The sequence below is a fragment of the Rhinoderma darwinii genome, chromosome 7 (assembly GCF_050947455.1).
Source record: "Rhinoderma darwinii isolate aRhiDar2 chromosome 7, aRhiDar2.hap1, whole genome shotgun sequence".
Classification (NCBI taxonomy): domain Eukaryota; kingdom Metazoa; phylum Chordata; class Amphibia; order Anura; family Rhinodermatidae; genus Rhinoderma; species Rhinoderma darwinii.
Window position 1 is genome coordinate 103947670 of NC_134693.1, and position 72089 is coordinate 104019758.

The 72089-nt window shown below is 42.8% G+C and overlaps 1 protein-coding gene across 3 annotated transcripts; it reads right to left on the minus strand.

The window, feature by feature from the left end:
* Positions 1–4016: 4016 nt before the first annotated feature.
* On the minus strand, positions 4017–51279 carry IFT27 (intraflagellar transport 27). Of its 3 annotated transcripts, none has more exons than XM_075832326.1 (8): positions 51029–51279; positions 13277–13356; positions 11974–12033; positions 8971–9024; positions 6650–6767; positions 6318–6427; positions 5376–5560; positions 4156–4237 (listed from the first exon to the last, which is right to left on the minus strand). In XM_075832326.1, exons 1-7 carry the CDS (start codon positions 51060–51062, stop codon positions 5402–5404), a joined length of 615 nt encoding a protein of 204 aa, XP_075688441.1. In that variant the 5' UTR covers positions 51063–51279; the 3' UTR covers positions 4156–4237; positions 5376–5401. The 3 variants fall into 3 exon arrangements, with proteins under 3 accessions (XP_075688442.1, XP_075688441.1, XP_075688440.1); XM_075832325.1 differs by having other exon boundaries at positions 8965–9024; positions 51029–51278; XM_075832327.1 differs by lacking the exon at positions 5376–5560 and having other exon boundaries at positions 4017–4237; positions 8965–9024; positions 51029–51275.
* Between the last annotated feature and the right edge of the window lie 20810 nt (positions 51280–72089).

The window sequence follows — 72089 nt, forward strand, 5'->3', positions numbered from 1 at the left end:
ATATCCTAAATCTGTAGGTATACCCTGATGCACTCTCGCACAGCTTATACATCTTCATGCCATACCTTGCCCTCTTACCTGGCAGGTACTGGCGGAATTGAACCCTCCCTTTAAAATGTACCAGGGACTCATCAATAGAAAAACACTTCTCGGGGGTGTATGCTTGGGAAAACCGGGCACTGAAACGGTCTAATAGGGGTCTCCGTTTATACAAACGGTCAAAACTGGGGTAATCTCGGGGTGGGCACGGCTCATTATCAGTATAATGTAAGAAGCGAAGTATTGCCTCATTTATTTATTTTTTTAGGTTCCAGTTCAGTTCTGAAGTTGCTTTGAGGGGCCCATATATTAGAAACCCCTATCAAACACCCCATTTTAGAAACTAGACCCCTCAAAGTATTCACAACAGCATTTAGAAAGTTTATGAACCCTTTAGGTGTTTCACAGAAATTTAGAGCAAAGTAGAGGTGAAATTTACTCTTTTTATACCATTTTTTTTACAACACAAAAGGATTTATCAGAGAAACGCAACTTAATACTTATTGCCCAGATTCTGCAGTTTAGAGAAATATCCCACATGTTGCCCTTAGGCGGTAATGGACTGAAGCACCGGCCTCCGAAGCAAAGGAGCACCTAGCGGATTTTGAGCCCTCTTTTTTATTAGGCACCATGTCCGGTTTGAAGAGGTCTTGTGGTGCCAAAACATTGGAAACCCCCCAAAAGTGACCCCAATTTGGAAACTAGACCCCTTGAGGAATCCATTGTAGTTTTCTTGGGGTGCCTGCGGCTTTTTGATCAGTTTTTATTCTACTTTTAGGTGGCGTGGTGACTAATAAACAGCAATTCTACTATTGTTTTTGTATACTTTTTTTTTTACAGCGTTCACCGTGCGCTATAAATGATATATTCACTTTATTCTGCGTGGCAATACGATCACGTTGATACCAGATGTTTATAGTTTTTTTTATGTCTTATGGCGTTTGCACAATAAAATACGTTTTGTAAACAATCATTCACTTTTTGTGTTACCTTATTCTAAGAGCCATAACGTTTTTATTTTTCAATCAATAAAGCCGTGCGAGGACTTATTTTTTGCGTAACGAACTGTAGTTTCGATCAGTACCATTTTTAGGTACATGCGACTTTTTGATCTCTTTTTATTCCATTTTTTGGGAGGTGAAGTGACCAAACAATTGTGATTGTGGTACGGTTTATTAATATTTTTTTTTACGGCGTTCACCGTGCGGGATAAATAACAAAATAATTTTGTAGTTCAGGCCGTTACGGACGCGGCGATACCAATTATGTATAGTTTATTTGTTTGTTTATATATTTTTATTAATAATAAATGACTGATAAGGGAAAAAGTGGGACTTTTACTTTTATTTTCTTATTTTTACACATCTTTTTTTAACTTTCTTTTTACTTTATTACTTTGTCCCACTAGGGGACTTGAGGGCAGGAGGCCCTGATCGCTAATCTAATACACTGCACTACATGCGTAGTGCAGTGTATTAGAACTGTCAGCTACTCACTGACAGCAAGCATAGTGGGTCCTGACGTTGTCAGGACCCACTAGGCTTCCGTCTATGGCATAGCCGGACGCCATTGTTTGGTGTCCGGTTGCCATAGTCACCATCGCCGGCCGCTATCGTGTAGCAGGCCGGCAATGGCGGATTAACCCCTAAGAAGCCGCGATCGCTATTGAACGCGGCTTCTGAGGGGTTAATCGGCGGGGGAGCTCCGCGATCGGTCCCGGCACATTGAGCAGTGATAGTCTGCTGTCGGAAACAGCAGCTATCACAGCTCATGAACGCACCCCTCGCGAACGGCGCCGTGTTTACTCCATGACCTACTATTAGGTCACTGAGCGCGAACGCTACAGTTAGCATGACCTAATAGTAGGTCATGGAGCGTTAAGGGGTTAAACAGCTGATTGGTGGGAGATCTGGGAGTTGGAAACCCCACCGATTTATTTTGCTTAGGATAGGTCATCAAAGTTCCGGAGAACCCCTTTAACGTGTAATTTTACCACACAGGGAACGCCGCAAAATCGAAACCCAAAAAACAATGGCGGAATGGTGTATTTTATTTATTTTTTAAATTCCACCACACAATTTAGAAAAAAAAAAAAAAGTTTCTCAATACATTATATAGTACATTAAATGGGCCATTAAGAAAAACAACTTGCCCCGCAAAAAGTCCTATAAAGATATATTGAGAAAGCGAACAGCACAGATATTTGGATATATATATATATATATATATATATATATATATATATATATATAAAAAAAAGGGATTATACACTATTGTTCTTTAAATGGCCAGGGTAACCCTAGAGTATCAATAGTGTACATGAACTGAGCAATTGATTGCAATACTAGTCCTTCTCAATTAATTAGAACATCATCAAAAAGCTAATTTATTTCAGTAGTTCAATTCAAAAAGTGAAACTCATATTATATAGATTCATTACACACAGAGTGATCTATTTCCAGCATTTTTTTCTTTTAATGTTGAAAATTATGACTAACAGTTAATGAAACCCTAAAATTTAGCCTCTAAGAAAATTAGAATATTGGGTAAAAGTTGTAGATGGTCGTCTCATGGTGTCACACTCTAACCAGCTAATCAACACAAAACACCTGCAAAAGGTTTCCTAAACCTTTAAATGGTCCACCAGTCTGGTTCAGTAGGCACAATCATGGGGAAGAGTGTTGTCCAGAAGACAGTCATTGACACCCTCCACAAGGAGGGTAAGCCGCAAAAGGACATTGCTAAAGAAGCTGGCTGTTTACAGAGTACTGTATCCAAGCGTATTAATGGAAAGTTGAGAGGAAGGAAAAAAGTGCAAAAGCAACAGGGATAACAGCAGCCTTGAAAGGATTGTCAAGAAAAGGCCATTCAAGAATCTGGGAGAGATTCACAAGTAGTGGACTGCGGCTGGAGTCAGTGCTTCAAGAGCCATCAAACACAGACATATCCAGGACACGTCACATTCCTTGTGTCAAGCCACTCATGACACAGAGACAAAGTCAGAAGCGTCTTACCTGAGCTAGGAAGAAGAATTACTGGTCTGTTGCTCAGTGGTCCAAAGTCCTGTTTTCAGTTGAAAGTAAATTTTGCATTTCATTTGGAAATCAAGGTCCCAGAGTCTGGAGGAGTGGAGAGGCATCAATCCAAGTTGCTTACGGTCCAGTGTGAAGTTTCCACAGTCAGTGATGGTTTGGGGAGCCATTTCATCTGCTGGTGTTTGTCCACTGTGTTATATCAAGTCCAGAGTCAACGCAGCCGTCAACCAGGAAATTTTCGAGCACTTCATGCTTTCCTCTGCTGACAAGCTTTATGGAGATGCTGATTTAATTTTCCAGCAGGATTTGGCACCTGCCCACACTGGCAAAAGTACCAATACCTGGTTTAATAACCACAGTATCACTGTGCTCGATTGTCTAACAAACTCGCCTGACCTAAAGCTCATAGAGAATCTATGGGGTATTGTCAAGAGGAAGATGAGACACCAGACCCAACAATGCAGACGAGCTGAAGGCCGCTATCAAAGCAACCTGGGCTTCCATAACACCTCAGCAGTGCCACAGGCTGATCGCCTCCATGCCACGCCGCATTGATAACACCTCAGCAGTGCCACAGGCTGATCGCCTCCATGCCACGCCGCATTGATGCAGTAATTCATGCAAAAGGAGCCCCGACCAAGTATTGAGTGCATATACTGTACATACTTTTCAGTAGGCCAACATTTCAGTATTAAAAATAATCTTTGAAATGGGGCTTATTTAATATTCTTATATTTTTTGAGATACTAAATGTTGGGTTTTCATTAACTGTTACCGTAATCATCAACATAAAAAAAAAATGCTGGAAATAGATCACTCTGTGTGTAAAGAATCTATATAATATAGGAGTTTCACTTTTTGAATTGAATTACTGAAATAAATTAACTTTTTGAGGATATTCTAATTCATGGATTAAATATATGTAATAAATAATTGACTTAATTTACAATATGGTGGAATACTTTATAAGGCAATAGTTCTTTACACTTTATCCACATAGTGTACTACAATCATTATCTCCATAAACATTTCGATGCCATCCGTCAACTGTCATATCGAGGACTCTAAAGAAGACCTTTGAAGCTCTCCACTTTTTCTTGGTACAGACGATGGAATGACTTCGCCAGGACTCGAAATGGTTGATCAAAGTTCTCCAGCTCCTTCTGCAATAAATGAATAGTCTGGTGTTAAGCAAAATCACAGCTTTCAAAAAGGTACAGCAAAAAATTAACTTGTTGTAAAGTGCAAATCTAGTGAGGTCCAAAAAAAATCACCAACATCCACAAAATGCAGTAGTGCTGGCAGAGTACAGATATCCATCATCTTAGTTTGTCGGTCCAAAGAACTCTACTCTCAGCTGTAGATTGTATTAGATGTAGTGCAGATGAACTCCCGCCCACACTGAGTGATTGACAGCTCTCCCCATACCAACTGATACAAGAAAAGCTGTCAATCACTCTGTTTGGGCGGGGAAGCAGGACTCACAGTCTTTCTTTATACGTTTTGGCAGCATTTACACAACTTTTTACATGAATAAACTGAATCAAATCATAAAAAACGATAGTGAAGCTGTGCAATAGTCTACCACAGGCACTAGTTTGAGCAGAATTTCTTCAAGAAAGGTTTGGATGCCCTCTTCAAACAACATGATATAAAACATACCCTCCAACACTCTGAAATTACGACAACCCATCCACAAACTACATGCGTGCACTTTTTTTTAGCGGCGATAAGTGAGTAAGCCATAATATTCCCATACCAGTGACAGCCAAAATACCTCCAGAAAAGACAGCCAGTGCCTCATAAGTAACAGAAAAAGCCCACTTTTTTAGCCCTGGTCCCCACAAGTGGCAGGCACAATACCCAATAAGTGCCAAAATCCCCTTAACGCACCAGGAACCTCATTTTAATAACTTCTTCTATTTGGAGGGATTTCTTTGAGTTGCCACTGTAAGGTGTCATGTAGACGACCGTAGTTTTCCAGTCGTATACCCTCCGCAATTGCGGATAGTATAGAACACATGCTATCCTATGGGCCAATGCACATGACCATGGTTTCTACGGTCCGTGCATTGCCCGGAGCCCGGACCGCAACAAAAATAGGACATATCATTATACGGACCGCAATTGTGGTCCGGGTCATTGAAATTAATTGACATTTTGGGTGTACACGGTCCGTGATTGCGGACGGCCCGCGGATGACACTCCGCTGCCCATCTGTGCCGTAATCACGGACCGTGCACAGAGCTACGTCCATGTACAGGAAGCCTAAAGCTTGACACACACACAGTTTTTGAGTACCAATTTTGAGTAATTTCATGTTTTCTCTATTGATAAAAATCCCTGCTCTTAAAATTCTCCTGGTTGCCCATTGAAACATAGGGCAGTTTATCTTCGCTCTGCGGCCCGACAGGTGACCCAACATCGGAGCTCTGTGTAATTCTCATCTGCGCTTCCACAATGCACCGGTGTCTGGTAAAAGGAAACTAGCAGAAGGTTATTGTTAGACAAGAATGGATAGGAAGGGAACGTTGAGGCAGAGTTATCAAAACTAGCGGAAGGAAAAGTACAAGTTACCCAGATCAACCAATCAGATTCCAGCCCTCTTTTTCAGAGGTCCTGATTGTCAATAGTAACCAACTTCACTCTTCCTTTGCATTAGTTTTGATAAATCTCCTCAACTGTAGCTCAAAGCCCCTACAAAATAAGACAAAGTTACTCAACATTTTATGTCGATTTTAACTGCCCAATGTTTTAAATTTTTGTTAAAAAATTTCATTTTCCTTGAAGTTGGTTACAGCTATTCTTAATTTACAATACAGAAAAATGCAGATTCTGCTCTTAGATGTGGCCTGGATAATAAAGAGGAGGTGTAACTTGAAGCTCCTGAGCCTTAATGTAAAAACTATGACAAGGCTACCCACCTACCATGTGTCAATTATAACACTGGTGTTTTCTTACGTGGCAGAGGGGTTATTGAGCCCATTCAGTCACCAGGGCACGGGTACAACTGCTACCACTGCTTCCCTTATAGCCATTCCCCCTGATATTAAAGTAAAGCATATTCCAATAACCAAATATACTAAAAACAAAAGTTACTGACAGAAAATATAGCAGATGAACAAAGCCTCCCTGCACATTGTAGAACAGTGCTGGAGAGAGACAGATGTCTTGTACCACACACAGCCAAAAAGAATTAGGATTTCTGTTAAGTTATCTGCTTTATACACGAGATGTAATTACCGCTGATGTCTCAAAATACTCCAGTCCGTGGCTCGCTGCCCACTCTTCTGCCTGGATCTTCTCCACAACTCTACGGCCAGTTAGGTCTGTCTTATTTCCCACAAGAACCCCTGGCAGGAAAACAAATAATGAATTCAGAGTGGCCAATAACAAACAGATAAGAGTGAGGAAGTTATGAAACCAGCGCAAGGGAAAAATCAAAAGAGGCTGATAACAACCTATCAGATTCCAGCTCTTATTTCTAAGAGACCCTTTCGGAAATAAAAGCTGTAACCTGATGGGTAGCGGTCTTTTTATTGATTTTCAAATCCCAGAGCGTTTGCTTTACCTACCGGGTAAGTAAGGGCTTGTGGTCTTCGATTTGACTCGCTGTAACCACCTTGCACAGTTACTAAAGGATGTCTCACTCGTGACATCAAATACCAAACACAGAGCACCAGGCTGATCCCACTGAGAAGAGAGACATGATAAGCATCATTGAAGTGGGGTGTGTTCTGCTCAGACTAATAGGGAGTAGCCAGAGCAATAGTTATATGTGTATGTGACAAAAACATTAGTTCTGACCAATAGCAGACTATTCTATCTCATACAACTAGCGTTATCGCTACGATTGTGAAATATGAAATGACCTGTACACAAGTCTAGAACACTAGATTAAACACTATATAAGGCCTTGATAACACTGCTATTTTATCACTAGTGACTGATACAACCAAATGGACAAAGTCCACTGCACATCCCATAAAACACCAACCACTGGTTCCTTACTTGACCATGTCCTTTTTCTCATAGACAAGACGACCATGCATGTGCAGCCACTTTTCTGCCAGGACCAGGTATCCCCATTTCTGGGATCAGTGAGATTCACAGAGGTTGGACACTCACCAATCAGATTTTTAATGGGTTATCCACCAAAAAAACCTCCACTCTCGGTTATGGCAGAGCAGGCAAGACAAACCACTCCTCTTTAACTAAGCCCCACCCCTCAGCTGGTCTCCAGCCAGATAGAAAAGGATTAGGAAAACATGGCCCTGTTTTTTCTTCCAGATTTCTACACGGTCTATTTTCAGAAGCTTTGAACTAAGTTTCTTTTCTCATTCATTCCTAGATGAAAGGTCTTTTAACGGGATTGCCGTATTAGACGACCCCGACCTGATATATATGTCCCCCTATGATGTAATGATTCCTCATGAAGTGGCTGAATAGTCTTAATTTCTGCCTGCTCTTAAAGCTGCCAATGAGTTCTAGGGAAAATGAAGCATTACATGCACCCACAGAGATCAATGAGCCATCTGAGTTATGCACGGACAAGTCGGAGCCCTCCAGAGCGAAAGCCGCTCTCTTTGCAGCACTCTGCTCTGGTTTACAGAAGAGGTCGTGAGTAGGGGATACCACCCTGCTATTAAATCCACATAGACACATTAAGTCTGAAGCAGACAATTCCTTTACCAGAGAAAAATAGCACAGTGTTCTCCACTGTTCCTAAAATCTCAAAATGCAAGCGAAAGCTAATGACTACAGTGGTTGTGAGATTTTCTAAAGTTTCTTCTATGAAGGACAGAGTACAAATGATCAAAAAATGCATTAGTTATGGTGGGCACTACCATTGAACATCCATATGAGCTCAATTCAGGAGACATTAGATTGATACAAGTCTATAATATTTTATCTGTAGTATCTTATAGGTGGAGAATATTTAACAGCTCACTCCTAATTTTTACACTTTGATGACACTAAACCAAAATAGTGCAAAAAAAAAAAAAAGTCAAATTATAGGGTTATTCCCAAAAGTAATCCCTTTCTGATCTGTGGGGGTCACAACTATGGGAACCTCACTAATCCTGAGAGCGAAGAAGCAACAGCGCTGGTTGACAAAGGGGTATTCCCATTTCAAAAAGTAATGGCATATCGCTAGGTCTAACTGTCGGGGCCCCCACTGATCCTGAGAATGATGGGGCTGCAGTGATGATTTAGCGCTGTGTCCCAGTTACAATTTTCCCTGCAAAGCGGCACAGAGAACTGTAGGACAACGCCATTCATTTGAATGGGGCCCCGCTTCAGTTCCCTGCATAGATGGTGGCCTGGAGCAATATTGTGCAGAGAATAACTAATGCATGTGTGGCGGATGGCATATCCTAGTGATATGCCGTCACTTTCTGTAATGGAAATAACTTTTTAAGCGTATCTGCCCACCTCAATTTTTTGGATGCCAAACAAACAGGACCAAAAATGTCAAATTTCTAGGGTCAAGCCAATTTAATTTCAATGGGAAGTCAAAGTAAATATTTGTTAGGCTTCCATCATTTTTAACATCATACTGCACTTGATCCATTCTTTACTTCTGGAGGATGATGATAACTTTTGGGATTTGCATGGAGTGGCATCACCCAACTAAATAAATACACCCTGTAATGTCTAACAGCTCATATTTGTATTTATCCAGGGGATGGGCTGACCATGACACTGCTGTAATAAATATGCAGATATTAACATTGTTGAATACATCCGTTGTCAAGTCTCTGTTTTATGTTCTCTTTTACATGAAATATTACAATTCCCACTAATAAGCTGCCATTTAGTAAATTCTTGACATTTACGGTTTTGAATTTTTTTTTTCATTTCACTTTAGGAGGTAAAAAAAACTTACCAATACCTCTGTTATCTCATAAAACATTGCCTTCCCAGGAGAATCACACAGGAAGAGTTCCTACAAGAAAGGAATACAAAGTAAAAGTACAGTATACCTGAGTGGATTAAAATATGCCTGGTGAAGTTCTCTGGTAATTAGACATCTACTTAAAGGGATTTTCCCACTGAGAACATTAATCACTTATCCACAGGATCGGTGATGAATGTATGAATGCTGGGAGCCCCACCACCGGTACCCCACCAAATCACTAGAACGGGGGACCCGACCCCCATTCCTCCTCACTACACGATCGCTGTCAGTCCCTGTGCGTTGGGGAGACCGACTTTTAGATGCACCAGCACTGAGAAACAAGTCCACGAGCCTGAATATAATTTCCTGTTGCTTATACAGCACCAAAATATTACAAAGCACTGAAAGTCACCATTCACATCAGTCCTTGTCCTCGATGGGACTCACAATCTAAATTCCCTATCTCAGCCACATATACTTACTCACTACGGCCAGAAAGCCAATTAATTGATCATTATATTTTTTGTGAGTGAGGAGGAAAATGGAAAGCCAAGAAAAAAAAAAACATACAACATACAAACTCCCTACAATATCCCCATTGCGTAGTCAGGAAGTGTTGTCATGAGGACATAGGGAGCACTGTAATTCCAGGCTTTGGGACGGTAACTAAAACACTGCATTGTTATATTAGGATAGGTTCACAAAGAGGGGATGGTATCGCAGGTCTTAACCATTCTCTAAATCTGCTAGGGTCAGTATTGCAATACGTGTATGGTAATTTGTGAATTTCCGATTTACTAACATTGCACATCTGCAGTGGCAAAGATGTCATAAGAGCATTGCTTGTGAACATAATCTTGTACTCATGTTAATTTGATATAAAAGTGCAGTTGTATATTTGTCTGGAAGTCCTGGTTAGTGGGATCTGCTTGGGTCCCGATTGTGCTGATGAATTGAACTTGTCTCGGATCCCCTGATTAATTGACTTGTTTCCCGAGTGTTAAGGATTAGCTGTCCTGCACAAGAACTGAGCACTCACCACATTTAGGAATGATTTATCTTACATTCCTATAAGAAAGCTAGGTTTTCATATGTCTATGATTTATGTAGATGTAAGCAAGTGTAACTAAGCTTTGAGACCCTGTACAAATTTACCCTTTTCTGCAATTGTTCCTACGTATAGTCTCCGCATTTATGATGCTATACTTAAAGCTACATATACTGTTTGTACAGAAAGGAGACAGAATATATTGGAGAAATTCAAGCAAAGTTCAACATTTGAAGTCATCTTAAAGAGAATATTAGGGAAGGAGAGAAATAGCCTATTAAATAAATATTTCCAAGAGCTCTGTTAATAACATGCAAGGCATTTAAAATTGCGAGCAGTTGCCCTACCTATGAAATTAACAGGCAAAGATTGCCTTAGGACAGCCTTTAACTTAAAGTGAATCTCAAACTTTTAACACTCATTTTGTTTGGTAAAAAATGTCTGCACCAATTCATATTAACCCCTTTTATTATAACATCATGGCAGAAAGTTCCATAGTCTCACTGCTCTTACAGTAAAGAATCCTCTTCTATGATGATGTGTAAACCTTCTCTCTTCTAGACATAGAGGATGCCCCTTGTAATAGTTACAGTCCTGGGTATAAAAAGCTTATTGGAGAGATCTCTGTACTGACCTTTAATATATTTATAGTGATTTAAAGAGATTAGGATACCCCTAGATTGCGTTTTTTTCCACCCAAGCTAAATAACTTAAATTTTGATAATCTTTCTGGATACTGAAGTACACCAGTTCCATTTAGTTGCCCACCTATGAACCTACTCCAGTTCTGCTGTTTTCATTGCGCAAAAAAACAAAAACGACACAATATTCCATGTGTGGTCTGACTAATGATTTGTATAGAGGTAAATCTATGTTCACATCATGCGCACCTATGCTCATTTTGATTCATCCTATGATTTTATTTGCCTTTGTAGCAGCTGCCTGTGACTTAGGTCCATTTTCTATCCACTGATATCCTTTACCAGGTTTTTTTTTTATAGCTTCTACAGTTTGTTATTTTTTATTATTACTTGGAAGGGCCTGTTCACCTCAGCGTTGGCTTTCTGTTTCAGGGTTCCGTCTGAGGTTTCCGTTGGGTGAACCCAGCAACAGAAAGTCAAACTGAAACCACAGCTTCCGTTTCCGTCACCATTGATATGGTCACCAATGGTGACGGAAGCGGAAGCTGTGGTTTCAGTTTGACTTTCCGTTGCGGGGTTCACCCGACGGAAACCTCCGACGGAACCCTGAAACGGAAAGCCAACGCTGAGGTGAACAGGCCCTAACTTACCAAATGTATGTTAGCAAGTAAGGGGACAGATAGAGGGAGTATGACTGCAAAATCAGACTACACACAGTATGTTTGTAGTCTGTTATAACGGGGACATAACGTTCTGCTTTGGTGCTGTAGACACAAAATTATAGAACATTTTTAAGACTATTTGCAAAGTTGTTTCTCTTCGATACATTGGAGCAATAAATAAAAAATAAACAAAATTGGTTGCGAAGGTGGACATAGCCAATATAATACAGATCAATACCATAAAAAAAAGATTTCTCACATTTTATATTTAATTGAACCCAGTAGAACATTAAAATAAGCACAAAAGGAGTCAATCACATTGCCAAACCAGAGATTGGTGCAGCCAGTAGAAAGCCTGTGCAGCAGTAGATTGCTTCTGTCAAAACTGCATCCAGCTGTGCCTCACCAACAACTAGTTTACAGCTTGAGAAGCGCTGATCTAACCTACCCTAATATCATCCCATCATTTGTTCATGCTAGGAGTTGTGGCAGGAACAACACAAATCAACAGATAGTTTGTTGTACGACATGGTAATTTTTGGAATTCATCCAATAACCCTTCTTGCTCAACTAGTCAAAGCACTTATAGGATTAGAAGAAGAAAAAAAAAAAAGACACAGTTGTAGGAAATCATACATGTGCTCACCACACTGTCACCTGTATCTGGAATTTGCACAGTTTTCATTATGATATCCATGGTGGCTGTCTGTTGAGAGAAGAAATAATAGTCAGCAAGACTCATCTCCATCTCTGAAAATTCTTCTTTTACGGTTTGGAAATACACAATCCCATTGTTTGCTGAAGCTAGTCCCAATTTTAAATTAACACCTTAAACAAGCCTTCAGTCCAAATTAAACATGTGATGATATATTGCAAATATATAATCAACCTACCAGATGCCCCGCTCCTGAATGATCCAGCCTGTTACGGTCCCCTAAGAGAGCTTCTTTAGAAGTGTGAGTCATGCTCCCACCCGCTCCACTGCCCTCTGATAAACCAGCGCCGATGACGTCAGCCTCTGACTTTTAAATGTGATTTTACTTTTAATGCATGCTGACCCTTATCCACTGCCAAATGCACCTACAATGGACACATGACCATAAGAACTGGACTATGGAGGAATGGAAGAAGGCGGCCTGGTCTGATAAATCAGGTTTTCTTTTACATCATGTGGAAGGCCAGGTGCGTTGATTACATGGTGAAAGAGATGGCACCGGGATGCAATATGGGAAGAAGACAAGCCAGTGGAGGCAGTGTGATGCTTTGGGCAATGTTCTGCTGAGAAACGTTGGGTCCTCGCATTCATGTGGATGTTTGACACGGACCAACTACCTAAAGATTGTTGCTATGTTAATGGCAGTGGTCTCTTTCAGCAGGATAATGTCCCCGCCGCACTGAAAAAGTTGTTCAGGAATGTTTTGAGGAACATGACAAAGAGTTCAAGGTGTCAACTAGTCCTCCAAATTTCCCAGATCTCAATCTGATCAAGCATCTGGGGGATGTGCTGGAAAAACAAGTCCGAACCATGGAGGCCCCACCCCACAATTTACAGGGCTGCTATGATCTGAAGCTAAAGTCTTGTGCCAGATATCACAGGACACCTCCAGAGTACTTATGGAGTCCATGCCTCGATGGTTCAGGTCTGTTTTGGTCTGTTTCTGTGTGATTTCCAGCTGACACTTCCGGGTAATGAGCAGGATCCCGCTAGAGTGCGATCCCGCTAGTTTAACCCATTAAATGCCGCGGTAAAAAGAAAATCACCATTAAATATTGTAAACGTTGAATTCAGCATCTTAACTTTGTCTGTTTATAAGAAAAGCTGGGTGACGATCAATATGGCTGCACTACGGCTTCCACAAAGGATGTCATCCAGTTTTCCCAGACTCTTGAATATTCTTAGTTATGCTGAAAGTATATGTAAGTTTTGTTAACGGTCGTCATTGTCATACCATACTATAGTTCTTTGGGAAGTGGCTTCCATCACTTCGGAACAGTTGGATTAGTGTGCTCTTCCCAACAGTGGAGTCACCTGTGTAGTAGAAAGCATAAACTGTCATATTGTATTTTTTTACAGAACAAAATATCAAGAGATGCAATGATGAGACAATTCCATAGACTCCGAATCATCTGCCCTGAATCTGACAGTGATTCCCCAGTTTACTACTGCACAGAGAAGTAAATAAACCTACACATTCACAATTATTTTTTTTATGACCCTAATGTATTTAACCCCTTAGTGACCAGCCCATTTTAGGCCTTAATGACCAAGCTATTTTATTCGTTTTTCTATAGTCGCATTCAAAGAGCTATAACGTTTTTATTTTTTCGTCTACATAGCTGTATGAGGACTTGTTTTTTGCGGGATTAGTTGTGCTTTTTAATGGCACCATTTTTGGGTACATATAATTTTTATATTAACTTTTATGAACCTTTTTGGGGGGGGATTATAAAAAAACCCTGAAATTCCGCCATTGTGCTATGCGTTTTTAAATTGACGCCGTTCACTGTGCGACGTAATTAACATGTGACCTTTATTCTATGAGTCGGTACGATTACGGCGATACCACATATGTAGAGTTTTTTTTATGTTTTACGACTTTTGCACAATAAAAACACTTTTGAACTAAAATTATTTGTTTTTGCATCGTCGCTTTCCAAGAGCCGTAATTTTCTTATTTTTCCATCAATGTAGTGATTTTTTGGGCTTGTTTTCTGCGGGACAAGACGTAGTTTTGAATGGTACTGTTTTGGGGTACATGGGACTTATTGATTCATTTTTATTATGACTTTTTTGGGGGGCAATGGAAAAAAAAGGCAATTTCGCCATAGTTTTTTGCGTTTTTTTTTTACGGTGTTCACTTTGCGGTTTAAATTACATATTAACTTTATTAATGGAGTCATTACAGTCGCGGCGATACCACATATGTGTACTTTTTTTTTTTTTTTACACTTTTACTAAATAAAACCACTTTTTATGGAAAAAAATGGTTTTATTTATTTTTTTACTGTACTTTTTATTAATAATCTTTATTTCACTTTGATGACTGATTTTATTAGTCCCACTAGGGGACTTTACTGTGCGATGTTCCGATCGCTGCTATAATGCTCTGGTATACTTCGTATACCAGAGCATTATTGCCTGTCAGTGTAAATCTGACAGGCAATCTGTTAGGACGTGCCTCCGGCGCGTCCTAACAGGCATATGTCCAGGGCAGACCTGGGGGCTTTTATCAGTCCCCCAGCTGCCATGACACCCCATCGGAGACCCGCGATTGCATTCGCGGGCCGCCGATGGGTGACAGAGGGAGCGCACTCCCTCTGTAAACAAAGTTAAATGCCGCGGTCGCTATTGAAGTAAACTTCGATCGCGGGCATTGGAGCAGGAGCTCAGCTGTCATCAGACAGCAGAGCCCCGGCTCCTGCCTGCACGGGAGACCCGTGCAGGACTTAGACTAGGCTGACGTGAAAAGGCGTCAGCCTAGCCTAAAGCCCAGTAGTGAATCACGTTAAAAGGCGTATTAGTGGTCACTAAGGGGTTAAAAGAAAAAAATAAAGCAACTTTACCATAGGTCTTGATTAAAGATGTCCTATTATTTTGTCTACAGCTCCAAAGCAGACCTATGCATCTCCGTGGTAAGACTACAAACACTCTGTGTAGGCTGAATCTGTAGCCATGTTTCCTTACATCTGTCCCCTACGTTTTGCTAACTTACATTCGGCAGGTTAGGAAGAGGTAGGACACAGGTGGACGAGAGGGTTTGTAGTTTGTTAGCATGGAAACACATAGGTCTGCATAGGAAGTGTAGACGCAAAATGATAGGAACTGACTTGGGACTCCCTTCACTGCCCTAATAGGGCATATGGACTGGGGTTGTCTTCAGAAGACATCCCCTTTAACCTATGTAGTCTGAACCTCCAGTCAAATTACTCCCCTCTTCTTGCTAACCTACTAACAGTAGGAGTAGGGGAATATTTAACCCTTTCAGGACCAAGGGTCATCGATGGCGTGTCATTTTTTGTGGTAATAACTCTGGAATGCTTTTGCCTATCCAAGCGATTCAGAGATTGTTTTGTCGTGACATATTGTACTTTATGCTAGTCGAAAAATGTGGTCAATAAATTCATAGCTTATTTGTGAAAAACACCAAAATTAAGAAAATTTGCAAAAATTATCATTTTTCTAATTTTAAATGTAATCTACTTGTAAAACAGATAGTAATACCACACAAAATGGTTGCTAATTAACATCCCCCATATGTCTACTTTAAATTTGCATTGTTTTTTTAACATTATTTTATTTTTCTAGGACGTTACAAGGCTTAGAACTTTAGCAGCAATTTCTCACATTTTCAAGAAAATTTCAAAAGGCTATTTTGTCAAGGACCAGTTCAGTTCTGAAGTGGCTTTTGAGGGCCTTATGTACTAGATAGACCCCATAAATCACCCCATTTTAAAAACTGCACCCCTCAAAGTATTTAAAACAGCATTCAGAAAGTTTATGAACCCTTTAGGCGTTTCACAGGAATTAAAGCAAAGTAAAGGTGAAATTTACAAATTTCATTTTTTTTTGCCGAAATTCATTTGTAATACATTTTCTTCTGTAACACAGAAGGTTTTACCAGAGAAATGCAACTCAATATTTATTGCCCAGATTCTGCAGTATTTTAGAAATATCCCACATGTGGCCCTAGAGTGGTAATGGACTGAAGCACCAACCTCAGAAGCAAAGGAGCACCTAGAGGATTTTTGGGGTCTCCTTTTTTTAGAATATATTTTAGACACCATGTCAGGATTGAAGAGGTCTTGTGGTGCCAAAACAGTGGAATCTGACCAAAAGTGGTTTTGGAAACTACACACCTCAATGAATTTATCTACGGGTATAGTTAGCATCTCGACCCGACAGGTCTTTTGCTATATTTATTGGAATAGGTCTGTGAAAATGAAAATCTACTTTTTCTCTGAAAAAAATATAAAAAAAAATGTAATTTTTACAAAGAATAAAAAATAAAAAGCACCCCAAAACTTGTAAAGCTATTTCTCATGATTACGGCAATACCCCATATGTGGTAATAAACTGCTGTTTGGACCCACAGCAGGGCTCAGAAGGGAGGGAGCGCCATTTGGCTTTTGGAGCGCAGATTTTGCTTGGTAATAGTTCTGTTTGGGGTTTTGCTGGTATTTCAGCTTATAATGTGGGGGAATATGTAAGCTGGGCAGAGTACATCAGGGCATAATAAGAGGGTATAATAAGGGGGTAAATAAATAATTCATAGATGTGTGGCTGGTGTCGCACTGATAAATGGTGCCCAATCTTATCCGCTTTTGGACACTGCACAATTTCTGTCACTATATTCTGAGCACCAAAACTTTTTTTATTTTTTCTCCACCGGAGCCGTGCGAGGGCCTATTTGTTATGTTCCAATCTGTAGTTTTCATTGGTACCATTTTAGGGTACATGTGATTTTTTTGATCCCTTTTTATTCGATTTTTTGGCAAGCAAAGTGCCAAAAAAAAAAACATACATTTTGACAATGTTTTTTGTCCTTTTTTTTTTTACAGTAATCACTGTGCGCGATAAATGACATTTTACTTTGTTCTACAGGTCGGTACGATTACGGCAATACCATATGTGTATAGTTTTTTTTAATGTTTTGTGGCGTTTGCACAATAAAATCCCTTTTTTATAAAATTTATTTTTTGTGTTACCATATTCTGAGAGCCATCATTTTTTTATTTTTCAGTAAAAAAAAAGCTGTGTAAGGGCTTGTTTTTTGCGGGACGGGTTGTAGTTTTCATTGGTATTATTTTGGGGTACATGCAAATCTTTGATCACTTTTTATTCTATATTTTGTGCGGGGTGATGACCAAAAAAAAATTGTGATGCTAGTATTGTTTAATTATTTTTTGCGGTGTTCAACGCGCGGGAAAAATAATATTATAGTTTTATAGTTGGGGTCGTTACGAACGCGGTGATACCAAATATGTGTACTTTTTTAACGTTTTATTTTTTTCCCTTTTCTTATTCTAGGAAAAAAGCATTTTTAGTCTTTACACTTTTATAAAATATTTTTATAACTTTTTTTTTTTTTACTTGAAGACCTGCAGCACTGATGGATGCTATAATACATTACACTACCTAGGTAGTGTAACGTATTATAAAACGGTCAGTGTGACGTTGACAGTCACACTGACAGGAAGCCTATGAAGACCAGCTGGTCCTCATAGGCTTCTGTGAATGGCAGACCAGAGGCCGTTGTATGGCCTCCGGTTTTGCCATGCAACCAACGGCAGCACCCGCAATCAGGTCCCGGTCATGTCTCCGGGACCAGAGGCAGAGGTTGACAGCGCGATCCGGGTGTCCGCACTACTCTGAGACACACGGATCGCGCTTTTAACACCCACTGTGAATTCACGTCGGCGCTGCACAGAGCCCAGCAAGCGCCGACGTGAATTTACTGTGGGCGATCAGGTAACGGTTAATGACGGTGATCGTATTCTCAGCAGCCGAACCAATCGGTTCAGCTGTCAGAGAACAGGTTGCTAGGGAGCAGCGGACACTGACACAGCCGGCATCCAAGCGCTTTTCACATCGCTATGCCGGCTGGAACAGAGATCTGTATATACACGTCCTGGCAGCACGAGGTAGGTGCGAAAAGGACATGTATGTACAGATTGTCAGTATGAAAGGGTTAAAGGGAGTAAAACACGACTGCAGGATCAGACTGCACATGGCTTTTTTTGTCGTTTTCAACCTTAGATAACCTATAGCATGGGTACTCAACTCTTTTTAGTGAAGGTATACTTACCTGGGTCTACCATTAGGTGAAGGTCCAAGCTGAGCACCAACAATAAGGCTATATTCATGCAGGTCGGATTTGCCATTGGCAATTCTGACCCATGGATCTCCAGCAGAAATCCACGGCTTATCTGCCTCCTGTAGGTAGTGCCAGACCACGTCCCTAGCAGTGCCCTACAGTTCCCAATTGAAGATAGTGCCACACAGTGGCTCCTGTAGATAGTGCCACTCTCCATACAGCCACACATCCCCCTGTAGATTGTGCCACATCCCCACCTTGTAGATAGTGCCACAGTGCCCCCCTCTGTAGAAAGTGCCACACACACCACTGTAGATAGTGTCACACATCCCCCTTGTAGATAATGCCCCCCAAACAAATAAAACAAACTTGTACTTACCTAGCCCCATTCCCACGACAAAAAAAGAGCTGCTCTGCAGCTCTCCTCAGCCACGTTAGGTCTGCAGCCTATAAGACGCATTGACGGCACCCTTGTGTAGGCCGGCGCAATGCAGTGACGTCATCACATCGGCCTGTGCAGGGATTCTTTCCCAGCGTCTTATAGGCCTAACATCGCCTGTAGCCTGGTCAACGGTGGAGCAGGGAGCTGCTAGTTTCCTGCTCAGCCATAGTGTTTAATTGTATCTGCGTCCTCAGGACGCAGATACAACTGAGTGAGGCAGTCGCCCGATTAAAAGGACCCTGACCTATAGTGTACAGATAACTATGTGTAACACCAAGTGCAATAACAAATACTGCTGTATGTTAATGGGTTGTGCAGCAGAAGTTGCCAAATCAATGCCCCCTTCGACATCACTCAGTGACCTGCGGCTATTGGCTGAAACGGCATCAGTTTATTTGCCTGTGCACTCTGCAAATAATACAGATGATACTGTGAAATCTCTGTTCACACTTCCTATGTCAAGAAGGTACGATGGACTGAACATGGAATATTTGTAACATTTCTGCTGCCCCAGAAGTGTTTTGACTCATTAGTCTACCCATCAGGTTGCTATCCACACCTGAATGAAGCGTGCACTGGGATGGAAGATCTTTGTGCTTACAATATACAGAAAACATTTCTTACATTGTATTCCAACCAGAACACCCACCTACATGTAAATGCTAATGTTCATGAAAGCTAAAAGTACTTCAGAGCGATTTAAGACAGCTAATGTAGAAAAATAATTCTAGGAGTGATTAGGTTCTATGTGGGAACAGTGAGTGAGAGACAGGCGAGCGTGGGAATCGGCCCGGTACGCTTGTCACTTGTGCTAATTGTTCAGATTTTGCAACTCCCATCCCACTGCTCTGTGTGCAGCACTTATAAAACGATTTAGGAATACATCTAGAAAGCACATTTGGGAAAGAATCTGTTAAGCAACATATTATTTGCAAACTAAGTGACTTACTTATAGCCCAGTGAAAAAAGTGCATAGGGCAGGGAGTGTTAGCGCAAGCCATAAGTGACATAAGTGGCCATTACTCCATACAAACAGGCAAAATAGGCAATCTGTGTGTGATCAGTGGGACACAGACCCGCAGTACCAGTAAGCAGAAACAATGGGCCGCACTGCTTGTTTCAGCATGTGGCCTATTCTCTGTGGTACCAAAACACAGTGCCACTCTTGTCTATGTGGTTGTGTCAGGTACTGCAGCTCAGCTCCAGACAGGCTTGGGTATTCAGTGCTGCCTAATGTTGGGATGCTGTATAAGGATAGGCCATGTTATATCTTGGAAAAAAAAACCTTTCAGCCTCTTGATTGGCGCAGTTCCCCGCATTGACAATTGTGCGTCACTTAAATATTGGATGAATGAACGGTGTAAGGTTGAATTTAAAACTTTAGTGCTTTATAATAACACTTTAAGGACTAGAATACATTGGTATATGCCATAAATGTAGATGGGGTTAACCATTTAATGACCCGGCCTAAAAAGGCCTTCATGACCAGCTAAATATTTCTGGTTTTGCCTCTTTGCCTTTCAGCAGCCAAAACGTTTTTATTTTTTCATTGCCGTGGCTGTAGGAGGCCTTATTTTATAAAGGAGAAATTTTAACTTTTATTTTGAGCGGTTTGGATGTGGAAAAATGTCACTGTGTAAGTTATATAATTTATTTTTACGGCGTGAATATGGGAAAAAGCAATTCTCCGCCTCGTTTTTTATTTTTTTATCCCATTCATGTTTTACGCTACATAACCTTTTAAATCAATTCTTCAGGTTATTACGGTCGTCTGATACCTAATATGTGTAAGCTTTTTTGTTTTTATGTAATGTAGGGGCAATAGAATATATTTTATGCAAAATAATGACTTTTTTTTAAATTAAAGGATAACTTTATTTTTTACTAACAATCTATTAGAATACTCTAGTATACTAATACATTACACGGTGTCACTATGACAGTATACATACAGCACATAGTGTGCCCTAACAGCAGGCAAATTGAACAGACAACCTTGGGGTCCTTTCTAGGTCCCCAGGGCTGACTTGCACAGGGATTCCCTGGTCTTCGATCGCGCCACCGGGGTTCCAGTGACGCGATCAAAAAGGGGAGTTCCCTTTGATCATGCAGGGGTCATGGACCGCGGCGATCAAAGGGTTAAAAAGCTGGGGTCGGAACTTTTTCCGATCTCACATGTATTCAGCAGGCTGCTTTAAGTTCAGGCGCTGTAAGATACAGCTCCTGCTTAGAGGATGAGCGATCACAGGAGCAATCATCAGCCTCTTCTATAGCGACGCCAAAAGACGTCGCCATAAACAAAGCACCTGCACCGCCTGCCGTCAAAAGACGATGGGCGGTCGTTAAGGGGTTATGGACCAGTTGTTTTCTTCAATGGCACCATTTTGGGGTACATCAATTTATTGATTGGCTTATATTAACTTTTTTTTGGTGGGGGGATGCAAAAATAATAATTCCGCAATTGTTTTTTTTTGCATCTTTTTCCCTGTTGTTTACCGTGTGGTAAAAACAACAACAAGTAAAATTTATTTAATTATTGGTACGAATGCAGCAATCCCAAATAACTATAAGGGTATGTGCGCACACACTAATTACGTCCGTAATTGACGGACGTATTTCGGCCGCAAGTACCGGACCGAACACAGTGCAGGGAGCCGGGCTCCTAGCATCATACTTATGTACGATGCTAGGAGTCCCTGCCTCTCCGTGGAACTACTGTCCCGTACTGAAAACATGATTACAGTACGTGACAGTTGTCCTGCAGCGAGGCAGGGATTCCTAGCATCGTACATAAGTATGATGCTAGGAGCCCGGCTCCCTGCACTGTGTTCGGTCCGGTACTTGCGGCCGAAATACGTCCGTCAATTACGGACGTAATTAGTGTGTGTGCACATACCCTAAGGCTTTACTTTTACATTTTAGTTCACTTAAGCACAATAAAAATATTTTTTTAATGAAAAAAGGGCATTTTTGTGTCGATGCATTTCAAGAATCATAACTTTTTAATTTTTCCGGCGACGACAGCCGTATGAGGGCTTGTTTTTTTTGCAGGAAGGATTGTAGTTTTTATTGGTACTCTTTTTGGGTACATACAATTTACTTCCTAATTTTTATAAATGTTTCTGTTAAAAACTTTATTAAACTTAATTTCACTTTGTTTTGTCCCCCTAGAGAACAATAAATGCTTTTGAATATATAGTACTCTAAAGCTATATTGTTTGTCAGTATTAGGTACCCTGAACACCATGCAGATTGCAGAAAATCCAAACGGAAATTCCACAGCAAATACATACGTAGGGTGGAATCACATGCAGCACATTGCAAATGAAGATCAATTCCATACCCCTGAATGGGGTTGTTTCTGCAGCAGGTGCATGGATTTCTAAAAGTTCCATTCAGATGAATTTGGGCTTGTCCACACGTAGCGGAATTGCTGCATATTTTCCATCTGGAATTGCGGACGGAAAATATGCAGCAGAATACAGCAGCAGCAAAGTGGGTGAGATGTAACAAATCTCAACCACACGCTGCGTAAAATTTCTGACCAGTAATTTACCTGCGGTGCGTATTTTTCGTACCGCAGCATGTAAATTCCTGCTGCGGAAAGTGGAATGAATTGCTGCGTTTTTCAGAGGAAACGTCACAATTTCCTGCGTCTTTTACTGCAGTAAATGGTGCGTTTTTCCGCAGTGCAAGGTCTGCTACTTTCAAAGGAATTGCTGCAGAAATTTTCGGCAGCAATGCCGTTACGTGTGGACAAGCCCTAGGGGTAAGGCCCCACGGTGCAGTCACGGTGCGTTTATGTTGCAGCAAGTAATTTTTCAATAGAAGTCAGTGGTGAAATTTTGGTTATGGACGGACTGCTGCTATTATATTACAATGTGTTTTTTGTGCAGTTAACTGCATCTTCATAATGTCCGACCGCATGCGGTTACTGACCGCGCTGACAAAGTTGTTGCTGAACTGCTTGCGTTTTTGCTAACAGTTCTGCAATGCCTTGTAATGAACTATATACAGGAAGCACCTAACAAACTTCAACACGGGTGAAAACTGTGTCCATCAATTATCTCCTTTAAAAACGCAACAGAAGTGCAGCATTAGGGTATGTGCACACGATAACTGCAATTACGTCTGAAATTACGGAGCTGTTTTCAGGAGAAAACAGCTCCTGAATTTCAGACGTAATTGCATGTACTGCGTTTTGTGGGGCGTCTTTTACGGACGTAATTTGGAGCTGTTCTTCATTGGAGTCAATGAAAAACGGCTCCAATTACGTCCCAAGAAGTGTCCTGCACTTCTTTTGACGAGGCTGTAAAATGACAGGTCGTCGGCACAGTACATCCTAAAGCCTATTGAAAGCAATGGGCAGATGTTTGCCGACGTATTGGATCCGTTTTTTCAGACGTAATTCGAGGCGTAAAACGCCTCCATTACGTCTGAAAATAGGTCGTGTGAACCCAGCCTGACAGCAGTTGACCGCATGCGGTTTTATTGCTTTTGAATACCGCATCAACTACGCACTTTTTTTTCAGTCATAGAAATTTCTGCAAGAAAACAGACGTGTCAATCCACTCTGACACTCACAGGCAAACTATTAGGCTATGTTCACACGCTTAGCAAAAACTTCTGAGCGCCGTATTTCCAATTGAAATCAATGGGCAGATGTTTGGAGGCGTTCTGCTTCAGAATTTTCAGGACGTTTAGAGCCAGAAAAACGGACGAAAATAGCCCGTGTGAACATACCCTCAGGGTATGTTCACACGCTTAACAAAAAACGGCTGAAAATACCGAGCTGTTTTCAAGGGAAAACAGCCCCTGATTTTCAGCCGTTTTTTAAGCAACTTGCATTTTTTGCGGTGTTTGTTACGGCTGTTTTTTGGAGCGTTTTTTCTATGAAAAATGAAAAACAGCTCCAAGAACGGCTCAGGAAGTGACATACACTTTTTTTTACGGTGTTTTTTTTAACGCGGCTGTTCTTAAAAACGGCTGCGTAAAAAACATCCCGTGGGAACGGAACGCCGAAAAACGGCTGAACATAGTCCATGTGAACATACTCTTAGGGTAAGTTCACATGGGATGGATACACTGTGTGAGGGTACACAGCGCATCTGCCCCAGCATTCTCAGGGAATTCCGGGCAAAAAAAGCGCACCAAATTGTGGTGCAGTTTCTCGCCCTGAATGTCCCCGTGGGAAACTGCAGCATTAGCTGGCCAGCTAGAAGGCCGGCCCACTGGGATGACGTTTCATCCCAGGAGATCGCTGCAGCCTGTGATTGGCTACAGCGGCGGTCACATGGGATGAAATATCATCCCAGGAGGCCAGCCTGCAGAACGTCAGAGGTGTTAGGCTGGGTTCACACGTGGCGGAATTTCACTTAAATTCCGCTGCGGACACTCCGCAGCGTTAATCCGCAGCGGAGCCGTTTGTCCATTGACTTACACTTTAATTTAGCAGTGTTCGTTTAGACGAGGCGTAAAATTCCGCTGCGGAGCATAGGCTGCGGAGCGGAATTTGGTGTCCGCAGCATGCTCTGTCTGTTGCGGAGCAGTGGCGGACTCATGGCGGAATTTCTCCATTGACTTCAATGGAGATTCTAATTTCCGCAATGAAGTCCGCAGCTGTCATGCACATGTTATATGTGTGCTGCGGATGCGTCTTGCTTTTTTAACTTGACATTTCTTCATTCTGGCTGGACCTATGTATTTCTAGGTCTACAGCCAGACTGAGGAAGTCAATGGGGCTCCCGTAATGACGGGAGCGTTGCTAGGAGACGTCAGTAAATAGTCACTGTCCAGGGTGCTGAAAGAGTTAAGCGATCGGCAGTAACTGTTTCTGCACCCGGGACAGTGACTACCGATCCCAATATACAGCAACATGTAAAAAAATAGAAGTTCATACTTACCGAGAACTCCCTGCGTCTGTCTCCAGTCCGGCCTCCCAGGATGACGTTTCAGTCTAAGTGACGGCTGCAGCCAATCACAGGCTAATAACAGGCTGCAGCGGTCACATGGACTGCCGCGTCATCCAGGGAGGTCGGGCTGGATGCCGAAGGAGGGACGCGTCACCAAGACAACGGGCGGTAAGTATGAATTTCTTTGACTGTCCCTTCTCTCTATCCTGCACTGATAGGGAGAAGGGAAGTACTTTTACCGCAGTCCGCAGCAGCTAGTCCGCATCAATTTACTGCACATTTTGTGCAGATCCGCAGCAGAATCTGCAACGCAGATTCTGTGCGGCATTGATGCGGACAGTTGCGGAGGAAATCCGCCACGTGTGGTCATGCCCTTATTTTTTTATAAGTTGCGATTTTTGCGGCATACACGCTGCTATTTCGCCGCAACACTTGACTGTTGCAGGTTTTAGAACCCCGTTGAATTCAATGGGGAAAACCTGCAACAAAATACCGGCGGATCCGCAACCACAATTGACATGCTACGGCTTCAAAAACCGCACCGAAGGTCAATTTGGTTAAACACCTTAGACTAATGACTGTGGCATCTAAGGAGTTAAACAGACATTATCAGAGGTTTCTCTTATCTCGGATGTTAACGCGGGAGCAGGACTGTCAATTACCGCCGGGCTCCTGCTGTTGATTGCATGGGCAAAGCTTCAGTGCCTGCACGATCACCACGACATACATGTGCGGCATGGAGCCTTAACCTTATGACGCACATATATGTTATGGAGCATTAAGGGGTTGTTATTAATAATAACATCGCCTAGAAAGTAATGGAATATAGCTAGACAGTGGGGGGCCAACTGCTGTGACTGCCACCGATCTTGAGAATGAAGTGGGCGGTTTTGCAGGTGAACAGGTTTGTGTTGCAGTTCGCTGCAATGATGATGGCCAGGAGCGCTGCTGTGCAGGGAAAAACTTTTGAAGGGGACACAGGACTAGTTCACATCTGTGCCAGGGTTTTATGTTGTTCTGCTCCGTTATAGGGGCAGAACCATAAACTGGAAGCGCCAGATCCGTCGCATGACAGACACCAACGGCGCCCAATGGAACCCATTGTCTTTAATAGGTTCTGTTGGATTTCTGACATGGTGTCCGTAGTTTTGCCAGACAAAATAGTGTTGAATGACGCTTAATTTTGTTCGTCAAAAGCAACGGAATCCGGAATAGACATGTGAACAGAGCCTTAACCAGAACTGCAGCCCCTTTATTCTCTTTTTGAGATGGGAATACCCCTTTAGGCGTTATCAATAAAACGACTTCATCAGTGTGAGACATACAGTGGCATAGGCCGGAGGGCTTAGGCTGTGTTTACATCAGCGTTGTAACGTTTTGACGACCTGCTGGTCTAAGGGTATGCTCACACGGCAGCGTCCGTAACGGCCGAAATTACGGCGCTGTTTTCAGGAGAAAACAGCCCCGTCATTTCAGCCGTAACGGCATGTGCAGGTGCTTGAACGCCGCGTCCATTAAGGACGTAACTGGAGCTGGTTTTCCATGGAGTCCATGGAAAACGGCTCCATTTACGTCTGAAGAAGTGACATGACACTTCTTTGGCGCGGGCGTCTATTTACGCGCCGTCTTTTGACAGCAACGCGTAAATATACGCCTCGTGTGAACAGACAAACCTCAGCCCATTGCTTTCAATGGGCAGATGTTTGTCAACGCTTTCAAGCCGTACTTTCAGACGTAATTCGGGGGTTAAAACGCCCGAATTACGTCCGTAAATAGGCCATGTGAACATACCCTAACTTACACCTCGACGACCGCGGCCATGGACGTCCTGCTGCTGTGCTGCGTCGTCCCCCTGTAAGGCGTCAGCACTCACTACCGGGTATTGAGCCGGTCTCCCGGAGTGTGCTCCTGAAAATCATCAACTCCTTAATTCCTCGACTATATGAGAATCACTGCCCTTCTTAGGGTATGTTCACACGCAGCAAGCAAAATAGTCTCAAAATACGGAGCTGTGTTCAAGGGAAAATAGCTCCAGATTTTCAGACGTTTTTTAAGCCATTCGCGAGTTTCGTAGCGTTTTTCGCTGCATTTTTACGGCCGTTTTTTGGGCTTTTTTTTTTCGCTCCAAAAACGTCCCAAGAAGTGACCTGCACTTCTTGTTCGCGGCCGTTTTTTTTACGTGGAAAAAACGCAGCGAAAACGGCTCGTTGGAACAGAACGCCGTTTTCCCATTGAAATCAATGGGCAGATGTTTGGAGGCGTTCTGCTTTCGATTTTTCATCCGTTTTTCGGAAAAACAGCCGGAAATAGGCCGTGTGGACATACCCTTATCCTCGCCTGAGCGTTGTTGTGGTTTCCCTTAGGAGACCATTTTCAAGACAGACTAAGTGTCTTCCAGCTTCCCAGTGTTCCCTGTACCTGTATCCTGTTTCCCGTACTGTCAGTACCATCCTGGTCTACTGCCGTGCTGAACGGTTGCCGTGTTGGGCTGCATTACATGCCTGTTCTACTACTCCATGCCTGACATCTACCTGCTGACTGGTCCCAGCCGAGCCTGCCTTGCTACTGTCTACATTGCCTCAGGTACCCTTTTCTGGACTATAGACTCTATACCTAAGGGTATGTGCACACGATAGCTGCATTTACGTCTGAAATTACGGAGCTGTTTTCAGGAGAAAACAGCTCCTGAATTTCAGACGTAAATGCATGTACTGGCGTTTTTCGCCGCGTCTTTTACGGACGTAATTTGGAGCTGTTCTTCATTGAAGTCAATGAAAAACGGCTCCAATTACGTCCCAAGAAGTGTCCTGCACTTCTTTGACGAGGCTGTTATTTTACGCGCTGTCTTTTGACAGCGACGCGTAAAATGACAGGTCATCGGCACAGTACAGCACAGTACATCGTAAGACCCATTGAAAGTAATGGGCAGATGTTTGCCGACGTATTGGAGGCATTTTTTTCAGACGTAATTCGAGGCCTCCAATACGTCTGAAAATAGGTCGTGTGAACCCAGCCTTACCTGTTTGTCCAGCTGCCATTCCGCTACGCGGTATGGCCCAGTGGGTCCACACCCCGCCTCGTGACAAGCGTTGGGCTTCCGTTCATCGGTTCCTTTCGACCGTACCGTTGGAAGAACCGATGAACGGAAAGCCAAATGGAAACCATTGATTTCAATGTTAATGCTTCCGTTGCAGTTGGTTTCTGTTTGTTTCGTTCTGTAAAGTTTCAGTTTCCCCACGTAAACAATAGCATAGCCGACTTTGCTATTGTTTCCGCAAAATAAACGGAAACCTTACAGAACAGAGCCAAACGGAAACCAACTGCAATGGAAGCATTACCATTGAAATCAATGGCAATGCAAACGGAAGCTATTTTTTCCGTCTGACTTTCCGTTCATGGTTTCCTCCGACTAAAAGGTCGAACGAAACCGATGAACGGAAGCCAGACGCTGATGTGAACAGGCCCTTAAGAGGATAAATCCCCCTAACCCTGTGCAGTCAGTACATAAATATTTACTATGGATTATCACAGTTGTGTGTGTGTATGACTACCATACAGTACGGTCGATGGCTCCATTATAATTGTATTGTTATTGTCAATGTTATGGAGGCACTGTGGCGTTTATTGTACAAGGATCGCTGTGGTGGTCCCCTAGAAAGACATTATTGCAAATTAAAAACTAAAATTTGCAATGGTGCGCTTCGTGCATTATATACATCCATTTTCTAACCCAAGTTAGTTAAAAAGGGTTTTCCCATAATCAATATTTATCACCTGTCCTCAGGATAAGTGATAAATATCTGATCGGTGGGGTCCGACCGCTGGGACCCCCACGTGAACGGGCTTACCTTGCTGTTAGCCCAAAATACATGCAATAAAAAACAATTTTCGCCTAAAGATGTCCATAGCCTTTAGAGGGGTTTTCCCCATAATCATTATTCATCACCTATCCACAGGATAAGTGATAATTAAAACGGACTTACCTTGCCATTCCTGGGAGCCCCATAGGAATGGAGCAGTAGTGCGCATACTCGGCCAGCGGTGGTCGAGCATGCACACTACTGCTGCATTCTTATGTATTTTTTGTAAGAGTTTTTTATTAAAAATCTATTTGTTTCACCAAAAATTATTTTTGACCAAAATGCAATAAAAAAAATGAAAATAAATAAATTTTCTCCAACTGGATATCATAAAAGCATATCTGGATGAAAATTCCCCCGGAGATAGCAGCTGACTGCCAGGGTTCCAGGAGTAGATGATCCCTTTAAGGACCCTTGGACATCTTACACACCCCAGACTTAAGAGAAACACGCAGCACAGTGTGTTTTCAATGTGATAACAGAGGATGTCCCGGAAATCCCTGCCCTCCATGGTCACCACTTTATCTGAGAACCTCCATATATATTTTCATGTATACACGTGGCTAATGCCAGAAGCTCTTTTTATAAGTCGCACTTTTATTAGCCGTGTACTCTCAATTGAGAAAACATTACAACTAAATAGAAATTGTGTATTTCTCTTAAAATGGGAAAAAAAAAGACTGTTTATATCTTATTAAATTTAACCAATAAACATTCACGGTTAGGCCTAACATTTCCAGCTACAGGACATACTGCTTCTAAACCTCCTTCTAGGAAAGAGCGTGGAAAATCTCAGGTCTGCTGCTCAATTCCCTTTCTTTCCCAATAAAGGTCTTTCTCGTTTCTTAATATGAGAGCAATAAACTCTTCGGGGGTCTGTAATTACCGTGAGTAATTCTGCTGCTCTCGTCTGTTTAAAGGTACTCAGAGCTCGATTTCTCAAGACGTGCAATTTCTTTACCCGTGTAATCATGTACCCTGCAGTGTGGTATTGTGCGCTGTATATACAATATGATAATGTGTATAATCAAAGAGCTGCTACACAACGCTGATACTTTCTGGGCCACTTTAGACTGATAAGTAGTTGTGATTTAGTGTCATATAAACAGAAACCACCGACTACCGTGGCTCCAGCATTCTCCTTAGATATACAGGTATCTTGCAGGTACTGGAAATCCTAGAGGTCAGCACTAACTGTTTGATTGCAAGGCTTTGTTCACACGCGGAGTCAAAAACGTCTGAAAATAAGAAGCTGTTTTCAAGGCAAAACAGCTCCTGATTTTCAGAAGTTTTTTAAACCACTCGCGATTTTCGCTGCGTTTTTTACAGCCGTTTTTGCAGCGGTTTCTATAGAGTCAATGAAAAATGGCTCCAAAAACATCCCAAGAAGTCACCTGCACTTTTTTCGCGCCCGTTTTTTTAAAACGGGCGTGTAAAAAAAATGGCCCATCGGAACAGAATGCCGTTTTTCCATGGAATCAATGGGCAGATGTTTGGAGTCGTTCGGCTTCCAATTTTTTTCAAAGTTTTTCGGGCCGTAAATAGGCCGTGTGAACATACCCTAATACAGGTTCCAAGAGATTACATGGAAAGAGGATATGGGGTGAGATTAGAATCAAACTATATAAACAGACAGTGCATGATCAGTTGATAGGTCAAGGAACGGTTATAGCCCTTTTACACTGGGAAATTATTGGGCAGATAAGCGTTCATAAAATGCTCATTCATCGGCTGATCGTATAGTTTTGAAAAAAATGAAATATTGTTGTCGGCAGAACATCTCCCCGAGTAAACAGGGAGACGCACTGTCAATATGATAATGTATGGGGACGAGCGATCGGCGTAACGACCGATCGTCCCCATACTAGCTCCTCGTGACAGGAGCAAATGAGCGCCGATCAACGAGCGGTCTCGATCGGTGCTCATTGCACCGGCCAAACTAGTAATATAGGATCCGATATGGGCCGTGTAGATGAGCGCCGATCAATATGGCAGCTCGTTGATCAGCGCTCGTTTGCTCCTTTCACAACTATGTTGCTATGTATGGGGACGAGCACTCGTTATTCCGATCGCTCGTCCCCATACATTTCTATGTCGAAACACGTCTCCGTTTACATGGGGAGATGTGCTGCTGAGAACAATAATTGTATCGTTTTAAATGCAGAAACGATCCTGTTTACACAAGGCAATTATCGGGAAAAAGCGTTTTGTGAAGGCTCGTTTGCCCAATAATCGGCCGATGTAAAAGGGCCCTTAGGGTGGATTCACACACAGTGTTTTTAGGAAACCACATTTTTTTGCGGCAAAAAAACAAAACACTGTGGTCCAATGTTATCTTGAAGTCAATGGGGAAATATAAAACTCCCTACATGCATGCTGTTTTTTTTTTTTTAGGTGCCATTGCTTTTTATATAAAATTTGAGTTTTTTTGGGGTCAGTGGCGGTTTTACTAAATTGCAGCAAGCCTGGCTTTCAGGTTTTTTGCAATATTCAGTAGCATTTTTGTCCCATAGCATTTTTTATGGTGTTTTTTAGGGGAAAAAAAGCGTGCGTTGTAAAGTGGAATCTTTGCATCATATGATTTGCAATGTAAAAAATGCCTCCTAAAAACACAAGTAGTAAAACACACTATTAGCAAAAAACGCATGTATTATTTTTCAAAAATAATAGGAGGCCTAAGGCCCTGCCCTGTTCACACAATTTTTTGCAGGAAGATTTTGAGCTGCCTTCGTTTGTTTTTTTTTAATGCATTTTTGGACCGCAGCTATTGAATATAATGCAAGGATTGTGGCGCAAAAAAACTCTGTGAAAGACGCTCAGACAAAAGTGGCGCAGGTTTTTTCTGCCTGCCATTGATTTTAATGGGAGATTAGAGGCGGAAACCGTGGCAAGAAATAAGACGCCGCTTTTTTTTCCTGCGAGCGACTGAAAATGCCTCTGCCTTCTATTGAAATCAATAGGGGAAGCGATTTTGGCAGTTTTTTTACGCAGATTCCCACACGGTTTCTGCCTCAAAATCAGTGCCAGCAAACTCAGTGTGAACGGACTCGAAAAGGTGTTTTGGACGCTTATGGAAAACACAGAAAAGTACCCTCTATGCGTGTAAATGTTCCCCAAATGATGCCACCATAGTTCAGGAATAGATACAGTGGATCTAGAAAGTCTACACACACCCGTAAAAAATGCCAGTTTTTGTCATGTTACAAAATCAGTACAAGACGAATAATTTGAATAAAATAATTTTTTCCACCTTTAACCCTTTCCCTCCTCAGCCATTTTTCGGATTTTCACTTTTGTTTTTTCTTCCCCGTCTTCCAAAAGCTATAATTTTTAAATTTTTTCGTCAATATAGCCATATGAGGGCCAAGTTGTAGTTTTTGAAGGCACCATTTACTGTACCGCATAATGTACTGGGAAGCGGAGAAAAAATTTGTGGGGCGAAATGCAGAAACAGCGATTACGCCATATTTTGGGGGGGGGGGGGGTTTGTTTTTACAGCGTCCATCAGGCGGTAAAAACTATATATTCACCTTATTCTACAGGTTGCTACGATTACGGCGATACCAAATTTACATGTTTTGTTTTAGGATTTACCACTATTTGCTAAATAAATGTAAAAAATTGTGTCGCTATATTGTGAGAGCGATAATTCTTAAATTTTTCCATCAATTTAGCGGTGTGAGGGCTTAAATTTTGCAGGGCAAGGTATGGTTTTCACCAATTTGCGTGTTTTATGCCATTCACCAGGCAGGTTAAACAACACTATATTGTGATAGTTCGGACTTTTACTTTTTCTCAGTTATGTTAAATTTTATTTTCTTTAACATTGATTTAGGAAAAAAGAATCCCCCTAGGGGATTTGAAGCAGCGATCGTTGGATCGCTTGCACAATATACTGCAATACTAATGTATTGGAGTATATGGTGATTCTGAAAGTCTCCTTTGAAGCCCTGCCAGAGGCCACCAGGCGGCCATAACAACCATTGTAACCAGCCGATTGTGCCACGTGGGGGGGGGGGGGGGGGGCGCGATGGCGTGTTTGAGGGGCCGCCCCCCTGACTAACTATTTAAATGCAGCGGTCGCAATTGACCGCGGCATTTAAGGTGTTAAACAGGCGGAATCAAAGTGATCTTTGATTCCGCCCGTTGCAGTGAGGGTCGGCTGTATTACACAGCCGTCACCCGCTGTGTATGGACCCTATACTTCCCTCTTAACCCTCATCACTTATGTGATAATAGGTTAAGGGGTGAATGTGACCCATAATCTGTACAATTCCATTGAAAAACAGACTGAAATCATTTAGAGGGGAAAAATAAAAAACAAAAATTATGTGGTTGCATAAGTGTGAACACCCGCTTATAATTGGGGGATGTGGTTGTGTTCAGAATTAGCCAATCACATTTGAACGCATGTTAAATAGTAGTCAGTACACAGCTGCCATTATTTAACGTGATTCTGAGTAACCCCATAAAAAGTTCAGCTGTTCTATTAGGATTTTCCTGACATTTTCTTTGTTGCATGCGACAGCAAAAGCCATGGTCCGTAAAGAGCTACCAACACATCAAAGGGATCGGATTGTTGAAAAGCATCAGTCAGGAGAAAGGTACCAAAGAATTTCCAAGGCATTAGATAGATATACCATGGAACACAGTGAAGACTGTCATCAAAAAGTGGATTACATTTGGAACAACAGTGACATTACCAAGAATTGGACGTCCCTCAAAACTTGATAAAAAGACAAGATGGAAATAGGTCGGGGAGGCTACCAAGAGGCCTACAGCAACATTAACTCCTTAACGCCGAAGGACGGATATATCCGTCCTCTGCAGCTGCTAGTTCGCGCAGGAGGACGGATATATCCGTCCTGTAATCGTGCGGGTACTGAGACTGTACCCACGCGATCAGCGGCAGGAGCACGGCTGTTATACACAGCCTGGCTCCTGCTGCAACTGCCGGAATCGAAGCGCGCGCCGATTCCGGCAGTTTAACCCATTAAATGCCGCTGTCAATAGTGACAGCGGCATTTAATGTGTTTGACATAGGGGGGAGCTCCCTCTGTCACCCGATCGGCGCCCCCGCAAACAAATCGCGGGTCGCCGTCGGGTTTCCATGACAGCCGGGGGTCTAACAAAGACCCCCAGGTCTGCCTTCAGCATCTGCCTGTTAGGCGATGCCGGAGGCATGACCTAACAGGTTGCCTGTCAGTTTTACACTGACAGGCAATAATGCTTTGGTATACGAAGTATACCAAAGCATTATATATGCGATCGGCACATCGCATAGTGAAGTCCCCTGGTGGGACTAAAAAAAAAAATGTAAAACAGTTAAATAAAGTTTGTGAAAAAAAATAAATAATAATTACCCCGTATTTTCCGGACTATAAGGCGCACCGGATTATAAGGCGCACTGTGTTCGGTCCGGTACTTGCGGCCGAAATACGTCCGTCAATTACGGACGTAAATAGTGTGTGTGCACATACCCTTATTGGCAAGCACAGCAGTCAGACATTTTTTGTAGTTGATGATGAGGTTTGCACACATGTTAGATGGAATTTTGGCCCACTCCTCTTTGCAGATCATCTGTAAATCATTAAGATTTCGAGGCTGTCGCTTGGCAACTCGGATCTTCAGCTCCCTCCATAAGTTTTCGATGGGATTAAGGTCTGGAGACTGGCTAGGCCACTCCATGACCTTAATGTGCTTCTTTTTGAGCCACTCCTTTGTTGCCTTGGCTGTATGTTTCGGGTCATTGTCGTGCTGGAAGACCCAGCCACGAGCCATTTTTAATGTCCTGGTGGAGGGAAGGAGGTTGTCACTCAGGATTTGACTGTACATAGCTCCATCCATTCTCCCATTGATGCGGTGAAGTAGTCCTGTGCCCTTAGCAGAGAAACACCCCAAAAACATGTTTCCACCTCCATGCTTGACAGTGGGGACGGTGTTCTTTGGGTCATAGGCAGCATTTCTTTTCCTCCAAACACGGCGAGTTGAGTTAATGCCAAGGAGCTCAATTTTAATCTCATTGACCACAGCACCTTCTCCCAATCACTCTCAGAATCATCCAGATGTTCATTTGCAAACTTCAGACAGGCCTGTACATGTGCCTTCTTGAGCAGGGGGACCTTGCGGGCACTGCAGGATTTGAATCCATTACGGCGTAATGTGTTACCAATGGTTTTCTTGGTGACTGTGGTCCCAGCTGCCTTGAGATCATTAACAAGTTCCCCCCGTGTAGTTTTCGGCTGAGCTCTCACCTTCCTCAGAATCAAGGATTCCCCACGAGGTGAGATTTTGCATGGAGCCCCAGATCGATGTCGATTGACAGTAATTTTGTATGTCTTCCATTTTCTTACTATTGCACCAACAGTTGTCTCCTTCTCACCCAGCGTGTTACTTATGGTTTTGTAGCCCATTCCAGCCTTGTGCAGGTCTATGATCTTGTCCCTGACATCCTTAGAAAGCTCTTTGGTCTTGCCCATGTTGTAGAGGTTAGAGTCAGACTGATTAATTGAGTCTGTGGACAGGAGTCTTTTATACAGGTGACCATTTAAGACAGCTGTCTTTAATGCAGGCACCAAGTTGATTTGGAGCGTGTAACTGGTCTGGAGGAGGCTGAACTCTTAATGGTTGGTAGGGGATCAAATACTTATTTCTCTGTGCAAAATGCAAATAAATATATATAATTTTGACTATGTGATTTTATTTTTTTATATAATCTATCTCTCACTGGTAAAATTAACCTAGCCTAAAAATTCTAGACTGTTCATGTCTTTGACAGTGGGTAAACTTACAAAATCAGCAAGGGATCAAATACTTATTTCCTTCACTGTATGTGTACTTTATCTCAGGTCTCACTGTTCTTAGGCTGCTCATATATGCACCACACCATATATACTGTACATTGTATACAAGCAATGCACCATATCTTGGTTTTATTTTTCAGTTTATTTAATAAAAATAAGAAAATAGAGAAAAAAGGGCATTTAAAAAATACAAATCTGAGGGTACATCTGCAGCCTTTGTAAAATATAAAGAGCTTAATAAAATCTGTAAAAATGTAATAAAATTAGCAAAAATACAAAATGAAAGGCAGGTGGCAAAGGATAGTAAAACAAATCCCAAAAAATTCTTCAAGTATATAAATGCTAAAAAGCCAAGGTCTGAACATGCAGGACCCCTAGATAGTGGTAATGGGGAGTTGGTCACAGGGGATCAAGAGAAGGCAGAGTTACTAAATGGGTTCTTTAGCTCTGTATATACAACAGAAGAAAGAGCAGCCGATGTAGCCGGTGCCAGTGCTGTTAATACATCAGTTGATATAATGAATTGGATGAATGTAGATATGGTCCAAGCTAAATTAAATAAAAGTGCACAAGGCCCCGGGACCAGATGGGATACACCCTAGAGTTCTTAAGGAGCTTAGTTCAGTTATTTCTGTCCCCCTTTTCATAATATTCAGAGAATCTCTAGTGACTGGTATAGTGCCAAGGGACTGGCGCAGGGCAAATGTGGTGCCTATTTTCAAAAAGGGCTCTAGATCTTCCCCGGGTAATTATAGACCAGTAAGCTTAACATCCATCATGGGGAAAATTTTTGAGGGGCTATTGAGGGACTATATACAGGATTATGTGACAATAAATAGCATTATAAGGGACAGCCAGCACGGTTTTACTAAGGACAGAAGTTGTCAAACTAACCTAATCTGTTTTTATGAAGAGGTGAGCAGAAGCCTAGACAGAGGGGCCACTGTGGATTTAGTGTTTTTGGACTTTGCAAAGGCATTTGACACTGTCCCTCATAGACGTCTAATGGGTAAATTAAGGACTATAGGTTTAGAAAATATAGTTTTGTAATTGGATTCAGAATTGGCTCAAGGACCGTATCCAGAGAGTTGTGGTCAATGACTCCTACTCTGAATGGTCCCCGGTTATAAGTGGTGTACCCCAGGGTTCAGTGCTGGGACCACTATTATTCAACTTGTTTATTAATGATATAGAGGTTGGGATTAATAGCACTATTTCTATTTTTGCAGATGACACCAAGCTATGTAATATAGTTCAATCTATGGAAGATGTTCATGAATTGCAAGCGGATTTAAACAAACTAAGTGTTTGGGCATCCACTTGGCAGATGAAGTTTAATGTAGATAAATGTAAAGTTATGCACCTGGTTAGGAACAACCTGCATGCATCATATGTCCTAGGGGGGAGCTACACTGGGGGAGTCACTTGTTGAGAAGGATCTGGGTGTACTTGTAAATCATAAACTAAATAACAGCATGCAATGTCAATCAGCTGCTTCAAAGGCCAGCAGGATATTGTCGTGTATTAACCCGTTAGTGACCGCCAATATGCCTTTTAACGGCGGCCACTAACGGGCTTTATTCTGATGCATATGCCTTTTTACGGCACTGCATCAGGATAAAGTAAACAGAGCAGGGAGCGTCAAATCTCCCTGCTCTCAGCTGCTAGTGGCAGCTGAGGGCTGGGAGCGTCCCTGCTCTGCCGGGTGAGATCGATATTAGTATCGATCTCACCTGTTTAACCCCTCAGATGCGGTGCGCAATAGCGTGCACCGCATCTGAGTGGTTTTGGAGAGAGGGAGGGAGCTCCCTCTCATCCCACCGACACCCGGCGATAACATCGCCGAGTGTCTGTGTCTCTAATGGCAGCCGGGGGCCTAATAAAGGCCCCCAGGTCTGCCTGGAGCGAATGCCTGCTAGATCATGCCGGAGGCATGACCTAGCAGATGCCTGTCCGTTTTAAACGGACAGGCAGTAATACACTGCAATACAAAAGTATTGCAGTGTATTATAATAGCGATCGGAGAATCGCATATTATAGTCCCCTAGTGGGACTAGTAAAAAAGTGAAAAAAAAGTTTAATAAAGTAAAAAAAAAAAAATTTGAAAAAAAATGAAAAACCCAGCTTTTCCCCATACATAATGCTTTACTATTAAAAAAACAAAATAAAGTAAAAAAGTTACACATATTTGGTATCGCCGCGTCCGTAACGACCCCGACTATAAACCTATTACATTATTTAACCCGCACGGTGAACGCCGTAAAAAATTTAATAAAAAAACTATGGAAAAATTGCTGTTTTCTGTGAATCCTGACTTAAAAAAAATGTGATAAAAAGAGATCAAAAAGTCACATCTACTCAAAAATGGTACCAATAAAAACTACAAGTCTTCCCGCAAAAAAAAAGCCCTCATACGACCGCATCGGCGAAAAAAAAAACAACATTACGGCTCTTCAAATATGGAGACACAAAAACAAGTCATTTTGAAAAAAAAGCGTTTTTACTGTGTAAAAGTAGTAAAACATACAAAAACTATATAAATTTGGTATCGTTGCAATCGTAACAACCCGCTGAATAAAGTTATTGTGTTATTTATATCACACGGTAAACGCCGTTGATTTAAGACACGAAAAAGTGTGGCAAAATTTCAGGTTTTTTTCTATTCCCCCCCCAAAAAAAAGTTAATAAAAGTTAATCAATAAATAATATGTCCCCCAAAATGGTGCTATTAAAAAGTACAACTTGTCCCGCAAAAAACAAGACCTTATACGGCTATGTCGACGCAAAAATAAAAAGGTTATAGCTCTTGGAATGCGACGATGGAAAAACGTAAAAAATGGCTTGGTCATTAAGGTCTAAAATAGGCTGGTCATTAAGGGGTTAAAAGAGGCATGGACTCGCGGGACAAGGATGTAATATTGCCACTTTACAAAGCATTAGTGAGGCCTCATCTAGAATATGCAGTTCAGTTCTGGGCTCCAGTTCATAGAAAGGATGACCTGGAGTTGTAAAAAATACAAAGAAGAGCAACAAAGCTAATTAGGGGCATGGAGAATTTAAGTTATGAGGAAAGATTAAAAGAATTAAACCTACTTAGCCTTGAAAAAAGACGACTAAGGGGGGACATGATTAACTTATATAAATATATTAATGGCACATACAAAAAATATGGTGAAATCCTGTTCCATGTAAAACCCCCTCAAAAAACAAGGGGGCACTCCCTCTGTCTGGAGAAAAAAGGTTCAATCTGCAGAGGCGACAAGCCTTCTTTACAGTGAGAACTGTGAATCTATGGACTAGTCTACCGCAGGAGCTGGTCACAGCAGGGACAGTAGATGGCTTTAAAAAAGGGTTAGATAATTTCCTAGAACAAAAAAATATTAGCTCCTATGTGTAGAAATTTTTCCTTCCCTTTTCCCTTCCCTTGGTTGAACTTGATGGACATGTGTCTTTTTTCAGCCGTACTAACTATGTAACTATGTAACTATGTAAAATACTATGTAATAAGAGTCAAATTGATAATAGTCCATAGGGTTGCATTTTTTTTTTATATTTTACTATTATTTGGGAAAATTGCCCAGCCCTAATTTGAATGTTGCTCAACTAAAGGTAAGGATGGATTTTTTGGTTTTCATTAAGGGAAAATTATATCAGCATTTAAAGGTTTTTTTTTTCATTTGTTCTGGATCAACCAGGTTTAAAGTGGATCTGGTGCGCTTTTCGATACAGTAAAAATGAAAAAGGTATGCCAACTTGCACGGCCCAACGGAAACTCTTTTGGCCTCTCTCGGGTGAACGGGGAACTGTGGCTATATTCGGGGTTCGCTCTCGGAGTTTTCAAGGTGCATACGCAGAAAGTGATCACATAGTGTGATGTGAAAAAAATATTAGGGAATGGTTCCACTGTCATTCGTGCCAAAACGAATCATCCCTTTGACGTAACAAGACATACAGAAAAACAGATCTCTTGTATATGATGTGCCAGGTGCCTAATGCATGAACGTGTGGGGTTCTCCTGAGTGGGGAATGATCTTTGTAGCTGCTCTCTGTTCTAGATAATAGATAAGGGTCCTGATTGGATTTGAAAACTGGTTTACTCTTACCGGTAATTCCATTTTCAAGAACCACCACAACAGCGTCAGACCGGGAGGGGGCAGGAAGCAGTAACTTCAAAATGGCCCTTCACTATCACTGCTCCAGTGTCTTCTTGGACCTGACAGACCCTTTAGATATGCAACTTACAAACACATATCACTTTTTTTCTTTTTTAACACACCAACAAATAGCCAGCTTGTGTCAAAAATGAATCTATAATATTATAAACAAGTAGTGAGAAATTAGGTGGCGCTGTCATGGAGGTTCACGAAAATGGAATTGAAAGAGCAAACCAGTTTTTCCTAACGCACCACCACAACAGCAGCAGACCAGGAGATCTATCGGATCAATTACTGAGTTAGGGACCATAGCTGGTGAAGTTTTCTCCCGAAAGCCAAGGCTTTACTGGCAGCGACATCTAGCTTGTAGTGCTTAATGTATGCGGACATGTGATCTTGTTAAACGGTTGAGGACCGCCCTCTGTATATGTACGGCGCAGGTTTAAACTTGCTGCCCGAGCAATTGGGCAGCTGAATGCCTGGCAGTCTGAGACTTGCCAAGGACCCTGGATAGAAAACAGAAGCAGTATTCACTGGTTCTGTCTTCTCTGTACTCACATACACAGTGCCCATTGAGCGCTGCGAATGGAATAGATGCCGCTGCCTCTATTGAACCCATCAGTCATGTGACTGGTCACTGAATTGCCGGGATGACAGTAGTAAGAAATTGCTGATGGGTCTAACTAGACCCAGCACAGCCCTAACAGTAGCAATAGTCACTACAACAGGGTTGATTTCCCCATGCTGCATAGCATCAGTTACAGTGGAAAAGTATTGTTTTAAAAAAATAAAATAAAAAATAGTCAAAGTCGCCCAAAGTAAAAAAAATAAATAAAAAAATACACATAACCCCCCACAAAAACGTTCCTCTCGACAATAATTGTCGTAATGCTAGCCCTGACCTTAAAATAGACATCTAATAAACAGTGTCTGGTCCTGAATGCACCTTCAACCCTACTGAAGGTGATTTTTTTTAACACCGTAAGGGTATGTTCACACACAAACTCAAAAACGTCTGAAAATATGGAGCGGTTTCCAAGCGAAAACAGATCCTGATTTTCAGACGTTTTTTTTAAGCCACTCGCAATTTTCGCGGCGTTCTTCACGGCTGTTTTTGGAGCTTTTTTCAATAGAGTCAATGATAAAAATCTCCAAAAACGTCCCAAGAAATGTCCTGCACTTCTTTTTCATGGCCAATTTTTTTAAAAACCGCCCATCGGAACAGAACGCCGTTTTTCCCATTGAAATCAATGGGCAGATGTTTGGAGGCGTTCTGCTTCTGATTTTTTGGACGTTTTTCAGGCGTTTGCGGCCCGAGAAACAGCCGAAAATAGGCCGTGTGAACATGCCCTAATACAGAATCACATACATGCGTGTCATGGGAGGGTTCCCCCGTGAATTCCGACACGCATGTACAGTGGATATAAAAAGTCTACACACCCCTGTTAAAACGTCAGTTTTTACCATATAACAATGTCAGCACAAGATGAATAATTTCAGAACTTTTTCCACCTTTAATGTGACCCATAATCTGTACAATTCCATTGAAAAACAAAACTGAAATCTTTTAGGGTAGAAAAATAAAAATCAAATATAAATAATGTGGCTGCTTAAATATGCACACCCTTAAACTAATACATTATTGAATTACCCTTTGACTTTATGACAGCGTTCAGTCTTTTTGGGTAGAAGTCTATCAGCATGGCACATCTTGACTTGGCAATTGTTGCCCACTCTTCCTTGCAAAAACTCTCCAAATCTGTCAGATTGCGAGGGCATCTCCCCTGTAAAGCCCTCTTCAGGTCACCCCACAAATTTTCAATAAGATTCAGGTCTGGGCTCAGGCTGGGCCATTCCAAAACTTTGATCTTCTTCTGGTGAAGCCATTCTTTTGTTGATTCGGAGGTATGCTTTGGGTCGTTGTGCTGAAAGGTGAAATTCCTCTTCATCTTCAGCTTTTTAGCAGAGGCCTTCAGGTTTTGTGCCAATATTGACTGATATTTTGAACTGTTCAGAATTCCCTTCACCTTGACCTAAGCCCCAGTTGTAGCTGCAGAAAAACAGCTCCAAAGCATAATGCTGCCCCCACTATGCTTCACTGTGGGTATGGTGTTCTTTTGGCGATGTGCAGTGTTGGCTTTGCGCCAAATATACCATTTGGAATTATGGCCAAAAAGTTCAACCTTGGTCTCATCAGACCAGCACATGTTTTCCCACAAGCTTTGGGCAGTCTTGATGTAGGTCTCTGCAAAACATAGCCTGGCTTTGATGTTTTTCTTTGTTAGAAAAGGCTTTAGTCTTGCCACCCTACCCAGACATATGAAGAAAACGGGAGATTGCGGTCACATGCACTACACACACAGTACCTGCCAGAAAGTCCTGCAGCTCCTTTAATGTTGCTGTTGGCCTCTTGGCAGCCTCATGGACCAATGTTTGTCTTGTCTGTGGTCCATGGTATATCTAATGCCTATAATGCCTTGGAAATTTTTGTTACCCTTCTCCTGACGGATGCCTTTCAACAATCAGATCCCTTTGATGTGTGGATACATCGCATGCAACAAAGAAAATATGTCAAAGAAAATCTCAATAGAACAGCTGAACTTTATATGGGGTTACTCAGAATCACTTTAAATAATGGTAGCTGTGTACTGACTACTATTTAACATGTTTGAATGTGATTGAGTAATTCTGAACACAACCACATCCCCAATTACAAGAGGGTGTTCACACTTATGCAACCACTTTATTTTTGTTTTTTATTTTTCCCCTCTAAATGATTTCAGTTTGTTTTTCAATGGGTCACATTAAAGGTGGAAAAAGTTCTGAAATTATTCATCTTGTACGGACTTTGTTACATGACAAAAACGTGGCATTTTAACAGTGGTGTGTATACTTTTTAGATCTACTCTACGTAATGGTGATTTTGTGGGCACAGAAGCTGTGGCTGATAGCTGGGCTCCTGCTGCAACGGATGGGATTGGAGAATTGACCACGGCATTTAATTCCTTAAAGTGTAGCTAAATGTTTGACAAACTTCTGACATGTCAGAAGTTTGGATTGGTGGGGGTTCGAGCACTGAGACCCCCACCAATCTCTAAAACAAAGCAGCTGAAGCGCTCAGCCGCTTCAGGTCTGTTCGGCTTTTTACTCTTCAGGAGCAAAAGATTTATCATAATTATTTACGTCACAAACTAGCGTAAGTTATGGCACAACTGTACACTTGCAATCCCGTCTCAGACAGCCAAAAATCAGCAAAATGTATTAACCTGTTCCAGCACCACGATGTACTGTTGTGTCGTGGTGGGGGAGTTGATGTTTGGAGCAGGCATACCTGCAGAGTCCGCTCCGTATGCAGCGGGCGTCAGCTGCGTTTCACAGCTGACACCTGGGACTAACGGGCAGGAACAGCAGTCGCGCTGTTCCTGGCTGTTTAACCCCTTAGATGCTGGGATCAAGCACGATTGCAGCATCTAAGACGTTAGAAACAGGGGGACACCCTCCTCTGACAGCTCAAAATAAGCCCTCATACCGCCGGATCGCCTTAAAAATAAAAAATAAAGTTATGGCTCTCAGAATTAGGCGACAAAACACAAATTTTATTTTTAACAATTAGTTTCTTCCTTGAAAAAATAGTAAAACATTTAAAAAAAATATATATATAAATTTGGTATCGCCGTATTCATATTGACCGGTAGAATAAAGCCAACATGCCATTTTTACTGTACGCTGAAAGCCATAAAAACTTAACCGCTCAAATATCGAGGAATCAGTTTTTTTCCTATTCCACCCCACAAATAATATTTTCCCAGGTTCCCAATACATTATATGTAGAGATGAGCGAACCGGGACAACCGAACCCGGTTTCGGTCCGAACATCGCGAAATGTTCGGTTCGCAGCGAATCCGAACTTCACCGGGTTCGGCCGAACACGTTTTGACCGAACCCGGGCGGGCAGAAAAAACATTACAAAAATATTATACTAATCGGCAGCCACTTGTCCCTATCAATCACTGATAGAGAAAAGAGGCTGCTGATTAAAAATAAAATAAAAAGCATTTCATACGTACCCGGTCGTTGTCTTGGTGATGAGTCCCTCTTCTTCCTCCAGTCCGACCTTCTTTCCTGACGCGGCAGCCTGTGACTGACTGCAGCGGCAGCCTGTGACTGGCTGCAGCGGCCGCGGCAGCCTGTGACTGGCTGCAGCGGCCGCGGCAGCCTGTGACTGGCTGCAGCGGCCGCGGCAGCCTGTGACTGGCTGCAGCGGCCGCGGCAGCCTGTGACTGGCTGCAGCGGCCGCGGCAGCCTGTGACTGGCTGCAGTGGCCGCGGCAGCCTGTGATTGGATGCAGCGGCCGCCTGTGATCGGATGCAGCAGCCGCGGCAGCCTGTGATCGGATGCAGAGGCGGTCACGTGACGTGCGTGACCGCCACTACAGCCTGTGATTGGCTGCAGCGGCGACATGGATGAAACGTCATCGCTGGAGGCCGGACAGGAGGAATGTAAGTTTGAACGTATTTATATATATTTTATTACAATAAAATTGTATTTTCCGCGCGCCGAGCATGGTACTGTCAAGGTTGCTGAAAGAGTTAGTGCAGCCCATTAACTCTTTCAGCACCCTGGACAGTACCATGCTCGGCGCACGGAAATTACAGGTTCGGTCAGAACTAGTTCGGTCCGAATCGAACTTTTTCGTGAAATTCGGCGAACCAGCCGAACCGAACTTTTCATAAGTTCGCTCATCTCTAATTATATGGTACAATAAATAGTGCAGTGAAAAACAAGCCCTCTATGGCTTTAAGCGACAGAAAAATAAAGTTATGGCTTTTGGAAGGTGAGGAGGAAAAAATGAAAATGAAAATCCAGAAAACGTTTGTGATGGGAAGGGGTTAAGAGGTGTGTACCTCTTAATATAGTTGCCGCATTTACCGTTACCATATATTAGTATACATACTTATATTAGTCTTAATTAATCTTATAGTCACCAGAGTACCGTTTATAAAGTTACCCATTTTAGGTCTCTTATATGGGTTCAAATGGACCCAGGGTTAAATTAGTCAGTGCAATATTCAGCTCCTAGGTCGGAATTAGGTTCCTAATCCTTGGTTTTAATCTATCTGCCCACTGCAGAAAATGTATTACCTAGGAAAGATCTGCCAGCTTTATATCACATACTGAACTAAGGGCCGCTATTAATACCCCAAGTGTACTGGGACAAAGGCCTTTCTCAAGACCTACTTTGGAAAAACCTAGGGTAAATGTGTTCTTTCTAAAACCCCATTGTTCTCATCGCACCAGGAGATTTTATTGTATTAATGACATTATTTGATAATCCTTTTCCCCCATATTTTCCTTTCGTCATCCAGGCAGCCAAGTATAACCTTTGCACCGGAGTCACTGGGCTCCAAGTCAATGTCCACAGATCTTCCAAGGCTAGGTTTTTTTAGGATCAGGAACCAGGATTTTTCTGTCCAACAAGGGGCCACCACTAGCTGAACCTTCCTTAGGACTTTTGAAATCAAGTCCCATTTTTGAGCCAGAGCATCTACTCCCAGGGAATTTTCTTTGGAGTTTAGAGAAAAGTTGTTTTCCAGCTATGCATTGTAATTTATGGTTGACTGACATGTTGTAGTAGGAATAAGGCATAAACACCCCTTGTTTGACATTACCAGTAGGACTTATTGTCTCCATTTTGAACTTTATTAGGAAATTTAAGGTTTATTATGAGGCGAATCTTTCAATTTAATGACTAAGAATATGGTGGAATAGAAGAACCCTCTCCCCATTCTTGTGCAGGGACTTGTAACAATACCTGCATCTTTAGTAGATCCAAAACTATTGAACAAAAAAAAAATCCCTAACCTTTCCAATCTACTCTTGGAATTACGAAAGGGAAAATGATAGGATTTGGAATTAGAACAAAAATTTATTTTAAACTTTCTTTTCTTCTGGAAATGTAGGTGTGTTTTTTTTTAAATTCAGCAGGCTTTCATCAAAATAGTTTCCAGATTCGGCCCAAACAAGTATTCAATACGAAAAGGGTTACCCCCGCAGCTTAACCTAAGGGTATGTTCACACTACAGCGTCCGTAACGGCCGAAATTACAGCCGCAACGGCATGTGCAGGCGCTTGAACGCCGCGTCCATTACGGACGTAATTGGCGCTGCTTTTCATTGGAGTCAATGAATAACGGCTCCAATTACGTCCAAAGAAGTGACAGGACACTTCTTTGACGCGGGCGTCTTTTTTATGCCCCGCCTTTTGACAGCAGGGCGTAAAAAAAATGACCGTCTGAACAGAACATCGTAAGACCCATTCAAATGAATGGGCAGATGTTTGCCGACGCTATTGAGGCGCATTTTCGGAAGTAATTTGGGGCTAAAACGCCCGAATTACGTCCGTAAATAGTGTGTGTGAACATACCCTTAGAAGCCACATCTCCTGACCAAGAATTGAAGGGGTTTCCAGTAATAAGAAATTGATGACCTGACCTCAAGATAGGCCATTAATATCTGATCAGTGGGGAACCGACTCATGCGAGCGCTGCTTCCCCTTCACTTCTGTCACTGCTCATACTGTGAATCGCCGACACACTTGTAGCGGCGGTTCACAGTATTTACAGCCATTCACTTGAATGGGAGAAGGCTGTGAATACTGTGAACCTACGCTACAAGTGTGTTGGCGATTCAAAGTATGAGCAGGTAAGGAATGAAGGGGAAGCAGCGCTCGAATGAGCTCCGTGGCCCTTTCAAAACAGCTGAACGTCGGGTACCTTGAGTCGGACCGCCACCGATCAGATCATGAGGATAGGCCATCAATTTCCTGACTCTTGACTGAAAAACCCCTTTAAGCTATAATGCCAAGAAAAAAAAAAATCTTCCAGATCACCAGTGTCTGCCCGGGTTCCATGCAAAGACCCCGCTCAGGCCCCATGCACACGACCGTAAAAATTCTCCGTAATTGCGGACCGTGATACAGTCCACAATTATAGAACCATTCAGATAGAACTGTGTCGGTAATTACGGAGCATGTCAGTTTTTTAGTCTTTTACAGGCCGTACTCCCATACAAGAATAGGACAGGTTCTCTAATAATTTTTTCAGCATGGACACCCATCCGTAAAAATACGGAATGGTGTCCGTGGCCTATAGAAATGAATGGGTCCGTAATTACAGATGAAAAATGCGATCGTGTGCAGGGGGCCTAAAATAAAAGAAAATATGGTCCAGCGATCCACTTGACAATATTTGGACTTTATTAGAAAAGTATTTCATAAATCAACAGGCATGGTAAAGTTTAGAAACGAGGGCGCTGAATTCTCAGATGACGCTTCGAAAATCTAACGCTTTAAAAAAAATAAGGAGAGGAGTCTATTATCTGGTCATCGGCCGAAATTTCATGGAGGTAGAATTCCAATTAGGAAAAACAATTTTTTTTTACATTTTACGATTAAGGTAGTTTCGACATTAGGCTTAGGGCACGTCCCCACCGTGCGGAATTGCCACGTTTCTTCCGGCCGGAATTTCGTACGGGGAAAAAAAAAAAAGCAGTAGCAGCATAGTGGATGAGATTTAACATATCTCATCCACATGCTGCGTAAAAATTCAGAGCAGAAATTGACCTGCGGTACGTATTTTTCGGATGGCAGCATGTCAATTCCTGCTGCGGAAAGTGGCCAGAATTGCTGCGTTTTTCAGAGGAGATGTCTCCATCTCCTAACATTGTGAAAAAAGCATCAAAATACGCACCATTTTCTGCCGTAAAAACTGTAGGAAATGGTGCGTTTTTACCGCAGCGGAATGTCTGCCTTTTTCAACGGAATTGCTGTAGAAATTTTTTAGTAGCCATCGTGGACTTAAATAATTGATCTGTATCTTCTGACGCAAAAAAAAATAAAAAATTGTGAGTCAAAGGATTCTTCCTCACTTTCACAATATCTCGTATGATAGAGGACATTTCCTCCTCTTCCTCAGATGAGCATGACAAACTGACCACCTCTTTTTTCAATTTACAACTAGAAGTACTGGCTCCAGACACAGATGTTTTTATTTTTCCATTAAGCCAGGATCACACACAGAGTGTTAATGCAGTTTTTAGCACAGTTTACCACGCGGTATACGTTTATTTTGCGGGCTCCCACAGGATTGAATAGCAAAGGAAACCATGTTATTCCATTCTAAAAAAAAAAACATAAAACGTTATACTGATATATACCAGCCCGATGGAGGCTAAGAGGACACTTTTTTGGCCTCCGTCAGGCTAATGGAGCCCTATGGACACGTTTAGCGTGTACGTAGGGAGCTTACCCAACGAACACGCTAAACGTAGGGCCCAAACGTGATGTGAACAGGACCTTACTTACCAGACCTCAGATCGGAGGACATCACTGCTTTGAATCGGTCACCAAACTGAAGTATGACCAGGAGCCAATAGAGAGTGACTGCCCTCAGCATCTCCAATCACCGCTGCGGCCCGTCCAATACCTAGCAGAGAAGAAGTAGCTGCATGCGAGAGGCCACCACTGATGACATCACCCACCGGAGCCAACTTGAATTTCACCTCTGGCTGAACTCATTTGCCCAAAGCAAGCCCAGCAAAATAGCGCCTTCTTCTGCCTTACTACCACGGAAAGGACAGGAAGACACTGGAACGGTGATGGAGAATGATGGAGAATGAGGACCCTCTGTTACTGCCTCTTGTCCCTGCCTGGTGAGAGGAGGATTATCTGATGTGGTGCGGTCGTGAGGAGGAAAAATGGGTTTTCTAAACCTGACAAACGGTTCAAGTTACAATTTACGCCTACTGTGGCATAACCTATATGTATTTATATGCATTTTTTGCAGTGCGGAAGAGGTGTGGCTTTGAACTGTACCACTTTTGGTACGTCTGAATGGACTCTACAGGTATCATATAACCATAGGTTAGGCTGGATGTATTGACAATTTTATGAAGTTACAGTTATGCAATTTTTTTAACAAATCTCATACACGATCATTCACCGAGTGCAGCCATTTTTCACATCATACTTAAAGTGTTTGTCTGGTTTCAGCAAATAAAATTTTATTTTTTTGTATTATGAAAAGCTATACAATTTTCCAATATACTTTCTGTATCAATCCGAAACGGTTTACAAGATCTCTGCTTGCGGTCATTCAACAGAAACCTCCAATGTTTACTTCCAGTGGATAGAAATCTGTCCTGGTCATGTGATGGTCACACAGCTGCACGGCTCAGATCTGCGTCCTGTAACAAGCCGTCTAGCTGTGTGTCCATCACATGACCAGAATAGATTTTTAGCCACCCTTAGGCCGGATTCACACGAGCGTATCTCACGTCCGTTACGCTCGTTAAAACAACAGACATCACACGGCCCTATGCAATTCAATGGGGCCATTAAGTGTTTTTCACGCAGCATGTCCGCTGCATGAAACTCACTGCATGTCCTATTCTTGTGTGTTATTTGAGCATCACGCACCTATTGAAGTCAATGTGTGCATGAAAAAAAAATGGGCAGCACACGGACGTTATCCGTGTGCTGTCCGTGTTTTTCACGCACCAGTTGCTAAAGAAATGATGAGGAAAAAATAAAACACCTTCAGTTTCTTTTGCGGACGTAAAAAATGTGTGACATACGCGCGTAAAAAAACGCAAACGTGCACCGTACACGGATGCCACTCGGAACTGCAACGCAGGAAAAACACTGCATTTTTTACGCACGCAAAATGGATACGTTCGTGTGAATAAGACCTTAGGATAAGTTCACACAGAGTGGACACGCTACTTAAAGGTACACAGCGTATGCGCCCTAGCAGCCGCAGGTAATTTCGGCCAAGAAACCGCACCAAATAGTGGTGCACTTTTTCGCCCGAAATGTCCGCTGCGGGAATAAAAAAAAAAAAAGTGCATACTTACCCTCTGATGTTTTGTCGACTGGCCTCCTGGGATGACGTTTCATCCCATGTGACTGCTGCAGCGGTCACATGGGATGAAACGTCATCCCAGGAGGCCGGCCCGCAGAACGTCAGAGAGTAAGTATAAGGTTTTTTTATTTTGCCGAGTTGCGATTTTTGCAGTGTAATCGCTGGGATTCCGCCACAAAAGTCGCAACACTAGACTGTTGCAGGTTTTAGATCCACATTGAATTCAATGGGGAAAACCTGCAACAAAACACTGGTGATTTCGCAACCACAATTGACATGCTGCGGCTTAAAAACCGCACCGCAGGTCAATTTGCATGTGGAATCTCCGCATATCATGTACGCAGCGTGTGGATGAGATTTCTTGAAAGGTCATCCACTCCTCTTCTACTGTATTATGCTGCGGATTTGCTGCAACAAAATACGTTGTGGAAAATCTGCAGTGTTTACACCACGCGTGGACTAGCCTTTAGTATACGTTTGTTTTTTTCCTGAGTTGAGATTTTTGCGGCGGAAGCGCAGCTTTTCCGCCCCAAAAATCGCAACATTTGGTATTCGTTGCGGGTTTTACCTCCTCATTAAATTCAATGGGGAAAACCTGCGACAAAAAAGCAGCGATTACGCAAATACAATTAACATGCTGCAGAGTAAAAAGAAAAACGCACCGCAGGTCAATTTCTGAGCCTTTTTTCCTGCTTATTTACGCAGCGTGTGGATGAGATTTGTTCAAATCTCATCCACTCTAATGCTACGGATTTTCTGCGCTAAATCCGTTGCGGAAAATTTGCAGTATTTATGCTATGTGTGTACACGGTCTTAGGCCTGGTTTACACGAGCGCGTGCGTTTTGCACACACAAAAAACGCAGCGTTTTGCCTGCGCAAAAAGGCACATAACCGCTCCGTGTGTCATCAGCGTGTGATGCGCGGCTGCGTGATTTTCGCGCAGCCGCCATCATTATGACACTCCGTTTGGATGTTTGTAGACAGAAAAGCACGTGGTGCTTTTCTGTTTACATTCAGAGTTTGACAGCTGTTGCGCGAATCACGCAGTTCGCACGGAAGTGCTTCCGTGCTGCATGCGTGGTTTTCACGCACCCAATGACTTCAATGGGTGCGTGATGCGCAAACAGCGCACAAAGAAAGGACATGTCGTGAGTTTTTTTCAGCGGACTCACGGACTGTCTGCATGCCCCCATAGACTAATATAGGTGCGTACGACACGCGTGAAAAGCACGCGTGAAAAGCACGCACGTATATCACGCTCGTGTAAACGAGGCCTTACAGTCAGGACATACAAAACTTTCTTACATGCACCCTATGACAATTCTGCCTCAATTTGAAGATGATCAGTGAGTGTGTATGAGGGGATGTTTAGGGGATTCCTGGAAGAACGCGCCTTTATGTCAAGTCCAGGAAGTGTTGTCATGTGTTTTAGAGTGGACATTGTGCATTCAGAACACGTTGTGGATGGGATGTAACGGAGAAAGTAACAAACTCCTTGCCCTCTGCATGATCGCTGCCCCCTTCCCTGATTTTAGCCTTTGGGCCACTATTACTATGAAGTATGGTGCCCCTTTAATACCAATGGGGGGGGGGGGATATCAACAGGTTTCCGTTGCGCTAAAATTTGAAACTTTTAAATTTTCTCGCCACTTTCCACATATATATTTTCCAGCGTAAGTTAGTTTGATGTGCCTGCCTTAATATATTTCCCCCATTGATTATAATGGAGAAGGGGATGAACATAAGCAATTAACTGCTGCTACATCTTCTGTATGGAGTACGGGACGGAACTCACCAGCTACAAGGCACTTGGCTGCCAGCTTCACCATGGCTCCAGCGCTGTCTTACCACCAGATACCGGCACCTTTCTTGCTGCTTTTCTTAATATCTTTGTAAGTTGTGATTTATGATACCGACAACACACCCGATGGACTAATCTACTCCAGATACTAAAAGCAGAGACGCTCTAGCTACCATAGCAACAAAAACGAGGGTTTAAAGACCTTTGATGACGTCATGGCCATGTGATCAGTCACATGTGTAGGAGGAGTCAGGCTCTGGACTGAGCTTTTCAACGAGGTAAATGCAAGTGTAGTGGGTAAAGAACCTTTGGTGATGTCAAGACCATGTGATCATCAATGGAATGTGTGGGAGGAGCTATGCTCTGTTGTAGTGATATAGTAGTGAAATGGAAACTTCAGTAAAACAGGATTTTATTCTTCATGAGAAGTGGTTATATGCTGTGTCATGTATTGTGATGATAAGACTGTGCTGTATCACAACTATGTATATGTCAAATGCTTGCAGCAGAGCTGTGTGTGTACTCAGTGTGCAGCAGAGCTGTGTGTGTAATGTGTGTGCAATAGAGCTGTGTATAGGGTCATCCTGGGAAGCTATATGTTTGTGATGGGCATGTGTGATTTGTATACGCATCTGTGTACTGGACATACAGCAGGGGGGGGGGGGTGTGTGTGTGTGTGTTTACCTGTAATAGGCAAGCAGCATAGCCACGTGTAAAGAGCCTCGTAGATGTGTCCGCACTTATGTAAATTTGTTATTAAATAGAGTAGATTTAATTGAGTAGATTTCCCATTATATCAATTCAGTACAATATCGCGATATGCTAGCGCAACCCTTGGCCGGCTGCAACTCACATCACAACCACTGGGTGGCCACACAGCATAGACATCTTGTGGGAGGGATTCATGTACCATCAAAAAAGCATCTTGTAGGCCAATTCTATTATTGATGTGTTGATGGGTAGTTTTGACAATCTTTTTGCAGAAAGAATTTTCCCAATATAGGCTTCCAATTTTGGTTGGTGCATACTGAGCAACTTTTGAGAAGTGATAACTGGGAGATCCCTAGAAGGGATGTATTAAGTGGCACAAGAAGCGCAACATTTTTTTTATTTTACATATGCCCGCTCATTTTTTCTAAGGCTATATCGTCCTTTAAAAGTTGTACTGAGTTAGAATACATTTAGATAATATTGTATTCTATAGAAGGCCAAAAGTATTTACTTGACTGGCATTGCCAGATTTCGCGTGATAAAGTACCAATATGTGAGCGGTACCTCCAGCTTAATTTATCGACTGATAAACCCATTTGATGCAATAGTTGTGGTCTTCTACCAACCTATTAATAACTTACAGTGATTTTGCAGTAATCACACACATTGTTAGAAGCTGTGTGAGTGTGATAAAATGAAAGCTTTCTATTCCTCTGTTAGTTTTGTGCATAACTTTATCGCCCATGAGATGAGGGCCCGTGGATAAAGAAGCTTTGTCACCAAGGCATTTGACATAGGGCTATACCATGGAGCCGAGTCTGATAGGCCCGCATGTATTCACCCTTTAACCCTTATACATGGATATGGACTTCACTGCTGGGGAACACCAGGTTGCTACCCCCAGAGTAGTCTCCTTAGGTGACGAACAACGTAAATAGGTGCAGTACTAAATCAATAGACAGTATACAGGTATAGCAAAGATCAGGGTAGGCGGCCAGTGGCGGATCATCATTAGGGCAGTTCGGGAGGCCGCCTGGGCCCCAAGGCTCCCAGGGGGCCCATGGCCACCTGAACCGCACCTAACCGCACGAGCCCCTTCATGGCCAGTGGTGTCGCTAGCACAGGAGGGGGCCTTGGTGCTAGTCCTCAGGATGTAGATACAAATGAATACTATTGGCATCAGGCTACGTTAGGCCTGCAGCCTATAAGGCTATGGGAAGATTCCCTGCGCAGGTCGGTATGATGACGTCACTGTATCACGCTGGTCTGCGCATGCATCCCGACTGGAGCCTGTGCAGCGCTCTGTCCATTGCGGAAACAGGGCAAGGTAAGTACAATATAGTCACATAGTCACATAGTTAGTACGGTTGAAAAAAGACACATGTCCATCAAGTTCAACCAAGGGTCGGGAAAAGGGAAGGTAAAAATTTCTACACATAGGAGCTAATATTTTTTTGTTCTAGGAAATTATCTAAGCCTTTTTTAAAGCGATCTACTGTCCCTGTTGTGACCAGCTCCTGTGGTGACTATTCCATAGATTCACAGTTCTCACAGTAAAGAAGGCTTGTCGTCTCTGCAGGTTGAACCTTTTTTTTCTCCAGACGGAGAGTTGTTTTTTGAGGGGGTTTTGCATGGAACAAGATTTCACCATATTTTTTGTATGTGCCATTAGTATATTTATATGTTAATCATGTCCCCCCTTAGTTGTCTTTTTTCAAGGCTAAATAAGTTTAATTCTTTTAATCTTTCCTCATAACATAGATTCTCCATGCCCCTTATTAGCTTCGTTTCTCTTTGTATTTTTTCCAATCCCAGGGCATCCTTTCTATGAACTGGAGCCCAGAACTGAACTGCATATTCTAGATGAGGCCTCACTAATGCTTTGTAAAGTGGTAATATTACATCCCTGTCCGGCGAGTCCATGCCTCTTTTAATACACGACAATATCTTGCTGGCCTTTGAAGCAGCTGATTGACATTGAATGTTGTTATTTAGTTTATGATTTACAAGTACACCCAGATCCTTCTCAACAAGTGTAGCTCCCCCTAGGACATATGATGCCTGCAGGTTGTTGGTACCCAGATGCATAACTTTACATTTATCTATGTTAAACTTAATTTGCCAAGTGGACGCCCAAAAACTTAGTTTGTTTAAATCTGCTTGCAATTCACGAACATCTTCCATAGACTGAAGATTCCTACATAGCTTGGTGTCATCTGCAAAAATAGAAATAGTGCTATTAATCCCATCCTCTATATCATTAATAAATAAGTTGAATAAAATATTCCCATGCGTATTTTATATTTGTTTAGGACTGTACCAATTCCCGTCCCGGTGTCCTTTCGCAATAAATTACAAACTATATTGAATAAATATACCTGGAATGGGCGGAGGGCTCGAATAAACTGCTCAACGTTATCTAAACCAACTGATAGCGGGGGGATGGGTGCTCCTGATCTTAAAAAATATAATTATGCCACCGTGTTGGACCAACTAAAATTTTGGTGGCCTTCAACCTCGCAGAAGCGATGGGCTTCTATAGAGATGACGCTTTTAGGGGGCCCTTTAATATCTCTTTTACACACCCAAACAGCCACCCCTGTCTGTATGCTGCCACATGTAACTTTACATTTATCTACATTGAACTTAATTTGCCAACTGGATGCCCAAACACTTAGTTTGTTTAAATCCGCTTGCAATTCACGAACAACTTCCATAGACTGAACTATATTACATAGCTTGGTGTCATCTGCAAAAATAGAAATAGTGCTTTTAATCCCAACCTCTATATCATTAATAAATAAGTTGAATAATAGTGGTCCCAGCACTGAACCCTGGGGTACACCACTTATAACCGAGGACCATTCAGAGTAGGAATCATTGACCACAGCTCTCTGGATACGGTCCTTGAGCCAATTCTGAATCCAATTACAAGCTATATTTTCTAAACCTATAGTCCTTAATTTACCCATTAGACGTCTATGATGGACAGTGCCAAATGCCTTTGCAAAGTCCAAACACACTATATCCACAGCGGCCCCTCTGTCTAGGCTTCTGCTCACCTCTTCATAAAAACATATCAGGTTGGTTTGACAACTTCTGTCCTTAGTAAAACCGTGCTGGCTGTCACTTATAATACTATTTTTTGTCACTGTATATAGTCCCTCAATAGCCCCTCAAACATTTTCCCCACGATGGATGTTAAGCTTACTGGTCTATAATCACCCGGGGAAGATCCAGAGCCCTATTTGAAAATAGGCATCACATTTGCCCTGCGCCAGTCCCTTTGCACTATACCAGTCACTAGAGAATCTCTGAATATTATGAAGAGGGGGACTGAAATAACGGAACTAAGTTCTGCAAGAACTCTACGGTGTAACCCATCTGGTCCCGGGGCCTTGTGTACATTTATTTAATTTAATTTAGCTTGGACCATATAGACATCCAATTCAGTATCTCAACTGATATAATAACAGCACTGGCACCGGCTACATCAGCTGCTCTTTCTCCTGTTGTATATACAGAGCTAAAGAACCCGTTTAGTTACTCTGCCTTCTCTTGATCCCCTGTGACCAACTCCCCATTACCACTATCTTAGGGTCCTACATGTTCAGACCTTGGCTTTTTTGCATTTATATACTTGAAGAATTTTTTGGGATTTATTTTACTATCCTTGGCCACCTGCCTTTCATTTTGTATTTTTGCAAATTTTATTACATTTTTACAGATTTTATTACGTTCTTTATAATTTAAAAAGGCTACAGCTGTACCCTCAGATTTGTATTTTTCAAATAACCTTTTTTTGTCATGTATTGCCCTTTTTACAGAAGGTGTAAGCCATGTGGGGTTTAATTTTAGTCGTTTATACTTGTTACCTATAGGAATAAATTTTGCACTATAATTACCCAAAGTAGATTTGAAAATCTCCCAATTATCATTTGTACCATTATTTCACATTAGTTGTTTCCACTCTATATCCTGAATTGCAGCCCTCATCCTGGGGAAATTGGCCTTCTTGAAATTAAGTGTTTTTGCCCTCCCAGCCTGCGTTGTTTTTTTACAGTATAGGTAAAATGTAACTATATTGTGATCACTGTTACCAGGGTTTTCACGAACATTGACATTCCCAACAAGCTCTGCATTATTAGAAATGACCAGATCCAACAGAGTTTCACCTCTAGTCGGGTCTTCCATAAACTGGCCCATAATATTTTCCTGCAACAGGTTGAGGGAATGTCTCCCCTTTGCAGTTGAAGTCGAACCATGACGCCAATTAATATCCCGGTAATTAAAATCTCCCATTATCACTACAGTACCCCCCTGTGCAGCCCGCTCCATCTGTTTATATAGCTGACCTTCCATCTCCTCAGTTATATTGGGGGGTCTATAGATTACACCAAATGTAGTTCAGTGTTTACCTCCCTTTCTAGTTCCACCGACAAGGTTTCAACCTCCTCACAATCTTCACCCTCTAATGTCTCATTCACACTCGCCTTCATATCACTTCTCACATACAGACATACACCACCGCCTTTCCTATTTTTCCTGTCTTTCCGAAAAAAAACGTAAAACCCTGTAGATTTACAGCCCAGTCATGTGAAGAGTCCGGCCATGTTTCAGCAACACCAACCGTATCTATATTTTCTTCCAGTATCAAGGCCTCCAGCTCCCCCATTTTGCTTGCTAGACTTCTGGCATTTGTGAACATACACTTTAACTTGCTTCTCATTTTTTCCACTTTCAGTTTCAGAAATGTGATTATTTGACATTATTTGGGCAGATTGTTTATGCCCCATACAGTTATATACTGCTATATCCTCCTTGAGCATATTTAATTTAATTTTGTTCTGACTATTCAGCCCCTAGTCTTGTTTTTTATAGATCATTATGACTTATTCTTTCATAGATGATTATGATTTCCTTAATTCTTGTGTTACGTGTTCCACTAATTGATCACGCAATTTTCTTTATACGGTTCAGTATTAAAATATTTTTATTTTTTCCTTATAATTTATTTTTTTCCTTATAATGTATAATAATTGTTCTCTGTGTATATCTGAGATGACAGCGCTATATAATTTCATGTAAACAGAGATAACTCATCTATATATGTTATTTTCATATTATTATTTTTCATTTGTTCATACTGTATTTTTGTAAATTTTATTGCCAACTTTGTAAAAGCATTTTATTCTTTATCATTTTAGCGACCGTGACAAAGGCTGAGGTTCGGCCGAAACGTCTTTACCAAGTCGCTTTCTACCTCAACTCTACCATCTTTTGTTGCAATAAAACTTAAATTTTTTGCATCTGGATCTTTTGCGTACCTCTGTGTGTGCTGGGGTTATATATTTCCAATATTGTGGGATTCTCGTCCCTACCTTACTAGCACCACGCCAATCGATTGAGGAGTGCATCCCAATATCTATTTTTGCTTACTACTGTACCTTGGATGTCTTGCACCCTGATATAGATGACGTCATCAACTTTTGCCTTCGATTCCACTACCACGGCCAATATTTTGGCACAAGTCACCAACTCAGGAGACTTTTTGAGAATTCCTCCGCAGGAACTACGTACACGAGACTACGAAAAGGAACTACGAAAATATACCTCCTATGACCTGCATCGCACAACTCTGGCGGAATATCATAGATTGGAGAGAATACCACGTGGCCTCAGGAGTCACCTTCGACCAACCCTCTTTTCTGACGACGAAGAATACTGTCAACAATTCCAGAGGATTTTAAACAAATGCTCTCTGGATTTGATTCTACTTACCATTTCTCATCTACAAACCAGAATTTCAGAATCCGATATTAAAATCAAGGCTTTGGAAAATCAACTATCAGCAACTCTAAGCCCCAGTGAATGGGAGAATCTGAAAACACGTACCGACATTGCCATCAACGACTTCTCTAAGACCATACAACTAAGAAAACGCGACAAATTCCAGAGGGACGCAACGGATTATGATAACAACAGGGTTTACCGATGGAACGAGTCGTCAACTTACGCAAATTCATGGCGCCAACCACGACAACAAACAGAAAATTTCTCCAGTTCTGGCAGCGACTCCTCCATTGGTCGACGTCCTCCATGTTTTTTAGGCAATCGGAGAGGCCGAAACGGACCACCAGGCGGGCGGGGAGGAGATGGACGAGGTCGAGACACCAACATACAGACGAGGTCCCAGGTAGGAAGAACCACCTGGTCGTCAATCTCTCCTCTCATTCCCTTACGCCAACAGAACTGTCAGTCTTACAGAAAGGCTTGTCCTTCTGCCCCACCGCCCCCTGTAATACGTTCATTCTCCAGCAGGAATTGAACTATTTTTACAGATCATTACGACTCAAGACACACTTTGGACTTACTGATCTATCCACTTCCCAACAACCTAGAGACGTCATTGTTTTTCTTGTGAAATTCTTGATAAGTTTGATGTGTCACATGACCCTCTTCCCATTGAAAAAACTAAAGTTGGATACAAAATGGCCGAATTAAAAATGGCCGCCATGGTCAACACCCAGCTTGAAAAGTTTCCCCCTCCCATATACTAATGTGCCACAAACAGGAAGTTAATATCACCAACCATTCCCATTTTATTTAGGTGTATCCATATAAATGGCCCACCCTGTACATTGACCTCCCTCCTCAGCCCTAGTTTAAATACTCCACCACCCCAGCTAGAATTCTTTCCCCCAGCACAGCAGACCCCCTTCCATTTAGGTGCAAGTCATCTGCAGAATACAGTTTGTACCCCAATGAAAAGTCAGCCCTTTGCTCTAGAAACCCAAAGCCTTCTCCTCTACACCAAGACTTAAGCCATGCATTTAACTCCTTGAGCTCCCGCTGTCTTTCCTGTGATGCGCATGGCACAGGCAGTATTTCTGAGAATACAACCTTGGAGGTCCTTCCCTTCAGCTTGTAGCCTAGTTCTTTCAAATTTTTCCTAAGGCTCCTCCACCTACCATTTATTATGTCTTTGGTACCCACATGGACCACGACCGCTGGATCATCACCAGCCCCTCCCAGTAATTTATCCACCCGTTCCACCACATGCCGAACCCTGGCACCAGGGAGACAGCAAACCATTCAGTTGAGGCGGTCTTGGCGAGAAATTATTCTATCCGTCTTCCTTATTATAGAATCCCCTACAACTACCAATTGTCTTGCCTTACCTGCATTACCATCCCGCCGACTACTAGCTGGGCTGTTCTCCCGGCTGTTAGGGAGATCAGTATCCACTAGGGCTGCCATTTCTGAGACCGACACCCTTGCATCATCACCCAACTTGGCAATTTTTCTTGGAATATCAGAAACAGGATTGGCCTTCCTTTTCTTGGACCCCTTTCTACTGCCCCTAACTACATTAACCCAGCTACTTTTATGAATAAATGTCTCTCAGGAGAAAGTAAGTGGTTAGGTACAACCAGCACATGTGTACAAAGTACCCCCAAAATATCTAATCAAAGGATAGCAGGACTCTACCATATCAGATAAAGAAATTAAGAACTAAGAGTTACAGGGCTACACATATTGTAGAAAATAAATTTTATTAGAGATAAATATATAAACATATAGCATACGCAATAAAACAAAGCGAGGTTTCTAAAAAAAGAAGAAAGTTATATATGGACCACTCCAAAACTGCTGTAGAATCGCAGGAATGGTACAAATGCACCACCAAATCACAGGGCATACCGTGTTTCCCCGATAGTAAGACACCCCCGATTGTAAGACGTATCGGGGGTTTCAGGGGGGTCGGCTAATATAAGCCCACTTCCGCGCCGCCCCCCTCTCCATACATCACCGCGCCGGATATATCCGTCCTCAGCAGCTGCTAGTTCGCGCAGGAGGACGGATATATCCGTCCTGTGATGGCGTGGGTACTGAGACTATACCCACGCGATCAGCGGCAGGAGCACGGCTGTTATACACAGCCTGGCTCCTGCTGCAACTGCCGGAATCGAAGCGCGCGCCGATTCCGGCAGTTTAACCCATTAAATGCCGCTGTCAATAGTGACAGCGGCATTTAATGTGTTTCACAGAGGGGGGAGCTCCCTCTGTCACCCGATCGGCGCCCCCGCAAACAAATCGCGGGTCGCCGTCGGGTTTCCATGACAGCCGGGGGTCTAACAAAGACCCCCAGGTCTGCCTTCAGCATCTGCCTGTTAGGCGATGCCGGAGGCATGACCTAATAGGTTGCCTGTCAGTTTTACACTGACAGGCAATAATGCTTCGGTATACTAAGTATACCAAAGCATTATATATGTGATCGGCACATCGCATAGTGAAGTCCCCTGGTGGGACTAAAAAAAAAAATGTAAAACAGTTAAATAAAGTTTGTGAAAAAAAATAAATAAATAATTCGACAATTTTTTTCCAATATAAGACATACCCCGAAAGTAAGACATAGTGGGGCTTTTGGGGATAAAAAGAAAGTAAGACACTGTCTTACTTTCGGGGAAACACGGTAGTATACACATACACCTTAACACAGGGACATAGCTGCGGTAAACCAAGGTATCAAATGCAAGGTCATGAAGTCAGCAAGTAAATTGTAATAGTGCATAATCCATATCAACTGCTGTCCAATATGTAACATAACCAAAATATTATGTACCGCATATGCTAAACATCTTAATTAGCGATCTGCAAACACGTGTATTCCGAGAGAGGACCCCGGTGCCATATATCCAGAGGGAATATGGCCTGAACCATTCGGTTGAGGCGGTCTTGGTGACAAATTATTCTATCCGTCTTCCTGATTATAGAATCCCCTACAACTACCAATTGTCTTACGTTACCTGCATTACCATCCTGACGACTACTAGCTGGGCTGTTCTCCCGGCTGTTAAGGAGACAAGTATCCACTAGGGTTGCCATTTCTGAGACCGACACCCTCGCATCATCACACAACTTGGCAATTTTGCTTGGAATATCAGAAACAGAATTGGCCTTCTTTTTCTTGGACCCCTTTCTACTGCCCCTAACTACATTAACCCAGCTACTTGCCTGATCCTGCTCACCCATGTCTTCACCCTCCAGTTCTATCCCACTAACTGCTAAAGTATGATATTCCTTTATTCCAGAGTTGCAATTTTTGCGGTGTAATCGCTACAATTACGCTGCAAAAGTCACAACACTTGGCTCTCTGTTGTGGGTTTTGCATCCCCATTGAATTCAATTAGGAAAACCTGCAACAGAAAATCAAAATCAACAAAAACGCAGCATGTAAATTCCGCACCGCAGGTCAATTTATTGACTTTGCGCTGCGTTATTTTTATTCTTATTTTTACTACAAAACCATCAGATGTCATCAGTTGTCGTTTGTTGTCATCGGTTTTTACCATCCGTTTTTAACATCAGTTTTTACCACAATGGTCCACCAAAAAGGTAGTCTAGGGTCTGAAAATATGACAATTTTATCAGAGCGGTGCATAGCTTTTGATTGGATAAATGATAGATTAGATACTTGTGTACCATGTCAGGTCTCTCCTTCTCTGCTCCGGCCTCAGCGCTACACTGAAGACTGACACACACATTGTAATGTCTCTTGTGTCATATTCAGTGCAGCGCCAAGGCCGGCTCCAAGAGAGAGAGCCCGGAAGGCAGCTGCTGTCCACTCAGATCAGATCTTCGACGCAGCCTTGTGAGCCTGCAAAGACGCCAAACACTAGCCCTAACTTCAGGGAGTAGTTATTTATACAAGGCGGGAATGCTGTGCATCACTCTATACAAGGGGGAACGCTGTTTAGCACTATATACAAGGGGGAGCGCTGTGTAGCACTATATGGGGGTGCGCTGTGTAGCACTATATACAAGGGGGGATTGTGTGGCAATATATGGGGGGATTTCTGTGTAGCACTATATACAAGGGGGGAACGCTGTGTAGCACTATATACAAGGGGGGATTTCTGTATAACACTATATACAAGGGGGAACACTGTTTAGCACTATATATACAAGGGGGGAGCGCTGTGTAGCACTATATATAAGGGGGGAGTGCCTTGTAGCACTATATATAAGGGGGGAGCACTGTGTGGCACTATACAAGGGAGGGATGTGTGGCACTATATACAAGGCGGGGCTGTGTAGCACTTTATACAAGGGGGCTGTGTGGCACTATATACAACGGAGGAGGGCTGTGTGGCACTATATAAATGGAAGGGGGGCTGTGTGGCACTATATACAAGGGGGACTGTGTGACACTGTATACAAGGGGGGCTGTGTGGCACTATATACAAGGGGGGGCTGTGTGGCACTATATACAAGGGGGGGCTGTGTGGCACTATATTCAAGGGGGGCTGTGTGGCACAATATACAAAGGGGCTGTGTGGCTCTATCTACAGGGGTCTGTGTATGTTGCGGGCACTATCTACTAAGGTGGGCTATATGGCACTATCTACAATGGGAGGGCTGTGTGGCGCTATCTACAGGGGTCTGTGTGTGGCGCTATCTACAGGAGAGCAAGAGGCAGGCACGGATAGGTACAGCCAGAGGTCAATCACAGGAAATCCAAATAAATAATCACAGGGAATCTCTAGACAAGCTAAGAAGAACCTAATTGCTTTGGCAAAGTGTACAGGAATGGGGGACCCTTTATATCCAGGAAAAGCTAGGTGTCAGAGCAGAAGGTGAGCGTTGGCAGCGTGGGAGGCCGCTAAAAGCAGAGATCCAGACAGAAGTCAGAAGATGCCGGGATCTGGTGCCTATACGGTGGCAGATTGGAGTCGCGACCATTACAAAATGAGAAACAAAGGGTCTAACGCTATATTTAGAACCAATTAGGAGTAGATGCTAGATACTTTGTGTTTGCTTATGGGGCATGGAGGACATCTTCTCAAACTATATGAGTTCCCTTTTTACTTTAGTATCTTAAATTGATTGTTGCAGGTACATACATAGTAATTAAATACAATGATTCTCTATAGCCCACCGGCAGCCGCGACGTTGCTTTGCATCATTTGTCATGTCAGTATAGACCAGCCTTAGACATATTTATCAATCAGTTGAAATGAAGGACATATAATGGATGCTCCTATTGGACAGACAGTCATTCCAGTGATCAGCTACAGTTTTGATTGCTGAAACAACTGGTGATCAGCTGTTATTATTAGGGCAGTAGCGTATGGCTGCTGAAGGGTTAATAAAAGGGGAACATCAGATGAATAAGACATAAGAATGGACTAACAGAGGTAGTCCCACATGGGGGAATATGTATAGAGGTTGGAACAACCCCATTGGGGTAGCCACACGTGTAGCGGATTTTGCACAGCAAATCCCTATATGTTATGTGCAGATTTTGGTGCGTATTCACAACGAATTCCACATCTGTAACAGAAAGAACTTGCTGGAGATCTTAAAATCCGCAGCATGCTCTGATTTCCATGTGGAAAATGTTTAGCAATATATGGATGGGATTTTTTCAAATCTCATCCACATGGCTGGAACTGTAATCTGCAGTATTTTTATCCTGTGTGCAGGGGACTTAAAAGGGATTTTCCCAAAAAACACTTTAATCAGTCACTGGGGGCTTCACCACTGGGACCCCCACGATCACTAGAACGGGAGTCTCGAGGTGATAAATGTGTTTGGTTTGAAAACCCATTTGAGTACAGGAATGAGTATTGGTTACTAGTTGTCCTCAGATGCCTTGCAATACTAAATTCCTAATGACTGAATACTACTAAGCTTGAGGGTTAGTCTAGTTATCACCACAGCAGCACTAGTAAATTAGATACCTTTGTACTGAAAGATTGGTCTTTACAAAACATCATAAAGAGGATTCTAACCAAAACCTAAAATTGCTGATTTATTAGTAAATCAGAGCAGTAAGAGATACATTTTCCTTACCTAAAAAAATTATTTCCCTTGAGTCCCAAGGCAGCACCGATGAAAAATACATCTTACCCTACTGCAAAAAAAACAATCACAATCGTTAGTCAAATTATTAACATATTAATTACCGTAGGTAAATCCCCCAGTGAGAGTTGCCACTTTAAAGGGGTTGTCCAGTGATAAAAATGTATAGCCTTGCCGTCCGACTGTCGGCAACCCCACTGAAGGTCTGTTTGAAGGGGCCACGGCGCTTAGGCGACCGCTGTTTTTCATTCATTTCTTACTTCTCCGGACTGTACAGCACCATCGCATTCATAGCGATGGAGAACAGTATTACAGCTTTCTCCCATTCACTTGAAGTGAATTCACTTGTAGTGCTGAGCTTTGCTTTCAGATATATTCATGGCCTAGTATTTAGTGTAGATACAAGGATTCCATCTAGACGACCTGCTAAAAACGACTCTGCTAAACAGTGCCTTGAGTTCTGACATTCACCTCGCTGTAGAGATTGCCACCAGGAAAAGCACTTCAGCAGATAAAATATTAAGAGGACAAATGGATCTAGAGGTAATTGTTTGAGGACAATTGTGAGGTCCCAGGTAGGACAAGGCGGATAAAGTGAAGTCTATCTCCCCCAGATTGAACAAGTAAGGCCTCATGCACACGACAGTGCCCGTAATTACGACCCGTAATTGCGGGCACCCGACCGTTTTTACGGGCCGTGCTCCCATTATAAAGTATAGTAGCGCGGCCCGAAAAATAAAAAAATAGGACGTGTTCTATATTTTTCAACGGCACGGGCACCTTCCCGTAAGCAAACGGGAAGGTACCCGTGGCCAATAGAAGTCTATGGGCCCGTAATTACGGGCCATAAATACGGCCCGTGATTACGGGCATTTTTACGCTCATGTGCATGGGGCCTTAAGATTATGTCCCCCTGCTTCCTCAAACTGATTTATCAAGCTGTCTTATAGTAGGAATGTCCTTTGTTGCCCATAGCAACCACACAGCTTTCAAATATTAATAAGCTCAGGTAAAATGAAAGCTGAGCTCTGATTGGTTGCTATGGGCAACAAAGGACATTCTTACTATAAGGCAGCTTGATCAATCTCCATTAAATTAAAATGGATAGACATTTCTTTGAGGAGACACTCCAGCCTATTATAGCTCGTACGAATAAAACCGATGTCATCAAATTCATGAAACAGCACTTTTACATTTACTTGCAAACAATCTGGTCTGAGAAAACTGTCATCAACCTCTGCGTTGGATCGCTCGTCACCAATGTTCTGATGGATTTTCTTGGAAGTGTATTCACAAGAACTGTGCGTCATCACGTGTATCCATCAGAAAGGGATCTTTCTTTGAAAAGTCGCAAATCTCTCTGAAAAAGTGGCTACACCTTACTTACCTTCGGTGTTTGGAAACCTCTAGAAAAACAAGCTGCACAACTAACTGGAATATCCGGACGCACCATAGTTGACATTTTTTACTTTTATTATGTTTAACCCGTTAGTGACCGGCCCATCGTGTTTCTACGTCGGTCACTAACGGGCCTTATTCCGATGCCATAGACTTTTTACGTCGCGGCATCGGAATAAGTTAACAGAGCAGGGAGCTGTCAATTCTCCCTACTCTCGGCTGCTAGAGGCAGCTGAGGGCTGGGGGCGTCCCTGCTCTGGCGTGTGAGATCGATATCAGTATCGATCTCACATGTTTAACCCCTCAGATGCGGTGCGCAATAGCGAGCACCGCATCTGAGTGGTTTTGGAGAGAGGGAGGGAGCTCCCTCTCATCCCACCGACACCCGGCGATACGATCGCCGAGTGTCTGTGTCTCCAATGGCAGCCAGGGGTCTAATAAAGGCCCCCAGGTCTGCCTGGAGTGAATGCCTGCTAGATCATCCCGCAGGCATGACTTAGCAGATGCCTGTCCGTGTTAAACGGACAGGCAGTAATACAATGCAATACAAAAGTATTGCTGTTAGGGATCTGCCAGGTACTTCATCTAGCTATACTCCTGGGTATTAATGAAATCCTGAGAGAGTACCTGGGTAATTTTCTTGTTGTGTACCTTGATGACATACTGGTGTTTTCCAAGGACTGGTCCTCCCACGTGGAGCATGTCAGGAAGGTGCTCCAGGTCCTTCGGGAGAATAATCTGTTTGCTAAGACTGAAAAATGTGTCTTTGGGGTACAGGAGATACCATTTTTAGGGCAAATCCTCACTCCTCATGAATTCCGCATGGACCCTGCCAAGGTTCAAGCTGTGGCGGAATGGGTCCAACCTGCCTCCCTTAAGGCGTTACAGTGTTTTTTAGGGTTCGCCAACTATTACAGGAGATTTATTGCCAACTTCTCGGTCGTCGCTAAGCCTCTTACGGACCTTACCCGCAAGGGTGCCGATGTCCTCCAGTGGCCCCCTGAGGCCGTCCAGGCCTTTGAGACTCTCAAGAAGTGCTTTATCTCGGCCCCCGTGCTGATTCAGCCCAACCAAGAGGAGCCATTTATTGTGGAGGTTGACGCTTCCGAGGTGGGAGTGGGGGCCGTCTTGTCCCAGGGTACCAGCTCCCTCACCCATCTCCGCCCCTGTGCTTACTTCTCTAGGAAGTTTTCGCCCACGGAGAGTAACTATGATATTGGTAACCGCGAACTTCTAGCCATTAAATGGGCTTTTGAGGAGTGGCGGCACTTCCTGGAGGGGGCCAGACACCAGGTAACGGTCCTTACGGATCACAAGAATCTGGTTTTCCTAGAATCGGCCCGGAGGCTTAATCCTAGACAAGCTCGGTGGGCACTATTCTTTACCAGATTTAATTTCTTGGTTACCTATAGGGCTGGGTCCAAGAATATTAAGGCTGACGCTCTGTCACGTAGTTTCATGGCCAATCCTCCTTCCGAGAAGGATCCCGCTTGTATTTTACCCCCTGGTATAATCGTCTCTGCCACGGATTCTGATTTAGCTTCTGATATCGCGGCTGATCAGGGTGCAGCTCCCGGGAACGTCCCTGGGGACAAACTGTTTGTTCCCCTGCAATACCGGCTGAGGGTACTCAGGGAAAACCATGACTCCGCTCTATCTGGTCATCCTGGCATCTTGGGCACCAAACACCTCATTACCAGAAACTATTGGTGGCCTGGGTTGCCTAAAGATGTTAGGGCTTACGTCGCCGCTTGTGAGGTTTGCGCTAGGTCCAAAACCCCTAGGTCCCGACCTGCGGGCCTACTACGTTCCTTGCCCATTCCCCAGAGACCTTGGACCCATATCTCCATGGATTTTATCACCGATTTGCCTCCATCTCAGGGCAAGTCGGTGGTGTGGGTGGTAGTCGACCGCTTCAGCAAGATGTGCCACTTTGTGCCCCTTAAGAAGCTACCTAACGCCAAGACGTTAGCTTCTTTGTTTGTGAAACACATCCTGCGTCTCCATGGGGCCCCAGTCAATATCGTTTCTGACAGAGGGGTACAATTTGTTTCCTTATTTTGGAGAGCTTTTTGTAAAAAGTTGGAGATTGATCTGTCCTTCTCCTCCGCCTTCCATCCCGAAACTAATGGCCAAACGGAAAGGACCAACCAATCCCTGGAACAATATTTAAGGTGTTTCATCTCTGACTGTCAATTCGATTGGGTCTCATTCCTTCCCCTTGCTGAATTTTCCCTGAATAACCGGGTCAGTAACTCGTCAGGGGTCTCCCCGTTTTTCTGTAATTTCGGGTTTAACCCAAGGTTCTCCTCCGTCTCCCCTGGTTGTTCCAATAATCCTGAGGTAGAGGAGGTTCATCGGGAACTGTGCACTGTCTGGGCCCAGGTTCAGAAGAACCTAGAGGCGTCCCAGAGCGCACAAAAGATTCAGGCGGATAGTAGACGTTCTGCTAACCCCCGGTTTGTCGTCGGGGATTTGGTCTGGTTGTCGTCCAGGAACTTGCGCCTTAAGGTCCCGTCCAGGAAGTTTGCTCCCCGATTTATTGGACCTTATAAGATCATTGAAGTCCTCAACCCTGTATCCTTCCGTCTGGAGCTCCCCCCATCCTTTCGCATACATGACGTCTTCCATGCCTCCCTCCTTAAACGCTGCTCCCCGTCCTGGTCCCCCTCGAGGATACCTCCTGTTCCCGTTCTCACCCCTGAGGGGGTGGAATTCGAGGTGGCCAAGATTATGGACAGTAGGATGGTCCAGGGCTCCCTCCAGTACCTGGTCCATTGGAGAGGATACGGGCCGGAGGAGAGGACTTGGGTACCTGCCCGTGATGTTCACGCTGGGGTATTGATCAGGAGGTTCCACCTCCTCTTCCCCACTAAACCGGGTCCCCTTAGTAAGGGTCCGGTGGCCCCTCATAAAAGGGGGAGTACTGTTAGGGATCTGCCAGGTACTTCATCTAGCTATACTCCTGGGATTAATCAATCCACACCTGAGGCCAGACCTGCTCGACTGACACCATCTCCCACCAACCAGGGTGGCAGGCTCAGGAGTGGGAGAGCCTATCGCGGCCTGGTCTCTCGGAGTTAGCTCCGCCCCCTGCCCTTTATTACCTGCCCTGTGCGCTCCCTCAGTGCTTGTAATTCTTTTGGATTCCTGGCCCCACTGCTGCTTGCTCCAGCCTGCTTCTGCCGTGCTTCTGCCTTGCTGCAGTTCTGCTTGACCTGCTTGCTTGCCCTGGCTTGCTTCTGTCTCCGTGCCTGCTCGGGTGTACTCACTTCGTCCTGGTCCTTACTGTTTGTTCGCCGCCCTGTTTCCTCGTGGCGTTCCGTGGCTACTGCCCCTTCCCTTGCGTGTTCCCTGTTTGTCTTCCTGTGCACTTAGCCAGCGTAGGGACCGCCGCCCAGTTGTACCTCGTCGCCTAGGGCGGGTCGTTGCAAGTAGGCAGGGACAGGGCGGTGGGTAGATTAGGGCTCACTTTCCCTTCACGTCCTTCCTGCCATTACAATTGCAGTGTATTATAAATGCGATCGCAGAATCGCATATTATAATCCCCTAGTGGGACTAGTAAAAAAGTGAAAAAAAAGTTTAATAAAGTTAATTTAAAAAAAAAATTGAAAAAAAATGAAAAACCCAGCTTTTCCCCTTACAAAATGCTTTACTATTAAAAAAACAAAATAAAGTTAAAAAGTTACACATATTTGGTATCGCCGCGTCCGTAACGACCCCGACTATAAATCTATTACATTATTTAACCCGCACGGTGAACGCCGTAAAAAAATTAATAAAAAACTATGGAAAAATTGCTGTTTTCTGTGAATACTGACTTTAATAAAATGTGATAAAAAGTGATCAAAAAGTCGCATTTACTCCAAAATGGTACCAATAAAAACCACAAGTCTTCCTGCAAAAAAAAAGCCCTCACACAACTGCATCGGCGAAAAAATAAAAACGTTACGGCTCTTCAAACATGGAGACACAAAAACAAATAATTTTGAAAAAAAAGCGTTTTTACTGTGTAAAAGTAGTAAAACATACAAAAACTATACAAATTTGGTATCGTTGCAATCGTAACAACCCGCTGAATAAAGTTATTGTGTTATTTATATCACACGGTAAACGGCGTAGATTTAAGACGCCCCCCAAATAAAAGTTAATAAAAGTTAATCAATAAATAATATGTCCCCCAAAATGGTGCTATTAAAAAATACAACTTGTCCCGCAAAAAACAAGACCTTATACAGCTATGTCGACGCAAAAATAAAAAGGTTATAGCTCTTGGAATGCGACGATGGAAAAACGTAAAAAATGGCCTGGTCATTAAGGTCTAAAATAGGCTGGTCATTAAGGGGTTAACTTTTTATTGTGTTAACAGCATTTGTGTCAAGTAAACTTTACGTCCTAGGGGGGCATAAACTTCACTTTATCTGACAAGGCTTAGTGCGTTAAAGAATCCACTAGCTGACCAGAAAAGCTTCCGCCTAGAGGCATAGATATGGGGTGCGGGATGCGCAGGGTTTATGAGTTTATGGAGGTCCTGCCTTCCCCCTCTCCCTCCTGCCTGTGCTGATTTAAGCAACAACAGTTTGAGCTTCTTGCCGGCTTTTGTAACTTGATCCGGTCAGCAGCTCTGTCGGGTTGTTTGACGGGAGGTGTATCGAGTGCAGAGAACAGCTCTGGCAGGATGTAGTCCTCTCCTCACCAGGGCTCCTTCTTCACTGCTGGGATGTGACAGTTAGGCCGGATTCACGCGTGCGTTTTGCGCGCGCAAAAAAAGCTGCGTTTTGCACAAGCAAAAGGTCTGTGTATCAGCAACGTATGATGCGTGGCTGCGTGATTTTCGCGCAGCCGGCATCATGATGACACTCTGTTTTTATGTTTACAAACAGAAAAGCACGTGGTGCTTTTCTGTTTTCATTCATAGTTTTTACTGCTGTTGTGCGAATCACGCGCGGCACCCGGAGGTGCTTCCGTGTGCTGAGCGCGATTTGCACGCACCCATTGACTTCAATGGGTGCGTGCAGCACAAAACACGGGCAAATATAGGACATGTCGTGAGCTTTACGCAGCGGACATACGCTGCGTGAAAATCACGGACTGTCTGAACGGCCCCATTGACTAACATAGGTCTGTGCGACGCGCGTGAAAATCACACGCGTAGCACGGATGTATTATACGTTCGTCTGAATATCTGAATATCTGAATAAGCCCTTAGCTGCAGAAGAGGTGTGTGTGTGTGTGTGTGTGTGTGTGTGTGTGTGTGTGTATAACTATATACACTGCATTCGGAAAGTCTTCAGACCCCTTTTATTTTTTTCACATTTTGTTATGTTGAAGCCTTGTGCTAAAATGAAAAAAAATCTGTCTTTTTTCCATCATTCTGCACTCAATACCCCATAATGACAAAGTGAAAATAGAATTAAAAATGTTTGCAAATTTAATAAAATTGAAAAACTTTTGCATGAACATAAGTATTTAGAACTTTGCTTTGACACATGCAATTTATATCTAGGGGCCTCCCATTTCTCTAGATCATCTTTGAAATGTTTATACACCTTGATTGGAGTCCACCTGTGGTAAATTCATTTGATTGGACATGATTTGGAAGGTATAAGGTCTCACAGCTGACAATGCATATCACAGCAAAAACCAAGCCATAAGGAGGAAAGAACTGCCTGTAGAGCTCAGAGACAGGATTGTCTTGAGGCACAGATCTGAAGAAGGATACAAAACTATTTCTGCTGCACTTAGAGTTCCCAAGACCACAGTGGCCTCCATAATTCTTAAATTGAAGAAATTTGGAACAACCAGGACTCTTTCTTGAGCTGACCGCCCCACCAAACTAAGTAATCGGGGGAGAAGGGATGTGGTAAGAGAGGTGACCAAAGACCCAATGGTCACTTTGTCTGAGCTCCAAAGATCCTATGTGCAGATGGGAGAAACTTCCAGAAGGTCAACCATCACTGCAGAGGCCAGAAAGAAGCCTTTCCTCAGTAAAAGATTTGCACAATTGAAAAAGGTGAGGGATCAACGGCGCTCCTCCGAGGCTGTGCGTGGAGTGAAATGGTATAGGTTGCCGGCTGCCACCAACTGCAGTCTCTCGGTACTAATGCCTTAGCACCGGGGACAAGGTATGTAGAAGATAAAAGAGCAGGAAAAGAGCAGTATAGTATCAGGTATCGGCGCCAGGCTCAGGAGGACAAGGAACAAGGCCAGGTAATTTTGATCAAGGAGATCTTTAATTCAAAAGATGACGCGTCGTTGTTTGAATCCCCAAATCCAGTTATGCAAACCTTGTGGCATCATGCCCAAGAAGGCTGGAGGCTGTTATCGTTGCCAAAGGTGTTTCAACTAAGTACTGAGTAAAGGGTCTGAATACTTAGGTCAATGCAATATTTTAGTCTTTCCTTTTCAATAAATTAGCAAAGATTACTTACATTCTGTGTTCACTTATTATGGGGTATTGATTGCAGAATGATGGGGAAAAACGTCAATGTTTATTTTCGCACAAGGCCTCAACATAAGAAAATATGAAAAAATGTTCAGGGTGTGTAGACTTTCCAAATGCATTGTATGTGTGTGTAACGCACATGTATATGTGTACAATGTATATGCATGTGTGTGTAACCATATATGTGTGTGTGTGTAAAACTTATCTATATATGTGCCATGTGTATGTGTGTGTGTGTGTGTGTGTGTGTGTATATATATATATATATATATATATATATATATATATATATACAGGGTGGGCCATTTATATGGATACACCTAAATAAAATGGGAATGGTTGGTGATATTAACTTCCTGTTTGTGGCACATTAGTATATGGGAGGGGGGAAACTTTTCAAGCTGGGTTTTGACCATGGCGGCCATTTTGAAGTCGGCCATTTTGTATCCAACTTTAGTTTTTTCAATGGGAAGAGGGTCATGTGACACATCAAACTTATCGAGAATTTCACAAGAAAAACAATGGTGTGCTTGGTTTTAACATTACTTTATTCTTTCAGGAGTTATTTACAATTTTCTGACCACTTATAAAATGTGTTCAAAGTGCTGCCCATTGTGTTGGATTGTCAATGCA

Bases quoted from the DNA above. Each gene is read 5' to 3' on its own strand.
- IFT27 (XM_075832325.1), bottom strand. From the start codon at position 51,062: ATGGTGAAGCTGGCAGCCAAGTGCCTTGTAGCTG. The intron at 9,025-11,973 runs GTGAGCACATGT...CCTTTCTTGTAG, and splicing joins CAGATACAGGTGACAGTGTG to GAACTCTTCCTGTGTGATTC. The intron at 6,768-8,964 runs GTAAGTTTTTTT...CTCTCTTCTCAG, and splicing joins ATGAGATAACAGAGGTATTG to TGGGATCAGCCTGGTGCTCT.